The 52,685-nt window shown below is 38.5% G+C and overlaps 3 protein-coding genes across 5 annotated transcripts; all 3 read left to right on the top strand.

The window, feature by feature from the left end:
• The first annotated feature begins 2,185 nt into the window (after positions 1 to 2,185).
• GAR1 (GAR1 ribonucleoprotein) lies at positions 2,186 to 9,764 on the top strand. 3 transcript variants are annotated; one of them, XM_061164216.1, is made up of 7 exons: positions 2,192 to 2,451; positions 2,745 to 2,955; positions 4,324 to 4,478; positions 4,951 to 5,010; positions 5,232 to 5,370; positions 9,015 to 9,080; positions 9,443 to 9,764. In XM_061164216.1, the coding sequence occupies exons 2-7, from the start codon at positions 2,757 to 2,759 to the stop codon at positions 9,454 to 9,456; spliced, it is 633 nt and encodes a 210-aa protein (XP_061020199.1). In that variant the 5' UTR covers positions 2,192 to 2,451; positions 2,745 to 2,756; the 3' UTR covers positions 9,457 to 9,764. The 3 variants fall into 3 exon arrangements, with proteins under 3 accessions (XP_061020196.1, XP_061020199.1, XP_061020198.1); XM_061164213.1 differs by lacking the exons at positions 9,015 to 9,080; positions 9,443 to 9,764 and adding an exon at positions 6,433 to 8,973 and having other exon boundaries at positions 2,186 to 2,451; XM_061164215.1 differs by lacking the exons at positions 2,192 to 2,451; positions 9,015 to 9,080; positions 9,443 to 9,764 and adding exons at positions 2,491 to 2,616; positions 6,433 to 8,975.
• A 142-nt stretch (positions 9,765 to 9,906) lies between these two features.
• RRH (retinal pigment epithelium-derived rhodopsin homolog) lies at positions 9,907 to 30,889 on the top strand. The gene is made up of 7 exons (XM_061164217.1): positions 9,907 to 15,646; positions 20,837 to 21,027; positions 23,016 to 23,115; positions 23,650 to 23,803; positions 24,704 to 24,872; positions 26,918 to 27,096; positions 28,572 to 30,889. The coding sequence occupies exons 1-7, from the start codon at positions 15,517 to 15,519 to the stop codon at positions 28,684 to 28,686; spliced, it is 1,038 nt and encodes a 345-aa protein (XP_061020200.1). The 5' UTR covers positions 9,907 to 15,516; the 3' UTR covers positions 28,687 to 30,889.
• A 5,163-nt stretch (positions 30,890 to 36,052) lies between these two features.
• Positions 36,053 to 52,431, top strand: LRIT3 (leucine rich repeat, Ig-like and transmembrane domains 3). Its single transcript, XM_061164727.1, has 4 exons — positions 36,053 to 36,225; positions 38,870 to 39,342; positions 49,940 to 50,245; positions 51,156 to 52,431. The coding sequence occupies exons 1-4, from the start codon at positions 36,110 to 36,112 to the stop codon at positions 52,262 to 52,264; spliced, it is 2,004 nt and encodes a 667-aa protein (XP_061020710.1). The 5' UTR covers positions 36,053 to 36,109; the 3' UTR covers positions 52,265 to 52,431.
• Positions 52,432 to 52,685: the final 254 nt, after the last annotated feature.

Below are 52,685 nucleotides of genomic sequence, written 5' to 3'. Positions count from 1 at the left end.
GTTGGGGAAGTTTCTTCCCTTCTAACAGTTTCTTGCATGTAAAATAAAGGGGTATCATGTAATCTTGAAGGTTCCAAAGAAGTTCAATGGTTTCAACACACTGAGTTGGAGATAACAGACACCAAGACTCTTGAGAGTCCCTTGGACTGCAAGGAGATCCAACCAGTTAATCCTAAAGGAAATCTGTCCTGAATATTCATTTGAAGGACTGATGCTGAAGCTGAAACCCCAATACTTTGGCCACCTGATTCGAAGAACTGACTCCTTGAAAAAGACCCTGATGATGGGAAAGATTGAAGGCAGGAGGAGAAGGGGATGAGAGAGGATGAGATGGATGAGATGGATGAGATGGTTGAATGGCATCTCATAAGTTTGAGCAAGTTCCAGGAGTTGGTGATGGACAGGGCAGCCTGGCGTGCTGCAGTCCATGGGGCTGCAAAGAGTCAGATACGACTGAGCGACTGAATTGAACTGGAGATAAAACACTGAATGTACACAGAGCAAAATAGAGCAGGGCTGTTATGAATAATTCTGCCTCTGTATGATGTATAGAATTTAAAGTGCATTTAGCAAATCTGAATAAAAATTTATTTAGAAAAAATTTTTTATTTATAGGATTGCTAGGTGCTTTCTCAAGAAGCTTGTACTTTAGCGTAGGTAACATGTTGTGATTCCTAATATACCCATAGTTAAAGTCTACGAAGTTCTTTCAATATGTAAATAACCCCCTAAAAAAGATACCAATCCCTACCTTCTTTCAAAAAGGCGGGTGACTGTGCTAAACATCAAGGTAAGGCCTCAGATTATTCAAGTGAAAAAAGATAATTCAAATTTAGCAAATGGAGGCTCGCTAGCCTTGTTTGGGAGATAAGTTTTAGCGGAAGCTGAAGTTAGATATCCAGGATTTAAAAACAGGAGCAGAGAAAGGCTTGTAGTAGAGACTGTCCTGTTGGTGCTCAAAATGTACTTGCAGAGGAACAAACTATTTGGCACAAAAGATAAAAATATTGTCTGGCTTTCCTTCAGACAAGTTTATTTACTAGCGTGTACACACACACTTTTCCCCCTTGCTTTAGTGACACCAAATTGCCAACATCCGTGGTGTCATCAAAAAAGCAAGACAGTTTCAGAAAAACATCTACTTCTGCTTTATTGATGATGCCAAACCCTTTGACTGCGTGGATCACAACAAACACAACCATCTGCATCTGGCCTCCAAAATCACTGCAGATGGTGATTGCAGCCATGAAATTAAAAGATGCTTACTCCTTGGAAGAAAAGTTATGACCAACCTACACAGCATATTAAAAAGCAGAGACATTGCCAACAAAGGTTCGTCTAGTCAAAGCTGTGGTTTTTCCAGTAGTCATGTATGGATGTGAGAGTTGGACTATCAAGAAAGCTGAGCATCAAGAATCGATGCTTTTGAACTGTGCTGTTGGAGAAGAATCTTGAGACTCCTTTGGACTGCAAGGAGATCCAACCAGTACATCCTAAAAGAGGTCAGTACAGAATATTCATTGGAAGGATTGATGCTGAAGCTGAAACTCCAATACTTTGGCCACCTGATGTGAAGAATTGACTCATTTGAAAAGACCCTGATGCTGGGAAAGATTGAAGGCTGGAGGAGAAGGGGAAGACAGAGGATGAGATGGTTGGTTGGCATCACCCATTCAATGGACATGGGTTTGAGTAAACTACAGGAGTTGGTGATGGACAGGGAGGCCTGGCGTGCTGCACAGTCCATGGAGTCGCAGAGTCGTACACAACTGAGCGAATTAACTGAACTTAGTGAAACCATAGGATAAAACGATGGGCACAGTACTGCCCACAATCGTGCGTACTTCAAAGGATCCGGAAGAAACAAACGACTGGGAAGAACTCAGGCAAGCCCTTTCATTGGGTTCCGATGCGAACAGATCCACCTTCCGGCAGAGCGCGGCTCAAATCTCCTCAACAGACAACTGGGCGAGCTGCAACCAACTGTCGAGGAAGAGGACCGCAGCGCAGTCTAACAATAGAGCACGGACCTCCACTCAGCTCCCAACCAGAACTGGCCGGGCCGCGGGCAGAGGGGCGGGCCCTGACGCCAGTCGTCGCCAAGGGCAACGCCGCAGAGCGGAACTTCCTGCAACGTCATGCTTCAAAGGACGCCGATATTGTATGTCACTTCCTCTGCTCGCCATAGGCAAGTAAAGGTGATTGTCGTAAAGTAACGGTTGATGTTGAGATATTACTGATACTCTTCCAGCACTGAAGGCTCTTTCGGACAGGCTACAGCGTACCTGCTTCCGCAGCTGCCTGGCTTTTTCTAAACCAGTTATTCGAGTTTCTAGGTGATTTCCTTCCCACTTCAGTTTTGTCCCGGTACGGTGGCCGAAGAGGCTCGTGTGAGGCGGAAGTACCGGAGTGTGGGTGTGAGCAACCGGGCCTGAGGTGCACGTGGCGCCGGTAAGTAGCGGGAGGAGGCCAGGCGGTCTGAGAATGTTGGACGTGGAATGCAGCGGAGGGAGGGAGGGAATGCGGCTGAGGCCCTTCCTGCCTGCCGGGGGAGGAGGCTCGTGAGTGGTCGGTCGGCGCTCACAGGGCTGTCGGCAGGCCACACTCATCTTTCGGGCGAGTCGCTGGCCCTCTGGCCGTGGTTGAGGTGGCAGGGTTGCTGTTACTGTTATCCGCGTTTTCGGTTTCTGATTGAGGCCCAGAGGCCCCAGTGACTGAACGGCACGCACTGTTTTTCTCACCAGGTAGGAGCGAGCATGTCTTTTCGAGGCGGAGGTCGCGGAGGATTTAATCGAGGTGGCGGCTTCGGTCGCGGCGGCAGCAGCAACAACCACTTCCGAGGTGGAGGCGGCGGCAATTTCAGAGGCGGCAGCGGCAGAGGAGGATTTGGACGAGGGGGCGGCCGCGGAGGCTTTAACAAAGGCCAAGATCAAGGACCTCCAGAACAAGTAGTTTGTATGTAGACTTCAGAGCTTGGCATACTTGGGCGCGAAGGGTGGAATGGAGTCGGGGGTAGAGGTTGTAGGTCTGTGTTATTAAGTTTGACTAGGAGTCTGGTGCTGAAAGGTAGATGCAGCAGCTGCCTTTCTCAGGGGTTTGGTCTTTAGTTGTGGAGTCAAGCCTACGGAGAGGCGGTAAACTGACTTCTAATTGTGCTGTAGAATGTAAGAAAGCTGAAGGATACCTAAAATGCATTATGGAAATAGAACTAGAGTTTAGGCTGAATGGGAGATATAAATAGGTATTTTATGTCCTTACCCTTACTGTTTTCGTTTTACAGATAAGAAAATTGATTCAGAGTTAAGTTTCTTTGCTAGTGTCATAGTGATGAGTGATAGAGTCTAATATATGAAGAGAAAGTTGGATCAGTATGCAAAATGGTGTAAAGAGATCAGTGGCTAGAGTGATAAATAGGGTCTAATATATGAAGAGAAAGTTGGATCAGTATGCAAAATGGTGTAAAGAGGTCAGTGGCTAGAGTCAAAGATCCTGTCCCCATAACAGTCCATGCATGACACATTGAGAGCTTCAGAAAGTGAAGAAAAAAGGAAGGGTTAGATGGGAGAGAGATTTCAGTGGAAACAAACTTAGAAGATGACTAATACTAGAAATAAAAGGTTCTCGATTTTGAACTTGGGTGATGGGAGTTGAGAGTTGGTTTTATAGGAATATGGTGAGTATTTTAGTTTGGGGTGGATATAGGTTAGATATGATGTAAGTTAGATATGAAAGTTAGATATGAAATTCCAGACTTTCTTGGTGAGGATCAAAGAGTCAGTGAAAAGGTGATAAGTGGGAAGTTTTAAAAGGAGGAGGAAAAAGGCAGGAGAACAACAGACTGTCTTAGAGTTATGGATGGGGAGAAAGAAGAGAAACAATAGAATGAAGCATAGTATTTAATCAAATAATAGTATATATTATTATATAATAATTATATAATAAATAATTATAATTATATATAAATAATTATAATAAATATATAATAAAATAACTTACAGGTTGAGTGGTCTCAATATGCCAGGCACTTTCTAAGCACTTGACACTTATTGTTGTACTTAATCCTCACTCTACCAGGTGTTAGGCGAGGGTTTTGTTGTTAGCCCTACATTAAAAATGAAGACACTGAAGAATAGAGAAGGTGAGACCCTTACTCCAGGTCACATAGCTAGTATTTTGTGGAGTTGGTACTAAGTCAGGAAGGCTTTTTTGCCTTTAGGCAGATATGGTGAAATCCCAGGTAGCCAAGAGGAAAGCTTCTAGAAGAGGTTGGTCGATATTATTTGAAACTGTTTGATATTTTAACAATTTCATGTCCTATTTCAGTATTAGGAGAGTTCCTGCATCCTTGTGAAGATGACATAGTGTGTAAATGTACCACAGATGAAAATAAAGTACCTTATTTCAATGCTCCAGTTTATTTAGAAAACAAAGAACAAATTGGAAAAGTGGATGAAATATTTGGACAGCTTAGAGATTTTGTATCCTTTTTAATTGGAAGATGTAGCAATCCTGTTGAAAGGTCATGACTTGTTTTTTTCAATTTGTTTTTTTCTGGAGTTAAGTATTGATTAAACTGAACTTGGTGCTTCATAGAAGTGGATGCAGTATTGCTAAGATTGGACCATAAAGGAGAATCAAGACAGGGGAATCTATTTCCACATAAATTGAAAAGATAGGCCTCTTACGTGTGCCTTCCTTTTTGGAAGGTTTTAGAAATGATTGTCACTTGGATCAGTGCCACTTGAGTTACTTTGCTTTTGATATGATGATGCTGCAATAGTATGGTGGAACTGGAAGTTTTAAAACAAAAACTTCACTTCTGTTTGGAAACTCATTTCTTACTTTTCGTGAATATTTCTGTATATTCCAACCTTGTTATTTTAAAAATGTCATGTGAATCCAGAAGATTTTCGTTGATTGTAATTGCTTATTCCTTAATAAAATTAATAGTATTTTTCAGTTAAATTATCAGAGAACATGAAAGCATCTTCCTTTAAAAAACTACAGAAGGTGAGTCAAGCTGACACCTAGATCCTTGGTTTTATAAATGAATGACCTACCTTAGGGCAGTTTTACTTAAAGGCACTTGAGACTTCCTCAGTGTATCACTAGTGAAGTTACAGGGTTGGGATTTGACCCAGACACAGTTTTGAGTCTAGTGTGTCGGTTCTTAATGATTATATTATATTACCCCCAGCTCATCACACTAATTGTTTCTATTATTCTTCCAGTTTTATATAGACCCATATAAGCTGCTGCCGTTGCAGAGGTTTCTACCTCGACCTCCTGGTGAAAAGGGACCTCCAAGGGGCGGTGGCAGGGGAGGTCAAGGAGGAGGAAGAGGCAGAGGTGGCAGAGGTGGTAGAGGTGGTAAGTTCCCCATGGAGGAAAATTTCTAAAGAGATTTCAAAGTCACAGCCTACTTAAAGAGTACAATTTAATTTTGAATATAAGCCAACCTTCCTTATGGTTATTTATTTCTTTTCATAAGGCTCTTTTCAAATCTTGGCAGATTACCATAGTAATTATGCTTATTTTTTATAACATATAGGATTAGCTTAATTGAATTTTAATTTTTTAATTAGTATTTAGCAAAACTTCATGAAGGTGAGTGATATCTTTATTTTATGGATGAGGAAATGTAAGCTTAGAAATGTTAATTTGTCCTAATCAAACGATTGGTGGCTCAGAAATAAAACCAGTATCTTCTGATGTCGTGTCAAAGACTTATCACCAATAAATTCATTGCTTTGATTTCAGTATGTTGATGTTATGTATTTCCCCACAGCTTTGATACATTTATTGTGCAGGCAGCCAGGTGATAAGCCAGGTTGGGGATGAGCTGGGATGCAGCATCTGGGAATGATGTGCTAGGTGGGTGACAGGATGATGGGCAGAGCCAAAGTGGTAAGGAAGAGGAGCTGCCAAGTGGGTTACTGTATTAGAAAAGAGAATTCTGTTTTCAGTTTTGCCTCTCAATTTAATGAACATTTCACTCTGTAAATGTGCCTTTTTGGGATCCAGGTAACTTGGAGATAATCTCTTAAGAGATATGTACATATTTATTTCTTTGGAAGTATCCCTTTGAGAATTTGAATGGAGATCCCCTCATTCCCATTCTATATTCAGTCTTCTATATATAGTTTTAAAAATTCGCAACTCTATTTTCTTAAAATCTTAATCTTTTTATATTAGTATTTTGGATATATGTGTTTATTTCTTTATTATTTCTCTTTTTATGTTTCATCATTCTTTACAAAGCTATCCCCCAAAATAAGTAAAAGTAGGGACTGCAGTAGGAAGCCAAATGTGTTGGATAATAGAAAAAATAATTCAAAATTTTTAAATTTCAAAGCTCGTCAGCATGTGAACATCAGTGTGTATGTTTCCAGCTCAGTTAACCTTAAATGTTGTATCCATGATACTTCCCAGGTGGTGCTAGTGGTAAAGAATCCACCTGCCAATACAGGAGACATAAGAGACGTGGGTTCGATCCCTGGGTTAGGAAGATCCCTTGGAGGAGGGCACGCCAACCCATTACAGTATTCTTGCCTGGAGAATCCGATAGACAGAGGGGCCTGGTGGGCTACAGTCCATTGGGTCACAAAGAGTCGGACGTGACTGAAGCAACTTAGCAGGCATGGTAGTACTCCCAGAACCAAACCACCCATGTCTGCTACTTTTTGTTCTTAGGATTAAGAAGCCTTAGTGCAGTTTAGAAAGTGTATACCCTAAGCAAAAGTTGAGGTACTCATACATTTAACAATAGGGCTAAACTGAACTTTAAAGTAACAAGCTTTTCTAATGTATTAAAACTTGTTTAAAAAGTTGTAACCTAGGATTTTACCTTTCTGTTGGTTTGAGAAACTACTACTGTTTCTCCATTTTTATCTTTTAGAAAATTCTGTGAGATAAAATATGTGAATATATGTTAGGTTGGTGCAGAAATAATTGCAGTTTTGCATTGTTGAACTTTGCCCTTTGATATTAGAATACATTCTTAAATAAATATGATTATATTATACCTCATTTTAATGCACATTTCTTGCTTTATATTTTTTGCTAATGACATTAGCAATAAAAATATGAACATCATGGCATCCGGTCCTATCACTTCATGACAAATAGGTGGGGAAAATGTGGAAACTGTCAGATGTCATTTTCTTGGGCTCCAAAATCTGTGCAGACGGTGACTGCAGCCACGAAATTAAAAGACACTTGCTCCTTGGAAGGAAAGTTGTGACAAACCTAGACAGTGTTTGAAAAAGCAGAGACATTACTTTGCCGATAAAAGTCCGTCTAGTCAAAGCTGTGGTTTCTCCAGTGGTCATGTATGAATGTAAGAGTTGGACCATAAAGAAAGCTGAGTGTCAAAGAACTGGTGCTTTAAATTGCGGTGCTCTTGAGAAGACTCTTGAGAATCCTTTAAACTGCAAGAGCTGAAATCAGTCAATTCTAAAGGAAATCAGTCCTGAATATTCATTGGAAGGACTGGTGCTGAAGTTGAAGCTCCAGTATTTTGGCCCCCTGATGTGAAGAGCTGACTCATTGGAAAAGACCCTGATGCTGGGAGAGATTGAAGGCAAGAGGAGAAGGGGCCACAGAGGATGAAATGGTTGGATGGCATCACTGACTCAATGGACATGTTTGAGAAAACTCTGGGAGATAGTGAAGGACAGGGAAGCTTGGTGTGCTGCATGCAGTTCATGGGGTCACAGAGAGTCAGACACAATGTAGTGATTGAACAACAACAACAATGACATATTACTTGCTGTTTATTTTATATGTATTTTAGACTATGGAAATGATGTTAGACAAAAAGCAAAATTGAGCAGTTTTCTTATTCGAGTTCAAAATGGGTCATAAAGCAGTGGAGATAACTTGTAACATCAAGAACTCATTTGGCCCAGGAATTGCTAGCGAACGTACAGTTCATTGGTGGTTCAAGAAGTTTTGCAAAGGAAACGAGAGCCTTGAAGATGAGGAGTGCAGAGGCTGGCCACCGGAAAGTGACTCCAAGCCGTTAAGAACCACATTAAAGTTGATCCTCTTAAAACTACATGAGAAGTTGCCTAAGAACTTACCATTGACCATTCTATGGTTGTTTGACATTTGAAGCAAATTGGAAAGGTGAAAAAGGTTGACAAGAGGGTGCCTCATGAGCTGACTGCAAATTAAAAAAAAATCATTTCAGTGTGTCGTCCTCTTATTCTCTGTAAAAACAATGAGCCATTTCTTGATTGAATTGTGACCTGCAGCAAAAATTGGATTTTATATGACACCAGCGATGACCAGCTCAGTGATTGGACTGAGAAGAGACTCTAAAATACTTCCCTAAGCCAAACTTGCACCAAAAAAAGGGTTGTGGTCACTGTTGGGTGGTCTGCTGCCAGTCTTCTGATCCACTATAGCTTTCTGAATCCTGGTGAAACCATTACATCTGAGAAGTATCCTCAGCAAATTGATGAGATGCACCGAAAACTGCAGTGCCTGCAGCCATATCAATAGAATGGGCCCTATTCTTTCCTGTGACAATACTTGACCTAATGTCGAACAGCCAACGCTTCAAAACTTGAACAAATTGGACTGTGAAGTTTTGCCTCATTTGCTGAATTCATCTGACCTCTTGCCTAATTCATCTGACCTCTTGGCAAACGACTACAACTTCTTCAAGCATCTTGACAACTTTTTGCAGGGAAGAAGTTTCCACAACCAGAAGGATACAGAAAATGCTCTCCAAGAGTTCGTTGAATCCCATGGCATGAGTTTTTATGTTATAGGAATAAACAAACATATCTCTCGTTGGCAAAAGGGTGTTGGTTGTAATGCTTCCTATTTTGATTAAGGAAGTGCTTGAGCCTAGTTATAATTTAAAATTCAGGGTCTGAAACTGCAGTGACTTTTGTAACAACCTAACACTATTCTTTATAATTGTAAGAAATATATTGATGTTTATAGGCTTACCAAAATGTGATAGGTTACAGTTATTTAATGAATATTTCCTTTATTTTTAGGTGGTTTTAGAGGTGGAAGAGGAGGTGGAGGTTTCAGAGGAGGAAGAGGGGGTGGTGGTTTCAGAGGTGAGTGGGGAAAAAAAACTTGAAATAACTGAATTTCTAGAAATGGTATTGTCTACTAACTTTTATTTCTTTTTGCCAGCAAGTATGTAGAACACCATGGTATTCCTTTTTTTTAGCCTAATATACAGTTTCATTTTATATCACTTTTACCTTTGAATTTTTTCACCTGTTTCTGCTTTACTTTGCTGTATTATTAATTTGAAAAGCAAAAAGGTGGTAATATAAATAATAGTTAAATTTGGTAAAGTATGTTTGTTAAACTTTACCAGAACTAATGCTGATTTTAAACTTGAGTTTTGGGTAATAGTGTTATTTAAAGGTCACTTTTCTATATTTTTAATATTTTCATTTTTTCTTATCAGGAAGAGGACATTAAGTGTAACAGTTGACAGAAACTTCACCAGTTGACTTCTGCATTAACCTCATAATTTACTTCAGTGGATCAGAAACTTGTTTCTTGAGCAAATTTTGAAGAACTGGTCATTTTAGAAAAGTGGAGCTAAAATGTCAACGTCATGCAAAAATGAGTGCGGCAGAACAGGCAACTTTGCTTCAAAAGAGTATGAATAAGTGTTTTAACATTTTGTACAATGTTCGGAACTTTGTGGGTGTTTAATAAAGGGACAGCTTTTATTTGGAGCATATTCGAATTTTGTAAATAAAGTGTTTTATTTCTTTAAGTAATTTAGAGCTGTGTTTATTAAACCAGAGTTTAAAGGGACAGCCCAGTAGATTTAAGATAGTAAAAGAGGATGTTTATATATCTAACTGAGCTTTAAAGAAAAACAGGCTAGTAGAGCAGTACTTCACATTATTTATAAATTAACACTCCCTTTAAAATGTTTGCCTTTTGTATATGAGCACATCAGCACACTTTATCATATTTTTTCCCTTTTGTGTGTTAGGACACAAATCAAAGTAAGACAACTTCTCTAATTGTAACTCATAATTGATTAGAAAGTTTTAGTATTAATTATGAATCTATTAAAGTTGGAACAGCTCTGTTCAGGTTGAGAACTAGAAATTCAAGACATTTCTGAAGAAATATTTAACTTTTTCATTCAATATAGATGGAATGTTGAAAGCTTCACTGAATGTTTTTATTTTTCTTTTTTAAGGGATTCCAGGTTTAAAGTTTTACTGACCATAAATAAATATTTGATCGCTTGCTACATGTTCATATTCTTGGATAAGGACATTACAAATGAAATTGGTTGTGGTCCTCAATGCTGTTATAGTATCAAGATGTTAACAAGTTAGAATACTGTGATATGGGATAATTTCCTCTGCCATTGATTCCCACCCTCCCTCTCTCCCCAACATGGTTCATTCTTAGAAGGAATGAGTTGTTGTGTTATTTCTTCAGTTTTCTAGCATGCTTTACTTAATACTTGGTTAACTCTTGAATGCTTATTTGAGTAGCATATAGTATTGCCTAAGTCAGTATTTGGGTTTTCCTTATGCTTTTTGATTAATGGAATTGTAGCAGGATTAATAAATGTGTAAAACGTAAGTATATATGATGATCAAATATGTTGAAAATTTTTCACAGAAGCAGTTATGCTATTACAACTTGGGAAAGAAATCTGTTTGATTTAGAACCCTTGGGTTGAAACTTTCAGTTAGGGCCAGGGTTTTTACTCTTGTTCTGTAAAAGACATAGTAACCACCAAAGTGACTATGATATTGTCCTAAGGACAAATAATACACAGTTCCTACACTTTTTTTAACATTAAAAAAAAAAAGTCTAAAATGGCTGTGTAGACGTAGTGAAAGGTTGTAGACAAACCACTTTTGAGGTTTTCTTCATCTTTTACCTTGGGTATATCTATTTCAGTCACTCAGTTCAGTTACTCAGTTGTCTCCAGCTCTTTGCGACCCCACGGACTGCAGCACGCCAGGCTTCCCTGTCTATCACCAACTCCTGGAGCTTGCTCAAACTCACATCTGTAGAGTTGGTGATGCCATCCAACCATCTCATCCTCTGTCGTCTCCTTCACCTCCCATCTTCAATCTTTCCCAGCAACTGTCTTGTCTAAGGAATCAGGTCTTCACATCAGGTGGCCAAAGTGTTGGAACTTCAGCATCAGTCCTTCCAATGAACAGTCAGGATTGATCTCCTTTAGGATGAACTGGTTGGATCTCCTTGCAGTCCAAGGGACTCTCAAGAGTCTTCTCTAACACCACAGTTCAAAAGCATCAATTCTTTGCCTTTCAACTTTCTTTATAGTTCAACTCTCACATCCATACGTGACTACTGGAAAAACCATAGCTTTGACTAGATGGACCTTTGTTGGCAAAGTCATGTCTCTGCTTTTTAATATGCTATCCAGATTGGTCATAGCTTTTCTTCCTAGGAGCAGGCATCTTTGAATTTCATGGCCGCAGTCACCATCTCAGTGATTTTGGAGCCCAAGAAAGTAAAGTCTCACTGTTTCCATTGTTTCCCCATCTATTTACCATGAAGTGATGGGATCGGATGCCATGTTCTTAGTTTTTTGAGTGTTAAGTTTTAAGCCAGCTTTTTCAGTTCTCCTCTTTCACGTTGATCAAGAGGCTCTTTAGGTCCTCTCTCTTTCTCTCATAAAGGTGGTATCATCTGCATATCCGAGGTTATTGATATTTCTTCCGGTGATCTTGATTCTGTTTTGTGCTTCAGCCTGGCATTTCGCATGATGTACTCTGCGTATAAGTTAAATAAGCAGGGTGACAATATAAAGCCTTGACATACTCCTTTCCCAATTTGGAACCAGTCTGTTGTTCCATGTCCGGTCCTAACTGTTGCGTCTTGACGTGCATACAGACTTCGCAGGAGGCAGGTAAGCTGGTCTGGTATTCCCATTTCTTGAAGACATTTTCCACAGTTCGTTGTGATCCACACAGTCGAAGGTTTTGGCATAGTCAATAAAGCAGAAGTAGATTTTTTTTCTGGAATTTTTTTGCTTTTTCTGATCCAACGGATGTTGGCAGTTTGATCTCTGGTTCCTCTGCCTTTTCTAAATCAAGCATGAACATCTGGAAGTTCTCGGTTCATGTACTGTTGAAGCCTGGCTTGGAGAATTTTGAGCATTTGCCAACATGTGAAACAAGTTGCAATTGTGCAGTGTTTTGAACATTTTTTTGGGATTAGAATGAAAACTGACCTTTTCCAGTCCTGTGGCCACTGCTAAGTTTTCCAAATTTGCTGGCATATTGAGCACAGCACTTTCACAGCATCATCTTATAGAAATTGAAATAGCTCAGCTGGAATTCCATCACCTCCAGTAACTGTTCGTAGTCATGCTTCGTAAGGCCCAGTTGACTTCTCATTCCAGGATATCTGGCTCTAGATGAATGATCACACCATCGTGGTTATCTGGACCATTAAGACCTTTTTTATATAGTTCTGTGTATTGTTGCCACCTCTTCTTAATATCTTCTGTTCTGTTAGGTCCATATCATTTCTGTCCTTTATTGTGCCCATCTTTCCATGAAATGTTCTGTTGGTATCTCTAATTTTCTTGAAGAGCTTGCTAGTCTCCCATTCTATTGTTTTCCTCTCTTTGCAGTGATCACTGAGGCAGGCTTCCTTATCTCTCCTTGCTATTCTTTGGAACTCTGCATTGAGATGGGTATATCTTTCTTTTTCTCCTTTGCCTTTCACTTCTCTTCTTTTCTCAGCCATTTGTAAGGCCTCCTCAGAGAACCTTTTTGCATTTCTTTTTCTTGGGGATGGTTTTGATCACCGCCTCCTATATAATGTCAGGAACCTCCATTCATAGTCCTTGAGGCACTCTGTCTATGAGATCTAATCCCTTGAATCTATTTGTCACTTCTACTGTGTAATTGTAAGGGATTTGATTTAGATCATGCCTGAATGATCTAGTGGTTTTCCCTACTTTCTTCAATTTAAATCTGAATTTTGCAGTAAGGAGTTCATGATCTGAGCCACAGACAGCTCCCAGTCTTGTTTTTGCTAACTGTATAGAGCTTCTCCATCTTTGGCTGCAGAGAATATAATTAGTCTGATTTCTGTATTGACCATCTGGTGATGTCCATATGTAGAGTCGTCTCTTGTGTTTTTGGAAGAGGGTGTTTGCTATGACCAGTGCGTTAGGCATTAGTCATCTTTAAACTTTTATTTCCACATCCTATTTTTCTTTTTTTTTCCTTATAGTAGTTCTTCCTGGGTTATTAGTTTTTTGTTTTTTTTTTTTTGGCCTCTCTGAATGGCGTGTGGGATCTTAGTTCCCTGACCAGGGATTGAATCTGTACCCCCTGGACTGCTAGGGAAGTCCCTAGGGCATTTCATTTTCAATCTAGTTCATATGTTTTGGGAACCTAACTGATACATTTTGTATTGTGATATTACTGAGTTCCATTGTAAAAGATACTTTAATAGTTATTGACATATTAAATCTTTTGACTTGTTAGCTGAATAACTTTCTGAGTGCTTGCATCATGCTAAAATGTACTTGTTGCCATAGCAATGAAAAGGTTTAGTGGAATACAAGCAATATTACCTGGTATCCCTGAGCATTTGGGAAGAGTTATGAAAGGAGGACTGATTTTAGGCCAGTTAAAGTTTATGAAATTGAAGAATCATGAGCTGTGTCAACTTGACATGCTTATAGTTATATTTCTTAGTATTCTAAGCCTCATCACAATATAGTTTTTCCGTGTGACTTATGAAGGAAGCATAAAAAATTATTTAGAATGTACCTATCACACTCATAATCTGTAAAACTTTTATCAATAGCAAATAGTTATCTTTGGAATTATTTTTCTTCAGTTTTTATAAACAGCTAATTATTTCTGGAAAATTTAAATGGGTGGTACAATTAACTAGGCATAATCCTTTACAGAAAAGATAGGGACTATGAACAAAAGCAAACTCAAAACGTTTTGAGTGAATAGTGATTGCAAAAATAAAAAAAAACAAAAAAAACAAAACAAAACAAAAAAAAAACAAGAAAGAGGAAGATGTGAAACCTAGTAACCCATGGTTTTTAAATGGAGAGGTTTTAAATTTTAGAATTAAACGTTCATTGCTTTAGGGTTGTTTGAAAATATTTTGCTATTGGAAAACTAATGAGATTCACTTTTCTAGTATACTCTTCACAGTATTACTATATGTGTCATAAAAATTTGAATACTAGTAGCTGTAAGATCTGGGACAGATGAGCCACCTGGTTTCAACTTCTTCAGTTTATTCAAGAATATAGCTGAAAATTGAGGCAAAAGGATTATGTTGTGTCCCCTTCCTGTAGGCCATGCTAAGATTATAGAATTAAGTAGGTAAATATAGCCCTCTAGTGGTTCTGTTATATACTTACACTGTTAACTTTGGTGCGTCTATCATTTTTCTAAAGATATTGATTTTTAGGAATTTCACTATTGAGTAAAATCAGATTTTTATAATATATGGCATAAAAATTACGAAGAAAAAAGATGGTAGGGATATCTTACTCTAACAATAAATGTTCATATTAGATTATCATCCACTTATGTAACACACTTTTGGAGTTAAGATAATCCAGAATATTAGAAATGCTCTGTAGTTTATGAGATGAATCGTTCACTCGAGATACTTTGCTGGTGTATGCTATGATTATTAACCAGATAACAACTAACACATATCAAAATGTAGGGTAAATGAACTGAGGTGGATTATGAAGTAGATCATGCAATATCTGTGCTTTGAAATATATAGTTATTAATAACGTAGATTTAGGTTTCTTGACCTGGAATTTATGGTATAGCTTTAGGGGAAAACAAATTGCAGGATTATTTTGTATATATGTAACTCCCCATTTTTTGAAAAGAATGGGGGAAAAAAGTGGAGGAAACCTTAAATAGTTCTATAAATAAATGTTTCTATAAGCAAAGAAAAAAAATATACACAAAACAATTATCATCAGGAGAGTGAAATTTGGAAGGTTGGAGGGAGATTACTTCTTTTTTTTGGCGGGGGGAGATTACTTCTTTATCTCTAATGATTTAAATTGTTGTGAAAAAACAAAAGGAACTGAAATGGAAAACCTGAAAATCAACAGAAAACAGTCACCTTAACCTGTGTAGTTTTAGAGGACTAATGGTGACTCTTAATTTCCAGCAGAAATTAGTTAATTCAGGTTCTGATCTAATTTTCTGAGTTTGTTTATTGTTTAAATGGGATGTGTGCACTTGATAATCTCCTTGGATATAAAGCTGATGCCCAAATTGGTTAAAATGTATGTTGTTTGGTATTTCTCTTTATTTTGCTAGTAAGCTTTTCCCTTCTTCTGGGGATTAAAATCCTTTCTTCTTTAACCCAATTAGATTTGTTAAAGGAGAGCCTCTATGAAAAGGCCCTTCTTTGAGGTCTTTAAGTGGAAATGGAAATGATTGGTTCTGAAAATTTTTCTCTCACTGGCTTCTGAAACATTTCATAGATATTGAAAGCTCATTATGAAGGATGTCTCAATATCTTCACTCCAAAATGCTAAGGAATAATTTAGCCAACAGTTCAGACTTTAAAAATGAAAATGGCTCTGTCTTTTCACAGACCGAACACAGCATTGTTGCAGCTTACTTGATTACCGCAGGTATGGATGTTCACTCCATTAATGGTTATTTTGCTTTTGAATGAGTGAAGAAAAGCTGAGGTTTTTAGCATAAGGTAGTAGAAGAAGCATGGGTTCAGAGATAGTGTTTCAAGTTCTGTACTGTTGGCCAACCTCGACAAGTCACTTATCCTTTCTCAGTTGTTGTGCTCATGTGATAAATAAGGATAATACTTGCTCTTCTTCCTGGCTGTAAAGATCAAATAAGAAAATGTAGGTGAAAGGATAAATGGAAACATTGTTAATGGTGGTTAATCTTAACAAGTTATTTTGAATTTTGATAGACAGTGAGATGGGGCTGAGAAAAGTTTTCTAGAAAACAATCATCTGTATGTTTGGTTATTATATTGTCAAATGAATTTTTATTGGGGGAGAATGTGCACTGTGGCAAAAGTATATTTTTATGGCATTTATTATTCTCATACATACTTTCTGTAGTTTTGTCATCAGTGGTGGAATCTAGTTCAGATTGAAAGATCCTGGAAAGAAAATTAGTTGTAAAGAGAGCAGACTGTGTTATCATTGAGGACTGAGTTTGACGATTGAGCTCGTTTTTGAATGCTGTATTGGAAAACTGAAATTTGGTTTTCATTTTTTAGTCTCTTTGTAGCAGGGAGCAGGTTCCTTTATCTTTTTGTTCTTCCATTTTCATATCTATAAAATGGGGATAAGAATAAGCTACCAGTTGGGATTGTTGTGAAAAGCAAAAAAAATAATGCACAGACATTCCTAAATGATATATACAGTATATGTTGGACAAATACTAATGAATTTTAGAAGTAACTCTTTTATTATTTTTTGGATTGACTTATGAAAAATTTCAAGTATATTCAAAAGTAGAGTAAAAGCATAGCAAATCCTACTATACCCTGTTTATTCTTTATAGTTGCTTAATTTCCCCATTATTCACAATTAGAGTGTCACTTCTCTGCTAGAAACTGTGGTTCCTCAGTTAATTTTCATAAATTTTAGTACATGCTAATAACTCTTTCATTTGAATACCTCTGTATGATAAGTCCTGGGTGAGTTCTGTTTTCTTTTTTTTCGGTGCTGCAACAAAAAATTGAAAACAAGATGCTACTTAATGAGATAATCTCCTTGTCACAACTGCATAGGAATACTTTGTATACAAACTTTTGGTTTAGTTTTCGGTAGATGACCAAGAAAAGCTATCTTTTTTGATCTGGTTACAAAAGAAGCATGCAAAGAAAATTTCCTGTTAAGAAAATGTTCTCTCTTGTTGTTCCCGTAACCACAATAACAGTAATAGTGGTCTTACTGTGACAGTGATGACTCTGCTGCTGTTGCCACTACTGCAGCCACCGTCACCACTACCGCCACTAAAGTTAGCGTTTGAGTGCTTGGTATGTACCAAGCACTGCTGTAAGCACTTAGCTGTACGGGATAATTCATCCTTAAACTAATTCAGTAAGTGAATTCGTTTTATTTTCTCCGTTTATACTGGTAGATTTTAAGTTACTTTCCCAACACACACATCTACTAAGTAGCTACACCAGTATTGAACTCAGGTTCTTTGGCTCTAGAACCCTCATGTAAAATCACAAGGATCAGTTTTAATGTGTATGTGTTGTATTTTTAGCAGGTGAACTGAAGTAAGCATATCTTACATCATTATGCTTTTGTTTAAATGTTTATTGTTCTTTGGGCTCCCAAACCTCTACCTTTAACAAAATTCAATTAAACCAAAACTATGAGGAAAAAAATTTAGTCAAAGCATTTATTTCATTTGCTACTGTTACAAAAATCGTATTTTTCATTTTGAATTTCATTTTTAATTTAATAGTTCTCTTTGGATTTTAGCTGTTAAAACTTTTACCAACTTAAGCTCTCCCTTTTTCCAGTTTATGCTGGGGGTTAGAGGGCATGGTGAATTAAGGATCTGAAATAGATTCATTATGGGTGCATTATAGGATAAAGGGTTACAGATAATAGGCTGAGAGGATGACTGCAAAGCAGCTAATGAAGGACCTAAGCTGTGAAGGCAGTAGGGGGCCACTAAATGACATGATCCAATATGTGTTTTAGATATATGCTGTAATGGTAGCTAACAGGCCAGGTAGGGGCACCCTAGGTAGGAGGTATGGTAAACGTTAAGAAGGCTTCTGAGGAGGAAGTAGTGGCAATGGCGATAGAAAGAGCTAGAATTTAGAGTCCCTGGTGGTTGGAGGTAGAGACTGGGGGAGAAGGTGAGGGAGCATCAAAGATGACAACTAGGTTTCGTTTTTTGGACCACTGGATAAATGGTGAAGCTGTTCACACCTGGAGAAGAACATGTTTGGGGCAGAAATGAAAATCTCTGGGTTTAGTTTGAGAGAAGTCCCATAAAAAGCTGGACACATGGGTTTGAATTTTATAAGATTGATCTGGAAAGTATCAGCATATAGCCTTGACTCTGAAATCACTGAGTGTATGTTGAATGTGAAAAGAAAGAGGTCTAGGACAGAAACTTGGACAATGTATATGTTTAGTAAGGTAGAGATGAAGAAAGAAGGACCAGGAAGTAGATTGAGAAGGATCTCCTGAAGAGATTGGAGAAGAGCCACAGAAGCCAAAGGGAAGCTAAGTGAAAGTGTGTTAATCGCTCAGTCGTGTCTGACTGTTTGCAACCCGTGGGCTGTAGCCCACCAGGGTGCTCTGTCAATGGAGTTCTCCAGGCAAGAATACTGGAGTGGGTTGCCATGCCCTTCTCCAGGGAATCTTCCCAACCCAGGAATCAAACCCGTGTCTCCTGTGTTGCAGGCAGATTCTTTACCTCTGAGCCACCAGGAAAGTCCCTAAGTTAGGTGAACTTAGACCTAACTACTAAATAATCTGTTGTTGACTCATTAGAAAACATGGGTTCCCATGGTCGCTCAGTCAGTAAAGAGTCCGCCTGCAGTGCAGGAGATGTGGATTCGATCCCTGAGTCAGGAAGATTCCCCTGGGGAAGGGAGTGGCTACCCACTCCAGTATTCCTGCCTGGAGAATCCCATGAAGAGAGGAGCCTGGTGGGCTATAGTCCATGGGGTCTCAAAGAGTCAGACATGACTGAGCAACTAACACTTTCACAGCTAGGAAATAGAGCAGAGTGCTTGAGACAGCTGCAGAGAAAATAAAGAAAAGGACTAACCTGTTTACCTCATTCCCCCCGTTATATCTAAAACTACCCCATAAGTACAATTACTTTATTCTGGTTGCATACTTGGCAGGGAACAAATTTACTTCACTGTGTTTTTATCTGACTTTTGAAAAAATCAACAAATCTGTAACTAACCAGAAAGATTCTTCAGTTCACTAAACTTTCTGGAGCTACAATACTGGATGCAAAAATAATAAGCCAAAGAATCATCAAATTTGATATCATTGTGTCTTAATTATGCTTGCAGAAATAATAGATATTAAGCAATATGAGTTTTAATTGTTTATTAAATAAATCTGCTATATGTCACATACTCAACATAGAAGTCATTAGAAGCCTCTAATTTACACAGGAAGATTAGGAATATATGAGTTGAATAATATGGCATCACATAAGATGAAGTGTAATATAGACAAATACTTTGAAAATTTATTAGTGGTGAGAGGATACTATGAGGAAGATATGCCTTTGAGGGCAGAATCAGGCTTGAACAGAATTTTGAAGGGTGGGTAGCATTTGGATAGGTAAAGGAGTAGGGTGTTCCAAGTGGGAGAAATGAGAGTTGAAATTTACCACATGCCTGGTGTATCTGATAGATAAGTAGATGGAGGGCTTATTTGACAAGTGTGAACATTTGCTTAGAGAAGGTAAAAACAGTTTGAAGCAGAGACTGGGGTATCAGGCTGAGACATGGGAACTTTTATCCCACAGACGTTGGGGAGTAAACTGAGAAGACTCTTGGTTAATTCTGTGTTGTAGCAAGCTTGTTCTGCCGGCAGCATGCAAGAGGCAAAGAACAGGAACCTGGAAGATTAGTATAACAATGTTGAACGAAGTTTTGAACTAGGTGCCAAATGTATTAGAAGTTCTTCCTTAGCTGATACCTCTGTGTGTTGGTACTTGGAAATCTTCCCTCTCTCTGGCAATAGCTGGGTCTGCTCACCAGAGTTCTCTTCATGATGGTGAACACCCTCTATTCCTTTTGTCCTTTACCCCCCGCTTTAGCCCCTTGGAGTCTGGTAATGGCTCTACCCTCTCTCAGTTGTTAGGACCTAGTATGGCTTACATCTGGCTGATGGGAAATTTATTCATCAGATGGGGGTGTTAAGCAGGCCAACATTCACATCCAGTCTACTCAACAATATTTCTCATTGTAAATTAATACATTGGCATTCAGATTAAGAATTTCAGTCATCAGTCTACCTGAATCCAGCCAATTCTGGGGCACTGAAAACCTTGAGTCTCTGGATCTGCAGGGCTAAGAGTCGGATCCCAGACTGGAAACTTCACTAGTTTGATGTGGCCTGTGAGCTTTCTCAGTGGATCCGAGAGACAGCTTGACTTCCTCTCTAGCTAGCTAAACCTTGTGTGCATTCTTATTTAGGGATGTATGTGTACGTGTGTGTGTAATCAGATTTGGACATGTTAAGTTTTAAGTAATATTGAAACAGTCGTATGATCTTACATACTGTAGATGCTTAATAAATGTTTAATGGCAATGAGTTGTATGAAAAGGGATGAGGGACTGGAGCGTATTTCAGGAATAGAAAGTGACAGAAGTGCTGTTAGGATAGAATGATAGCTGATGCCTGAGAAACAGTAGAGAAAGAAGAGCCTCCATCTTTAAGAAGGAGGAGAGGAAATTAAGCTGCCAGAGGAGACTATATGGTCATACACACACACACACACACATATATATTAATATCTGTATCCTAAAAATCAGCATTGGTGGTATCGTGGGAGTCACTTCAAGGACAGAGTGATCAATAGTGATATCATTAAATGCCAGCCTTTGGTGCTGGTTTATACAAGTGGCAGATTTTTTGTGTTTTGATTTTTATATTTCTATTTTCGCAAGAGTGCTGTGAAAATATTGCAACGAGTTTGAAGAATAGCTGGAGCTCTTCCTGTAAATGAACCAAAACCGATTTGTGAATTTGCTTTGTTTCTGAAGGAATTTAAATATTAATTTTTATTTTACTTTTGCACATTCAAATTAAGCAAAGTGTGTGATTTTTTTTTTATGTTCTCAGGTATGATAAGTATTCTCAGCAACATAATCGTTCTAGGCATCTTCATTAAGTTCAAGGAACTTCGGACACCCACAAATGCAATAATCATCAACCTGGCTGTTACTGATATAGGGGTCAGTAGCATTGGCTACCCCATGTCTGCTGCTTCAGATCTGCATGGAAGCTGGAAATTTGGATATGCAGGATGTCAGGTATCAGAGATCCTTAGAATCAAAGCAACATGAACTAGATTAAGAACTTGTAAGTTTAAGTGTCTTTACAAAATCAAATAGTTTTATGTAGCATAATAGATATGGTGCTCTTATTGAAAACAGCTTCAGGAGCGACTGGGAAATATATTCTTTAATAAGAGAAATGAAAGCAGTAGCCATCATCATATTTTCAAAATTTCCCCAACCTAAAGGAAAAAATTAAACTAGCAAAAAATTAGAAATCAGCTAGAGAAGAAAAGTGAGATGTGCATATCCAAATAAAAACTTGGATATTGCAAATTCCAAAAGAAATACTCTGCTTTCATTTGAAACAATAAAATATTTAATGACTATATCATAATGTCTAAGTAATATAGTTAAACTACAAGTTGTGGACTTTTTCCTGTGGTAAGTTCTTTATGAGAATTGCTGGTAAATATATCTACTATAACTTTTACTGACAAGAAAATAAATTAATATAGTTTGCAGTAATGACTTTTGGCCCAGTTTTTTAGACCTATTTGCTGTTTTAAGCTATATAGCTATAGAGAATAAAATGGAAATGGTAGAGAATAGTGAATACCCATTTATGCATCAATAGATTTTGTTAAATCTTGATGTTTTGCAATGTGACCTTCAGGTTGTTTGGGGCTTCTTGCTTTTTGTTTTTGGTTGTGCTTCAGGGCTTGTAGGATCTTAGTTCCCCAACCAGGGATGGAACCCAGGCCCTGGCAGTGAAAGTGCAGAGTCCTAACCACTGGACCTCCAGGGAATTCACAAACAAGGCTTCAATAAATGTTCTCATACATGTCTCTTTCTGTAGTATGAGAGTTTCTTTAGATACATTACTAGAAGAGGAATGGTTTGGTTCTAGATAGCACAACTTCAACTTTATCAGTTGTGGCCAAATTATTCTTCAAAATGGTTGTGGCGAATTATGAGAACTTCTGTTGCTCCACATTTTCGCCAGTGCTTGGGATGGTCAGACTTTTAAATTTGTAGTGTTATGATGGATGTAAAATAGTATCTTATGATTTGCATTTCTCTCAATATTTGATGTGATTGTACATCTTATGTCATAGATGCTCTGGTTTCCTCTTGTGTGAATAGCCCATTTTTCTGTTTGTCTTTTCCCCTTAGTGAATTGTTTGTCTTCTGAATACCAGGCTTTTGTTGGTTATATGCACTGCTCTTGATTTATGATTTGTTTTTGCCCTCTGTAGAGTATGTATAGAAGTTTTACTTTAAGTCTTAGCTTTTTAAAAAAAGCTTATTTTAATTAATGAAGTCCCAGAATGTTTTCTATAAGTACCTTTATTAAGCCACTTACAATTTGACAATAGATGATGTATTTTAGGAGAAGGCAATGGCACCACACTCCAGTACTCTTGCCTGGAAAATCCCATGGGCAAAGGAGCCTGGTAGGCTGCAGTCCATGGGGTTGCTATGAGTTGGACATGACTGAGCGACTTCACTTTCACTTTTCACTTTCATGCATTGGAGAAGGAAATGGCAACCCACTCCAATGTTCTTGCCTGGAGAATCCCAGGGACGGGGGAGCCTGGTGGGCTGCCGTCTATGGGGTCACACAGTGTCGGACACAACTGAAGTGACTTAGCAGCAGCAGCAGCAGATGTATTTTAACATTAGTAAAATAGAAAATGGGGCTTCCTTGGTGGCTCCATGGTAAAGAATCTGCCTACAGTGCAGGAAATGCAGGTGCGATCCCTGGGTTGTGAAGATTCCCTGGAGGAGGAAATGGAACTCACTCTAGCACTCTTGCCTGTGAAATCCCATGGACAGAGGAGTCAGGATACAAAGAGTTGGACACGACTGAGCAACTGAACACACACACAAAATAGAAAACACTCAATGTATTTATTTACTGTTCAGTGTATTTAAAATACATTTTAGCAATGGGATAAAAGTATAAATGTCTCTTGGGAGGGTGTGTAGAATGGTGGAATCGTTCCAATTTTGATTTTCAGATTTATGCTGGGTTGAATATTTTTTTTGGAATGGCAAGTATTGGATTGCTCACGGTCGTGGCTGTGGATCGATACCTGACCATCTGCCATCCTGATGCAGGTACAGCACTTTTCTCAGCTTTTTCAATGAACCCATTTGCCTCAGTTCTGCTTGTCACACCTTCACTTCAAAATTTATTAATAAATGTAATGACTGGCAACATGGTCAGCTCTTTTTCTCTGATAATCCTTGATTGGAAATTTCAGTGGTTTTCTATTATACCTAGAATAAAATTCAAATTTCATAACACGGCCTCCAAGACCCTATGTGTTCTGACCTCTGACTACCTTTGCAGCGTATCCTGGGATCTTGTCACTTTGAGGTTCTAGAGAAACCCTTTCCCAATTTGGGGTCTTTGCAAATGCTATTTCCCTAGTGTTTCTCCCTGCCTATCCTCTGATTCATCATTTTATCATTCAAGTTGCAGCTTAAATGTTATTTTTTTCCAGAATATGAATTCATAGGTTTTGTGTGAACTAAAGTGCTCTGTAAAGAATCTACTTGGTGATAATTTTGAATAATCAGTTAAGACAAGATAAAGATATGAATCACATCATTGGGAAATGATTTACTATTCCATGTATTTGTTAATAGGAAGAAGAATGACCACCAACACTTATGTCAGCATGATTCTGGGGGCCTGGACCAATGGCCTGTTGTGGGCTTTGATGCCCATCATCGGGTGGGCTAGTTATGCCCCAGATCCTACTGGGGCCACCTGTACCATAAACTGGCGGAAAAATGATGTGTAAGAAACGTATATTCAGTTTATAATTAAATGCTTCTAATGCAGACACGTTTTCACCATTTCAAATTTAACCTCAGATCTAATGTTTCTCATATAGAGTGTGGCAAAGGGTTTCCTTGGTTTAGATGATGTGATTCTGCGTAGAGACGAATTGAAAAACATGAATTATGTTAAATTGCAAGGACAGGGCATCCCTTTGTCTCCCTGCTCTGTTCCCTCCTTTCTATCCTTTGGCAGCAAAGGGGATACAGAGCATCCTTCTGATAGTTGCACCTTAGAGGTGGGACCTGAGGGGGAAAGGACTGTTGGTGGAGTTAGACAGTGTGCAGTTCTGGAGAAAGCCCAGGCTTTCTTTTCTCGTGATAAAGCATCTTCTGAGAATTACACAGCAGAAGCGCAGTCACTGCAAGGATTGCTTACTCATCAGTGATGCTCTTCTATGTTTACTAAGGAAAAGAAGGTAATTTAGTTCATTAAAGGAAGTGAAAGATTACTCAGAAAAGTAAACAGAAAATTTCTCTCAAACTACATCTAAGTCTAAACATTTTTCTGTACAGGGTCCAAAAAAAACATTTTAGACTTTACAGGCAAGGCTGTCTCCATTGCAACTATTCAACTCTGCCTGTGGAAGCAGCCATAGACAGTAAGGAAATGAATGTGGTTCCAATAAAATTTTCTTTATAAAAATAGGCAACAGTCTGGATTTGCCCACAGGTCATAGTTTGCCAACCCCTAGCTCGAATGAACTAAAAGTCAAATGTACCTCCTCAGCTGTTTACTAATACTAGATGATGCCAACATTACTTCTGGTAATTATTCTGTTTCCCTTCCCCTATTTAATACATTAGATGAGTAGTGATTTAATGTCATGATTTAATTATTTCCTTTTCTTACTTTCAGGTCTTTTGTTTCTTACACCATGATGGTAGTTGTGATAAATTTTATCGTGCCCTTGACAGTGATGTTTTACTGTTATTACCATGTCACCCAATCCATTAAACATCATGGTACTAATAACTGCACTGAGCACCTCAACAGAGATTGGTCAGATCAGGTAGATGTAACAAAGGTAAGGCGTTAAAATCCTTAAAAAAGTTTTGTAATCAAGCTTCTATATGGACATGGTTCCTTGACCCTGTAGTCATCTCTCCCCAGCTCCTAATTCTTATTTTCTGGCTCTTTTTTCTAGTGTTGGCCTCCATATTTCTAAACAATGTGCTTATCTGATATTTCAGGTATTTTTGTTTGCTGCTACTTCTTGATTTCCTATTATGGAAAAAGACAATTTCTCTTACAGCACCATCTTTTCCTTCTCCCCACCAACATCTCTCTCTCATCTTGTCAATAAAATGTTAATATTTGGCTAGATAAAGAGTCAATTTTACATTATTGTGATTATCTAAATTTCATTTATTGCAGATCTCTGTAGGGCTGTATGATTTATATTTCTTTTTTTTTATACAACTGTTCCCCCTTTGGAGTTAACAGTTCATTCCTTTTCTTTTTTTTTTTCTTGTCTTCTGTCCATCTCTCTCCCCTTCTCTTCTTCTCTCCCTCTCTCCTCCCCCTCCACACCCCATCTCTCTATAGCTTTGTTTCCTGACTGTTCTGTGTGAAGATGAAGTGATTTTGGAAAGTGGAAGCATTACTCACTCAGTTGTGTCCAACTCTTTGTGACCCTATGGACTGTAGCCCACCAGACTCCTCTGTCCATGGAATTCTCCAGGCAAGAGTACTGGAGTCGGTAACCATTTCCTTCTCCAGGGTGATCTTCCAGCTCAGGGACGGAACCCGGGTCTCCTGCACTGCAGGCAGACGATTTACTGTGTGAGCCCCCAGGGAGCCCTGACTGCCCCGTGCGCCTGTCCCCGACGCGTCTCTAAGTAACCTGTCAGAGCTGCGGTGTCCTCTCAGCATTTTCGTAGGCATCGGAGACTAAACTGACTTTATCCTTTTCTTAGAGTCATCCTCCTGGCACCCCCAGACCTCTTGCTCCAGATTACATTGTCTCCTCTTTAAGATGACTACCTAGAAAGCCAGTGTCCCCACATCTCCTTTATCATAAGCTGAGAATGCCGTTGGCCTGTCTCCTGAATCAGATCACCTGTTTTCTGGATTGCGTGTCTTCCTTTTTGTTTTGTTTTTGTTTTTGTTTTTGTTTTGGTTGATTTTCTCACAGTTGGTGGAACACATCCCTTGACAGAGTCCTGAGAATGTTATATGGAAGTAAAATTTTTAAGATTTGGCATGCCTGAAAATGTCTTAATGCTCCTATTATATTTGATTGATTGTTCACTTGGCATAGAATTCAAAGTAGAAAAATGATTTTCAGAGATTTTTGAAAGCATTACTATATAGTCTCTCAGTTTTAGGTGTTGCTGTTGAGAAGACTGACAGTTTACTGGTGGTCTGTGTTCTCTCTGGAAGCTTGTGATTTTCTCTGTGTCTCCAGTTTTCTCTCTGAAATGTCATGCTGATGTGCCTTGGTATAGCTCTTTATTCACCCATGTGCTGGATACTGGGTGACTGCTTTCACTGTTGAGACTCAGATCTCCTCTTCTGGGAGCTTCCTTGCATTATTTCTCTCATGAATTTCACTTCCCTTTTTGTTTTCTCTATTTTCTTTTCCTGGAACTATTTTTATTTGGGTATTTAATCTCCTGGAATTATCTTTTAATTTTCTTAAATATTCTCTCCTACATTGTCTCTCTTTGGGGTTTTGTTTCTTTGTCTTGGTTTCTACTTTCTGAGAGATTTCCTCAACCATGTCCAAGACTGAGATTGGGTGAGGAGATGCTCAAGCCTGGATTGTAAAATTTAAGCAAGCACTGAAAAGCTCAGAAAACTAAAAAAGGTAAATCCAGCTGTATTCTCCTCAGGTCACCAACAGAAAGAGGGCATTCTTTACATTCATTTCACAAGCTCCAGTTATCACAGCTGACTTTAGGTACATTAGCAGAGTACAGTGAGGGGAAAATTTCAGTTTTTCCTCTGTCTTCAACATCATAAACTTATTCAAGTTCCAATCCAGATAATTTTTCATGCAGTTTTAGATATACTAGCTATTTTGATATTTTAGTTATTGGGCTTGGTGAATACTGATTTCTTTTACAGATGTCTGTGATAATGATACTCATGTTTCTGGTGGCATGGTCCCCTTATTCCATCGTGTGCTTATGGGCATCTTTCGGTGACCCAAAGAAGATTCCTCCCTCAATGGCCATCATAGCTCCTCTGTTTGCAAAATCTTCTACATTCTACAATCCTTGTATTTATGTGATTGCTAATAAAAAGTAAGTCATGTCTAAAATGCTCCTCAACCAAAAAAAAAAAAGTATATACAGAATAAAGAATGTTAGAAAGGCAACGGATAATGTTCTAAATTTTGGGGGGAGGTAAATGACAGAAACTCACTTCAGATGAAATTAAGAGTTATTTGCTTCATGCAACTGCAGAAGCATTCAGGACCTGAAATGTCTAGGACTCCAGTTCTTGACAGACTCTTCCCACATGGAGGTGAGATGATCATGGGTGATTCAAGACCAAGTTCCACCAGCTGAGCATCCCCAAATGCAAGTTTCATCTTTGATGGCCCTCTGGCAGCAATGACCCTGGAAGGTTGTTAGTGAGCTCAGCTTGGTTCCTATGGTTACCCTATTCAAAATATATGTAATCAGTTTTGCAAAGAAAAGAGTGATTCTATTAGTGGAAAGTGGACAAAGCAAGGCCAATTGGCTTCCCTACATGGGTAGCATAACTGTATATTTACTAGAAGGAAGACATATCATTCAGATGCAAGAGAAAAATTCATTGTTGACATAACAGGCTTCAGGATTGTGTAGTCACCGAGGATAATGGAGAATCTTCCTTTTCCCCTTTTGTTGAGCCTCTGAGCAAGGATTTCTTTCCTGCCTCCTCAGTGCAGCTTTTGTTGTTTAGTCGCTAAGTCGTGTCTGACCCTTTTGCGACTCCATGGGCTGTCCATGGGATTTCCAGACCAGAATACTGGAGTGGGTTGCCATTTCCTTCTCCAGGGGATCTTCCTGACCCAGGGATCAAACCTGAGGCTCCTGCTGAGTCTCCTGCATTGCAGGCAGTTTCTTTACCCTTGAGCCTCTGGGTGGGGTAGCTTAGACTACTTCATTTTCTGTAACTGCTTAAAGGTGGATTAAACCAATCTACCTTGCTTAAATATTTGACCAGAAAGTCTCTGTAGATGTGAAGTACTGATAATTTGATTATGGATTGCCAGTGCTGCTTCTGTTAAGCTTATATATTTATGAACATGTTTGGGAAAGCAACTTTAGCCACAAGTATATGAAGAAACATAATAACTTTTAAGATCAAACAGACCACATAAGAAGAATAAAGAACACATCTTAAATTTAGAGTCTTTTGGTAGTTCTTTTGGAAAGGTTAGGCATTAAACTGGCCTTTGCTCATTAGAACAAATGTCTGAAATACCAATCCTTAGTTCAAGTAAATGATTCCTTGCAACTGACATTAGAAGTGTCATCTTAGACATAGTTATTGATTTTTAATAAATGTCTTCAATGTTTACAGTCAATGGTACAAAATTGGTCTTTAATTGTACTGTATACTTTATAATACATTTATAAAGGGTCTTGGTAGGATATGTTAAAGTTGGAAGCAGAAATTTATTTGGAGATGCTAATTGGCACTAGTGGCCTCTTAGTCATATTTGAAAGTTCTTTGAACATTCCAAGTCATCATGGGATAATACCAGATTTTCCCTTTTGTATTATAGGTTTCGAAGGGCGATGCTTGCCATGTTCAAATGTCAGACTACCCAAGCAATGCCTGTGACGAGTATTTTACCAATGGATGTACCTCAAAACCCACTGACTTCTGGAAAAGTCTGAAATAAGAGGAACTCACACATTTATCAAAACATTTTCTTTATTTCTTTTTTTTTTTTGCAGTGGTTTAATTTCATTTTAAATGTGAGCTCATTTCAATCAAATACAGACATAGAATATTGTCTTAATAGACTATAAATTTCTCAAGTGTAGTTTATAGTTCTTCTGTTTGTGCACTGGCTACCATTGGGAATGTTTCACCATTTCCTTATATGTAAACATATTACTCATCTAGTTTGATGAATAGAGGCACATGAGATTAAGACCTCTTCTCTTTCTCCTTATTATGGTATGTATTACAGTGTACCAATGACCTGCTGTCTTGCTTGGTTCCTCCACTAGATCAGAAGCAACTGCTATTTTAATTTTCAGTTCAGTTCAGTTCAGTTGCTCAGTCATGTCTGACTCTTTGCAGCCCCATGAACTGCAGCATGCCAGGCCTCTCTGTAATTTTAATGTTAGAATAAATTAATAGTAATAATAGTTATTATCATAAAAAAAGCAAGAGAGTTCCAGAAAAACATCTATTTCTGTTTTATTGACTATGCCAAAGCCTTTGACTGTGTGGATCACAATAAACTGTGGAAAATTCTGAAAGAGATGGGAATACCAGACCACCTGACCTGCCTCTTGAGAAACCTGTATACAGGTCAGGAAGCAACAGTTAGAACTGGACATGGAACAACAGACTGGTTCCAAATAGGAAAAGGAGTATGTCAAGGTTGTATATTGTCACCCTGCTTATTTAACTTACATGCAGAATACATCATGAGAAACACTGGGCTGGAAGAAGCACAAGCTGGAATCAAGATTGCCGGGAGAAATATCAATAACTTCAGATATGCAGATGACACCACCCTTATGGCAGAAAGTGAATAAGAACTAAAGAGCCTCTTAATGAACGTGAAAGAGGAGAGTTGGCTTAAAGCTCAACATTCAGAAAACTAAGATCATGGCATCTGGTCCCATTACTTCATGGCAGATAGATGGGGATACAGTGGAAACAGTGGCTGACTTTATTTTTCTGGGCTCCAAAATCACTGCAGATGGTGATTGCAGCCATGAAATTAAAAAACACTTACTCCTTGGAAGGAAAGTTATGACCAACCTAGACAGCATATTAAAAAGCAGAGACATTACTTTGTCAACAAAGGTCCATCTAGTCAAGGCTATGGTTTTTCCAGCAGTCATGTATGGATGTGAGAGTTGGAATACAAAGAAAACTGAGCACTGAAGAATTGATGCTTTTGAACTGTGGTATTAGAGAAGACTCTTGAGAGTCCCTTGGACTGCATGGAGATCCAAGCAGTCCATCCTAAAGGAGATCACTCCTGGGTGTTCATTGGAAGGACTGATGTTGAAGCTGAAACTCCAATACTTTGGCCACCTGATGTGAAGAGCTGACTCATTTGAAAAGACCCTGATGCTGGGAAAGATTGAGGGCAGGAGGAGAAGGGGACGACAGAGGATGAGATGGTTGGATGGCATCACCGACTCAATGGACATGCGTTTGGGTGGACTCTGGGAGTTGGTGATGGACAGGGAGGCCTGGCGTGCTGCGATTCATGGGGTCGCAAGGAGTTGGACATGACTGAGCAAAATGAACTGAACTGAACTGAATAATGGTTAATGAGCTTCCCTAGTGGCTCAGTGGTAAAGAACCTGCTTGCCAGTGCAGGAGTTATGGGTTCAATCCCTGGCTCAGGAAGATCCCTTGGAAAAGGAAATGGCAACTCACTCCAGTATTCTGGGAAACTCCAGAGACAGAGCAGTCTCGGGGTATAGTCCGTGGGGTCACCAAAGAGTTGGACATGACGTAGCAACTAAAAAGCACAACAGCAAATAATGGTTAATAGTCTTTAATAAATAATTACTAAGTTGTTGGAATTCATCTCCAGCTAGAATGGGAAACTGTCAGCATTTCACAATTTTCAAATTTTAATGCAAGTATTCACTTACCATTTAACAAAAATAATGAATGACTATTAAGCACTATTGTTTTTAAATCACGTCAGTCAATGCCATATATATTTTATGTAACACTATAACCTGTGTATATTAATATGTGTTTTACTTTTTTAACTACTATTTTTATGTGTATGTATTTCCATATATTTGACATTAGAATAAGTTTAATCAGAGTGGGTGTTTCTGTATGTTTTTTCTCTTTTTCCTATCTTGTTTTGTTGATGAAAATATTAATCAATAGTCAGTGTAAGAAAGGAATAGGAAATTTTATTCAAGCTAGCCTGAAGATTATAACCCAAGAGACAATCTTTCAGGAAGCTCTGAGGACTGTTCCAGAAAGGTGAATGGGGAGGCTGGTATATATGTACAATGAAGAACATATCTTGGTAAAAAGTTACTGCTTTTTCAAGGAACAGGTATCTTAGCTAATGTTTTTAGTGCTCTTTTAAGTATGGAAAGATGCAAGAAACTGGGTTCATAAAATTTTCTCCTTAAAATACATAACCATCTGAGAGTCAGTTCTGCCGGTTTCCCTAGAGCAAAAAGTGCCTCATCCTGACCTTCACCCTGAATTCCTTTCAGGATGTATTGTAGGTCAGTGACTACTGTGGCTAATGACTTGATTCTTATACAACTGGATAGTGGGCAGCATTGTTTATTTTATAATCCCCTCGTTTGGGTAATAATTTCGACCAAGGTTAGAGAAGGATTTTGTGACTCATTTGTCCCTCAGTGCTAGGAATGCTCATTCCCAGATCAGGCGGGGATTTTGTTGATAGGCCACTTGGTTTGCTGTTCCTGGACTAGGCCCCGTTAACAGCAACCAAAAGCCTCTGCACTACCTGTCTTACCAGTCTGTTATGGCCCAGGAACTGTTCCCTCTTGTTGGTTATCCCCGTATATAGACTTCCACTGTTACAATCCTTGATCTTATTACAGAACTATATATTTGGTCAGTTGTTTTAAGTTCTCTAGTCATTATTACTTTTATCTGAGGCTCAGTCATACATCTGGTAATGCAGGAAACAGTAACCTGGTAAAACAGATTGAATTCAAATAATATAGCCAGTAACATTAATAAGGTCATAATAAGGCCATAAGCAAGTATTTAGGGCTTCCTTGGTGGCTCAGATGGTAAAGCGTCTGTCTGCAATGCAGGAGACCCGGGTTCAATCCCTGAGTCAGGAAGATCCCCTGGAGAAGGAAATGGCAACCCACTCCAGTATCCTTGCCTGGAGAATCCCATGGATGGAGGAGCCTGGTAGGCTATAGTCCACAGGGTCGCAGAGTCGGACACGACTGAGTGACTTCACTTTCACTTTCAAGCAAGTATTTAAGCTAAGAATTTCCATTACGTGTGGCCCAGTATATCCCCAGGTCATCTGACCCAGTCTGTTCTGTACTAACTGTGGACCAATAATGGATATTTAAATTGCTGAAATATTCCCAGTGGTTCATCCACAACTCTAAGAATTGTGAATGAACCACTGGGAATACAGTTGCAGATGAAGCACTGGGAATATTTTAGTACAAATACTTTTTGTGTGGGGAAGGCAAGGAGAAATTATTCTATCTGAGTGTTTCTCAGACTAGAATTACTGGATAAAAATATAGAAACAGTATTATTGTTGTGAGCTTGCTCTCTGAAAAGACTGGCCTAATTTACATGGCCACTGGCAGTGAATAAGTTCACTTTTCCCATTATAGTCCTGCTAATAGTGCTGTCCATCCTAAAGGAGATCAGTCCTGGGTGTTCACTGGAAGGACTGATGCTGAAGCTGAAACTCTAGGACTTTGGCCACCTCATGCAAAGAGTTGACTCATTGGAAAAGACCCTGATGCTGGGAGAGATTGGGGGCAGGAGGAGAAGGGGACAACAGAGGATGAGATGGCTGGATGGCATCACCGACTCGACGGACATGAGTTTGAGTAAACTCCAGGAGTTGGTGATGGACGGGGAGGCCTGGCATGCTGCGATTAATGGGGTCGCAAAGAGTCGGACACGACTGAGTGACTGAACTGAACTGAACTGAATAGTGCTGTATCAGTTTTTTAAAACTAAAAGCTATATACTTTAACAAACTCATTTCATTTCACATTTTTTTAACTGCTAGTGAGGCTGTGTATCTTTGCATGTTGTATTTTCTTATGTATTTATTTTTGTAGGCTGTTTCTTTAGCACCTTTGACTGCAAATAAAGGAAAGTCAGGACACTAATCCAAATATATACAACTACCTATATGTTTGGATTGGTAAACTGCTATAATCTGCTAATTTATTTCCCCATCCTCTGCCTTTCTCCACTGTAATCAATGTATCAGCTTTATAACTGGAATACTGTTCTTTTAAAAATAAAATTCCCATCCCCCAAATCTTCAGCTCAAAAAACCTTCAGTCAGTACTTCCCTGGTAGTCCAATGTCCAAGGCTCCTAGCCCCCAGGGCAGGAGACCTGGGTTTAGTCCCTGGTCAGGGAACTAGATCCCACATGCTACAGCTAAAGATCCTGCATGCCACAACAAAGACTGAAGATCCCAAGTGCTGCAACTAAGACCCAGCACTGCCAAAAAACTAAATAATAAACATTTTAAACAAAGAATAAAAGTAATTTTTCCTTTTTTTAAAAAAAATGCACATATCTTAAACAACAAAAAAATCAGTCATCAGCCAAGTAACTATAAGTCTGTCAGTTGCACCCTCATGACCCTTTTCAACATGGTCCCACAGGGACTTTTCAGCTTTTGGTCTTACTCCTGTGTGTGTGTGCCGTACATACAATCTGAAATGCTTATATTTCTCTAAGAACTACATGCTCTTTCTTGCTTCCTCCATTTGTTCTGCTGTTCCTCTGCTTGCCTCTTTCAGATTTTCCACTTAATACATTGGTGTGCCTCATAGGGGCATCTCAGGTACCACTTGCTCTAGGAAGCCTTTCCCCACCAATACTGTTGGGTCTGGTGATCTCTTGTGCTTCTTCCAAGTGTATTCTGTGCCTCTTTTTATCATGTAATTCCTTTTGTGTAATGATCATGTCTCATCCATCTTTCTACCCCTCAGTTCAGTTCAGTCGCTCAGTTGTGTCCAACTCTTTGCAACCCCATGGACTGCAGCACGCCAGGCCTTCCTGTCCATCACCAACTCCCGGAGTTTACTCAAACTCATGTCCATCGAGTCGGTGATGCTATCCAGCCATCTCATCCTCTGTTGGCCCCTTCTCCTCTCACTTTCAGTTTTTCCCAGCATCAGGGTCTTTTCAAATGAGTTGGTTCTTTGCATCAGGTGGCCAAAGTATTGGAGTTTCAGCTTCAGTATCTGTCCTTCCAATGAATATTCAGGACTTATTTCCTTTAGGATGGACTGGTTGGATCTCCTTGCAGTCCAAGGGACTCTGAAGAATCTTCTCCAACATCACAGTTCAAAAGCATCAATTCTACCCTTAAGACTTAGTTTAGTGCTTCATACATAGTACAAAGCACTGAATTCTTTTTGTTTATTTTTATCGGTTGGAGGCTAATTACTTTACAATATTGTAGTGGTTTTTGCCATACATTGACATGAATCAACCGTGGATTTACATATATTCCCCATCCCCATCCCCCCTCCCACCTCCGTCTCCATCCCATCCCTCTGGGTCTTCCCAGTGCACCAGCAGTGAATTCTTTAAATGCTCAGTAAATACTGAATGAGCAAATGAGTTGTGCAGATTCTGAAACTTCCCAGTATTTTATTTTGAGAAAATTCATTTGATGCTGTTGTTTATGTGTATTATTAGTTTTAAATAGTGTTTTCCATAATCTTATTTTTATGGAATTAATTTTCTTTTAGAAAAGTTTTTTGATTTAAAGATGATGAATAGAACCATGTCAAAAGGAAGTTAAGTGCCTTATATATTTATTACCTAGATCCTTTTTTTTTTCACCAGCCTTCACTTTATTTTATTTTTTTAAAATTTATTTATTTTAACTGGAGGCTAACTACTTTACAATATTGTATTGCTTTTGCCATACATTGACATGAATCCGCCACGGGTGCACATGTGTTCCCCATCCTGAACCCCCTCCCACCTCCCTCCCCATCCCATCCCTCAGGGTCATCCCGTGCACCAGCCCCGAGCGCCCTGTATCATGCATTGAACCTGGACTGGCTATTTGTTTCACAAATGATAATATACATGTTTCAATGCCACTCTCCTAAGCCATCCCACCCTCGCCCTCTCCCACAGAGTCCAAAAGACTGTTCTGTACATCTGTGTCTCTTTTGCTGTCTCGCATACAGGGTTATCTTTACCATCTTTCTAAATTCCATATAAATGCGTTAGTATACTGTATTCGTGTTTTTCTTTCTGGCTTACTTCATTCTGTATAATAGGCTCCAGTTTCATCCACCTCATTAGAACTGATTCAAATGTATTCTTTTTAATGGCTGAGTAATATTCCATTGTGTATGTACCACAGCTTCCTTATCCATTCGTCTGTTGATAGACATCTAGGTTGCTTACATGTCCTGGCTATTATAAACAGTGCTGCGATAAACATTGGGGTGCACGTGTCTCTTTCAACTCTGGTTTCCTCAGTGTGTGACCATTCCATTCCATGTTATGGGTATGGAAGTAGTTTTTTAAGTATTTAATTTTTATTTTTGGACAGAGCCTAATATATGCTAGCAGACAGGAGAATTGAGCTTCAGATAAGGTTTGATTGCTCATAACTTGGGAAGTTAGCTTGGAGCAAACTGTGTTCTGGAACAAAGATAAAAACCTTCACTGAAAAATAAATGTGTTGGTCATGAGCCTGCACTGCATAGTGAGGAGCTGGGAGCATCGCAGGTTGCTGTCTTACCAGAGTCTCAGTGCTGCTGTGACAGTGGTGAATTCAAGCATTTTGCCTAAAATATTCTAGGTACTGGACTTTATTTAGTTTGTTTTGGGGGCTAAGCAGAACATGGCAATATTGATTAAATCAATTTTATGTCATGCACTTCTATCTTTAAAGCTAAATTTTATAAAACTGAATATTATGCATGCTGGTAGAAAGCAAAAAGTAAAATTTATAATGTTTAACACGCAAGTAATCTATAGTATTTTCTAACATCTGATAAGATACTGAAGTATTTTGAACATTATGTGTTTCTTCAAGGTGTTTCTTCAAGGTATAGTAGCAATACATCTAAGGAAAAGGGATTTGATAGGCATTTCCTGGCAAATTTAGATATGAGAAATTTTCTTGATACTTATTTGATTTTTACTTCTCTTAGAACGTGTTACTTTGCTGAAAACAGTTTCAAAGTCTAGGCGGATTGATCCTCTGCAAGCTACACTTGAAGGTTAAGTAACTACAGATCTCAGCTAATCCTGTGTAATCTGCTGTTACTAAATGGCAATTTGCATTCCTGGCGCACCAGTTTCTGAATGCTTAGGATTTGGTTTTTACCTTTTGTCCAAATAACCTCTAAAAGGAGCCATGCATCTCTTTGCAAGTCTGTGCGTTGCGCTTAGCTTTTTGGAGAGAGTGAGCTGTTTATGTCCTTCACAGTGCACCTGTGATTATCACGGCAGAAATGATGGCCTGGGATCAAGGTATGCTTCTCTCCTTGCTACTCAGTGTTCTAATGATTCCGAGGAAAAGGACTCAAACCAGATGGCCTTGTTTTGAAAGCAGTTGCCTCTGCTCAGAAATCAGAGAGGAGGCTTAATTTAGATAAGCTTTAATGTAATTGTGTTAATCCTGGTTGCCTACTACATTGTGAGCAGTTTAACTCCTTCAAAGCCCCTCAAATTATTTGAGACTCTCAAACACATTGTGTTACTAAAATATTCATTGCACTTGTATTCACACAATGAACCTTGCAGGAGGTCAAACCACTGAGATTTGTGTGGCCAGTTCAACCTGGTTATGGAAAGCAAAAGGGGGCAGGGCTGATCGGAAGGTGTGTGACATGCCCAGATCGTTTGCTTCCAGGGTTTTCCCTTTCATTTTGAGGATTATTTACTCAACTGAATAGACTTTAGGAAGTAGGAAGGACGATCACATGAGTGAAATTAGAGACGTTTGTAATCAGAATTTTTCATTTTAAGATCTTAGAGTTTGAAAGAAATGGGTCAGCGTTTTGTGTTGGACACTGTGGGACCTTGCAGAAGTTACTTAACCTCTGTGTTTCTTTAATATATGCATGAGTCCTTTCAGATAGAAGTTAAATACAAAACAGAACTCTTATTGGCTAAACATAGTAAACTTTTTTTTGAGAGAGAATTTTTAATAACAAAATCAGACTTTTGGTGTGACTCAGTTGAAGTGAAGAGTGAGCCTCAAAGTAATTTGTTAAAAGAATCGCTCAATTTATATCTTACAAATTTATACAAATAATAATTAACACGTATTTTTGTATAATTTTTCATGTTATTTTATAAAATTTACTAACTCCTGGTGTCTGAGATATTCACTCAAAGTGGTTAAAGACAGTGAGAAGAATGTAACAATTTAAGACCTTGGCAAAAGATATACTGCAGTTAATGACTCAGATCAGACTACCTTTCAGAAAACAGTAACAGAAGTGTTTCCTTCTTCACGGTGGCCCCATTATTGATGCATTTTATAAAAATCATAGCATGTTATGCCTGATAAGAACTCCAGAAATAATCTAGTTTGACCACTGTCATTTTTTGGATGAATAAATCCTATAGAGATGAAATGGCTTGTCTGAGATCACAGTGTTGAATTGTTGCAGTGACTGGCTGACAGACTGGGTCTTTTAGTTTCCAGTCAAGGTTTTCTGCAATACAATGCACTGGAATGCTGACTTAATGAGAAGCGGGATCATTCTGGTATAAAGTACACTGAAATTTGTGATTCAGATTAGAGATTAAGAGGTATGCCTAGAGAATTCCAATGATGCATAGGCACTTCTCCTAAGAGGAGATGAGGCAACCAGCACATTGCTTATGCCGCTTCCTTCTCTTTACATCATGGGCTGGCTTTAAAAATTCACTGATTTAATGTGATGTGTTTTACTGAATGGCTGTTTTATTGTTACTATTTACTACATGTGTAATGTATCATAATTCAGTTGATGCTTTATATTAATCATTTCAGCAATCTGGTGGAGCTGAATATATAATGGGAGATAAATAGGTCTTTTTTTTCAGGTTTAAATGAATCTAAATTTTCTGATTTTTCATACTTTACATATGGACAGGCTTGTTTTCCTATGCCTGTTTTTCTACATGCCAGAAACAAGATCATGATGTCATTTGCTCAAGGTCACTTAAATTGTGAGCGGTAAAAAAAAATAAACTTGCAGTTAATTGGTTTATTTCTTAGGCTGAAAGCAATGCAATGGTCACATTGTTAAAACAGAGCTTGATTTTAGTCATCCAGTATGAACATTTGCCATTTCTTTCCTCCCTTCCCTCCTTTCTTCCTTTCTCTTGTGCTCCTCTTCATAAGCATCAATTTATAACTTCAATAGGGGATTCTTTTAAAATGGGGCATTTCCTAAAGAAGTTTAGAGTGTGCACTTTGAAGCTGGATAGATGTAGGTTTGAAAGGTGGTTGTGTAACCACTAGCTCTGTGACTCTGGCAAGTTACCTAATGTTGATGGACCTCAGTTATTTTATCTATAAAAATGTGGCTGATGATAATAATAGTAAACACCTATTGAGTGCTTGTTAGCAAACACCTACTGAGTGCCAAGAAGGTGTAAACTTTTTCATCCATTTCAATTACTCACCATAAGAGTACCATGTGGAAAAACAAACAAAAAAAAAAAGAGTACCATGTGGGAAAATGAGCTGAGACTGGTGAAGTGGCTTTCCATGGCCACAAAGAAGATGATAGAGCTTAGAGTCAAACCAAGACCAGACTGACTCTAGAGCTGATACCTTTACCTATTCCCTAATATCAGTTCATTGGGCTGTTGTGATGATTAAAAAGGGGTGGAATGTGATGTATATTGCACAGGCCTGACACATAAAAAGTTCACGTTTAGTCACATGAAATTAAGGATATTTGATGGTTTTTAAACTGCAAAAATGGCCATTTCATATGGTTCAACCTAGAAGAAGGTGATGAGGATGACTATTAATGAGCATTCAGCTAGGCTGAATGGATACTTCGTGCAAACCAGCAGGGCACGAAAAATTCTATGCATATTTCAAATAAGTATTACTTTTTTCAACTGAGCCTCAGAAAACAGATTTCCTTCCATTGCTTTGTGACACTAGGGTGGTGCTATGTAATGACCTTGATATGACTGAGTTACCTACAAACTTTCCCGTGGACACTGTGAAGCTTCGCATAGAAAAGACTGTTGTCCGTGTGATCCCTGCTGAGGCCTTCTACTACCTGGTGGAGCTCCAGTACCTCTGGCTGACTTACAATTCTGTGGCCAGCCTTGACACCAGCAGCTTTTACAACCTAAAGCATCTGCATGAATTGCGCTTGGATGGAAATTCTCTGACTGCTTTCCCTTGGACATCTCTGAGGGACATGCCTGGCCTGAGGACCCTGGATTTGCACAATAACAGAATAGTCAACGTGCCAAATGAGGCAGTCAGGTACCTGAAGAACCTCACCTACTTGGATTTATCAAGCAACAGATTAACCACACTGCCACCAGATTTCCTGGAAAGCTGGTCCCACTTGGTGACAGCGTCATCCAGAAGCCTGGACCTTCCACCAAGAAGAATTATTCTCGGTAAGCTCACAGCCTCTGGGCTTTTCCAGTCCGGACGGTTTGCTCTGTGTACCTGCTTCAGTTGTCCACTACTTTTGCATCTGTTGAATTTGGTGTTTTACTCTGTACTTGCACTTTTGATGGAGCAGTACTTTATCATTTGACTGAGGTCAGTCTATCGGTCTGCCCTGTGTAAGGTATAATGACTCTTTTTGTGACTGTATACGTGCACACCATGTGTGTTTGTGTATGAGCGGGAGTGCATCCATGTTTGTGGACTGAGGGCAGCAAGTGTTTGTGTGTGTGTGTGAGGGGAGGGAAGGAAATTTGCCTCATAGACTGAGAGACAAATGCTGCTCTTAGAGAACCTGGGGAAGAATGACAGAATCTGTCAACCCGCTCTGATTCTCATGAGCACATCAGTGCTCCATACTCTGCCACAACTGATCTTTTGTTCTGGTCCCTTTTCAGCCCTTTATCAGGGTCTTCAGGAGTGAGGGAAGGACATCTGCATCTTTATTTAGTAGCAGTGGTTTAGTTGGTTAGGAAGTATAGCTTCCAGATGTGTATGTATGTATGTGAGTCGCTCAGTTGTGTCCAGCTTGTTGTGACTCCATGGACGACCCCGCGGACCAGGCTTCTTTGTCCATGGGATTCTCCAGGCAAGAATACTGAGTGTGTATCCATTCCCTTCCCAAGGGATCTTCCCAACCTAGGGTTCGAAGCCAGGTCTCCTGCATTGCAGGCAGATTCTTTACCGTCTGAGCCACCAGGAAAGCCCTGTAGCCTCCATATATTCTTGATTAAAAAACAAACAAATAAACTAAACCCCAGTTATTGTACTGACCCTATATGGGTCTCCTGATGGATTTAATCTCTTAGTTTAGCTGTGATTAATCTTGTGTATTTTGATCCTGAATTTGTTTAGATTCTATGGATATTTATCTTGGATTCTTAACACATAAACTCCTTTTAGCAAGCCCTTCTCTTCCTTTTGTTTGTCTTCCTACAGTGCTTCACAGTGCTCTGGTGAATGCCCAGTAAATGTGACTGCCCCGTTGAAGTCAGTGAACTGAGACCCTTCTCAACAGTATCTGTGGGCAGTGAGGCCTTGTCCCGCTTTTGTGTGAGACACAGACCTGAAGCTCTGACAAAGCAATCTGATTTGCTAAAGTTTTGTTCACCCCATAAGGCTTTTTTGAATTGTACAAGATATGTTCATCATGGCTGCAGAAGAAGTTGTAATTCTCAGAAAAATGAAAGAAATTTTGAGTGTTTGGTCAGTGAAATGACTTATAAGACTTTTGAATGAGAAGCAACTGGATTCCCAGAAATTGTGCCAGAAATTTCTACTGACCAATATCACTTGCTAAATATTTTCTGAAATAAAGTATAAATGAAAGATAAATTTGATATTTTTTATAGACAGGAAAGTACTATGTATTTTATAATAATTGTAAATGGAGTATAACCTTTAAAAATTTTGAATCACTATATTGTACACCTATAACATATAGTATCTCAACTACACTTCAATAAAAAGTGTTTTAACTGGAAAAAGAAAGAAATACTGTGACAGCACTTAAATGGCTTTAGCATTACTTTTGTTGAAATGTATATGCATTTTGGTGCTTATGAAAGTAAAAATATTTTCTCCATAAGAACCAAATAGAGAAAAAGTCACAAAATTTCTCTTGCACAGCTGTTTCATGTTTTGACCACTATCTATCCTTCAGATATTTTTGTTTATATAATAAGAGAAGCATTTTAGGGTGGGTTAGAGAAAAAAATTAGTTTAATTTAGCAATAGTTGTGGACTCCTTAAATATTAATATATATACTGTGATAGCCATGCAAAACCATACTGTAGTACTTAATTACTTTATTCTAGTGACTGGTTTGATTCTTATGAGTAACACTGATGGCTAGAAATTTTCATAACTTAAAATTCCATAACATTGGAATTTTATTTCACTATGTATTTTTAAAAGTTTCTTTGAATGCAATTCCTGATTCTAATAAAATTACCCAATGGAGATATAGACTAGAAAATAAAATCAAATTACTAAATGGCTATTAATAGCTCTCTAAAGATTAGTTCCTAATATTAATATGAAGAAATAATTTTATAGAACATTAATATTTTCCTTTTCTCTTTTCTTGCCTTTAGAGTCAGATCCAGAAAACATCACTTAGACCAAAGTCAGTGAGGTTATCACCTGTATTTTCTTCTAGAAATTTTATGGTTTGAAGTCTTATATTCCAGTCTTTAATCCATTTTGAGTTAACTTTTGTGTATAGTGTAAGGGGGTGGTCTAGTTTCATTCTTTTTCATGTGGCTGTCCAGCTTTCCCCACACCACTGACTGAAGAGACTGCCCTGTCTCCTCTTCATGTTCTTTAGTCTTTTGTTGTAAATTGTCTGCACCTGTGTGGATTGTTTCTAGGCTCTCAGTTCTGTTCCGCTGATCTGTGTGCCTGTTTTTGTGCTAGTGCTACACTCTTTGATTTTTACAGTTTTGTAGTATAATTTGAAGTCAGGAACCATAATATCTCCAGCTTTTTTCTTTCTCAAGATTGTTCTGGCTATTTGGGATCTTCTGTGGTCCGATACAAACTTTAGAATTATTTGTTGTAGTTCTGTGAACTGTGCCATTGGAATTGTGATTAGATAGCATTGAATATATAGATTACTTTGGGTAATATAGTTATTTTAAAAACATTAATTCTTTCCACCTATGAGTACAGTATATCATTCCATTTATTTTCATCATCCTCAATTTCTTTCATTAGTGTCTTATAGTTTTTAGTGTACAGATCTTTCATCTTCTTAGTTAAATTTATTTCTGGATATTTTATTCTTTTTGTTGCAATTATAAATGGGATTGTTTTCTTAATTTTTCTTTCTGATTGCTTGTTGTTAGTGTATAGAAATGCCACAGATTTCTGTATATTGATTTAGTATCATGTGAGTTTATTGAATTCATGTTTCTTTTTTTGGTGATTATTTTTAGTGTTTCTATATATAGTTTCATGTCATCTGCAAATAGTGACAGTTTTGCTTCTTCCTTTTTAGATACAAGTGCCTTTTCTTTTCCTTTTTTTTTGCCTAAATTTTTTGGCTGGGACTTGCAGTATGCTGCTGCTGCCGCTGAGTCGCTTCGGTCCGGTGTACCGTTGAATAGAAGTGGTGAGACTGGTGCTCGCTTCGGCCGCACATGTACTAAAAGTGCTGAGACTGAGCACCCTTCTCTTGTTTCTGGTCTTCCATCCTTGAGTATGATGTTAACTGTGAGTTTGTCATATATGATTTTTACTATGTTGAGGTACATTCCCTCTATACCCATTTTGTTGAGAGGTGTTTTTTTTTTATCATAAATGGACGTTGGATTTTGTCAGATGCTTTTTTTGTATCTATTGAGATGATCACGTGTTTCATCCTTCAATTTATTAAATGATACATTACACTGATTAAATTGTGGATGTTAAACCATCCTTGCATCCTTGGAATAAATCCCACTTGATTATGGTATATGATCCTTTTACTGTATTCTGGGATTTGGTTTGCTAATATTTTATTGAGGAACAGTTCAGATTATTTAAAAACTTACACAAGAATACTTTTAGTATAACATTAAATTTATGTAATTTTACATAATGCATGATCATGAGTACTTTACAATTTGCAAAGAAAAAGACTAAAAGTTATACTAATTGATTAACTGTTCTCTTTGACATCTTTCTGCTTTTCTGTGTTTTCAAAATGTGCTGCAATGATCATGCATTATTTTTTATAATCATAATAATAAGCAACAAAAGATATTTTGAAACATGTCCAGCCACGTGTGGCAGCTGACCAAAGCAAAGTCGTGACTGCTGCGTAACAAGATGGGGAAAGAAGTGCTACCCCCTGAAAAGAAGTCTAGTTCATGTATGCGCATCACACACAGAAAACTCAGTTTTCATATCTGGAAAATGGAGATAACAGGATTTACTCCATCTTGCTAATAGAAATGTAATGAGAATGCATTTTATGTGACAGTCTTTTTGAATATAACTGGACAGTTTCTGAGGCTATGATTTTAGATCAACAACAATCCATAGCAGTTGTGACTGAAATGTGAGTATCTTACAAAGAAGGACTTCTCTAGTTTGACTTTTTTGTTAGTTTAACTATAATGTACCTAAGTCTTCCAATTTCATTGTTAAAATATGGCAGTGAGAACCAGCTCTAGATTATTTAGAACTCAAGTGCTTAACTGTAGCAATTATATCTTTCCAGGTGCCCTGTAGAATTTACTTTTGTACTATTATAGTGGGATACATTCTCTTTTCATTTCATTTTTATTACCCTGTGTTTATTGTTGTTAATGGATTCTATTTATAATGGTAATAGTAGCTAATACCGATGGATGCTAGACCAGGCCTAGTTCTTATAGTTTATGATGTAACCTCTTCTAATCTCACATTAACCCCATGATAAGTATAGTTTCATCCCTATTTTATAGATGAAGAAATGTGGCACAGTTAAAACACTTGCCCAGATCCATTTATTCCATAGTGATGGAGGTAGGGTTTGAATACAAACCATTTGGTTGTAGAACCCATGCTCTTCCCCACTGCTTTGTAATGCAAGATATGTAGTAGTACCAGAGTTATTTTCCTCATATATATTATTTTACTGAACTATTTAAATCAAATATTTATTTAATAAAAAAGAATTTAGGGAGAGGCTTTTCAGTTACTCCGTTTCTCCTCTGTGTGAATAAAAATGTCAACCTAATGAAATTGTCCTTTAATGTAGTTATAAAAATGTAAAGTAGTGTCCTGCAAATAAGCATTTAAATTAACTGTGAAACTAGATTGATTTGCAGTACAGGTAAATTTCCATGACCTCTTTCTCAAGAATAAAGAAATATTTACACAGGCAAAGTCTGTAAGGCCTAACACTGTTTATCTTGGAGGAAAAACTCTGTAGTAGAAGAGTATAAGTTGCTTTTTTGTGTTCTTCTTACTGGAACCTAAAGTTGCGTAGTTGTAGAGGGCTCTTCTATTCAGAATGGCTTCCTTGGTGGCTCAGGAGTAAAGAATCCGCCTGCCGATGCAGGAGATGGTTTTGATCCCTGGGTCGGGAAAATCCCTTGGAGACCCACTCCAGTGTTTTTGCCTGGGAAACCCCATGGACAGAGAAGTCTGGTGGGCTACAGTCTATGCAGTCATAAAAGAGTCAGACACGATTTAGCAACTAAACAACAAAAAATTCAGAATGGAATTTGCCAAAGGGTAGTGGTAGCCCTGAGTATTCCCACAGAATTCTGTAAAATGGCATTAATTTAGTTCGACAAATAACTTCTGACTCTCTGTTGGCTTACCTGCTCTTTCCTAGGCAGAGAGGAGACATATCCGTACAGTTAAGGCTTACCCTTTGCCAGACATTCATCTGAGGACTGCCTGGTATTATCTCAGCCTCTAGGACAACCCCTTGAGGTGGGTCTGTGACTGTCATCACCTTCTTTTTCCAGCTGGTAAAGAGGCAGAGTCAAGTTTCAACTTCACAGTCCATCTCCAGAGACATCACTTTTATTTTTTAAACTTTAAAAAAATTTTTATCTTTAAAAATTTAGTTAAAATTTTTTTTTCAGCTGCACCATATGGCTTATGGGATCTCAGTTCCCTGACCAGTGATTGAGCCCAGGCCATGGCAGTGAAAGCCGGGAATCCTAACCACTAGGCGATCAGGGAACTCCTTGAACTATTTTTTAATTTGAGGAATTGAGATATCATATGCATACCGTGAATCTTAAGTGTACAGTTTAGCAAATGATGGTAAACCTATACCTGCACAAAACACATAGCCTCATCAAGATGCAGAGTATTTTCATCACCCTGGAAAGCTTCCCTGTGCCCTTTCTCATCAGCCTCCCCCTACCCCAGACAACTACTACTTTTATTTCTATGACCATAAGTTAATTTTGCCTATTCTATAATTACATTTGAAGTGCTCTTATGCTTGGCTTCTTTCACTCAACATTATGTATTTTATTGAGAGTCAACCATGTCATTGCACATGCTGGTAGTTTCTTATTGCTCAGTCTATTCAATTGTATAAGTGTACCAGTTATTCATCTTTATTCCTGTTTTTGGACAGATGGACTGTTTCCAGTTTTTAGCTTTAGTATGAATTAAACTGCTATTAACATTTTTGTGCAAAGTTTTTGTGGCTATGTTCTCATTTCTCTTGGATAAATTCCTAGGATTGAAATTATTAAGTCATAGGATAGCTAGATATATAACTTTTTAAGAAAGAAACTGCCAGTTTTCCAGAGATTGTACTGTTCTAAACTTCCATTAGCACAGTCTGTTTGTTCCACATCCTCAGCAACACTTGGCAGTGTTAGTCTTTATTATTTTCGTTCTTCTTGGGAGTGGTTATGCCAAGGGAGTGGTAAAACATTGTCATTTTAGTTTGCATTCCCTGATGAGTAATGGTGTTGACCATTTACCTTTACTTATTGACCATTGGTATAGTTATAATTTTTGATGTTGTTCATCTTTTTATTACTGAGTATAAGTCTTCATTAATTACATGTATTATGACTATTTTCTCAAGTCTGTGACTTGCCTATTGATTTTCTTCATGATGTGTTTTTAAAAAAATTTTCTCCAAGATGTCTTTTGTAAGAAAGCTTAAAATTTTGATGACGTCTGGCTTATCAGTTTTTCCTTTTATTTTTAGTGATTTCTGTATACCATCTGAGAAATATTTGCATACCTACAGGTCATAGGAAGCCCCCTTGTGGCTCAGACGGTAAAGAGTCTGCATGCAATGCAGGAGACCCAGGTTCGACCCCTGGGTTGGGAAGATCCCCTGGAGAAGGCAATGGCACCCCACTCCAGTACTCTTGCCTGGAAAATCTCATGGATAGAGGAGCCTGTCAGGTACAGTCCATGGGGTCGCAAAGAGTCAGACACGACTGAGCGACTTCACTTTCACAAGTCACAGAGATAGTCTTTCTTTGTAGTCTTAACTTTTATATTCAGTTTTTAGCTTTATATTCTTAGCTTTTATGTTTACGACTATGACCTAGCTCAAAACAGTTTTTGAGTGTAGTGTGAGGTAGAGGTTAAGGTCTATTTGTTCCCAAATAGAAGTCCAGTAGTTCTAGCACCAGTTGTTAAAAAGGCTTTACTTTACATTTTGAATTGTTAAGTAAAACTACCTCCCAAAGTTGACTAAGGCATGGTACTGCCTTCAAGAGCTTATAGTCTACAGAATAACTTTTGTACTGGAATTTATTGCTGAGTTTTCATAAAGAATAGCATATCTGACTACTGTGATGCACAAAAAACATTATCCTTTGAGAAATGGGACAAGGCAAAGTTCATTTACCCCTATCCAAGAGTAGTTTAAAATTAATTAATGCAAATTGCTGGTTGTGGTTGATGCTTTGCCAAGGAATGCAGTACAAGTAATAGTTTAACTTTCAGACAGTTCTTGTATCTTTGTCCCCAGAAGAAAAAAACACTTGAATGTGTTCAGCTCTAGGTTACTATTATTATTAAGGCTTTAAAAGTTGTACCCTTAACTTTAGATGTTCATAGCATGAATAAATATTTTATTTTTGAGGGATTTAAAAATAAACACATTGCTTTTAGATGCAATCCTTTGGATTAATTTTTAAGGAATTTTGTTTTACCATTAACACTTTTTTTTTTTAACAGTTTCAAAGTATAAATGAAACTCTTAATTTTATAGCTCTTGATCTTTCCCCATATAGACTGTTATGCTGTGGACATTGCTGTTTTAACACTTGTTATTTGTAGATGACAGCACTTACAGCTGCCACCCATACTCTAGATGCTTTTAGGTGGCGAAGAGATAAGTGAGTTGTCATGGAAGAAGCATTAGACTAAGAGGCTCAAACACCTAGGACTTGGGACTCTAAGCTACTTACAATGTCAAGGCAGTAATTTCTTTGTGCCTTAATGTCTTCTGGTAAGAAATTGGAAGAACCATACTAGCTTCCTGAGGTCAGTATAAGACATATATACAGTTGTTAAGAATGAAAACTTTAAGATCAGGATCGTGAAAGTGAAAGTTGCTCAGTCGTGTCCGACTCTTTGTGACCTCATGGACTATACAGTCCATGGAATTCTCCAAGCCAGAATACTGGAGTGGGTAGCCATACCCTTCTCCAGGGGATTTTCCCGACCCAGGGCTCAAACCCAGGTCTCCTGCGTAGGTGGATTCTTTACCAGCTGAGCTACCAGGTCAGCTAAAGCAGGGTAAAATGTAGACACTTTACAGTTTTTGATAAGTGCAGTATTTGTCACATAGGAAGCAACCAATAACTGCTGTTTTGTGTTGTTATTATTTTAATTTTAACTTTCATTAAAGTATAATTGACTTACAATGTGCTTAATTTCTGCCGTATAGCAAAGTAACTCAGTTATACATGTATCTATTCTTTTCATGGTTTATCACAGGATATTGAATGTAGTTTCCTGTGCTGGACAGTAGGATCTTGTTGTCTATCCATCCTATATGTAATAGTTTGCATCTGCTAATCCCAAACTCCTAGTCTTTCCCTCCCCTCCTCCACTCTCCCCCTGACAACTGTACGTCTGTTCTCTATATCTGCAAGTCTGTTTTTGTTATTATTTTATAAAGAAAAAAATCTGGCATACCAAGTCAAAGTCTTTTGAAAGTATGAGTATTCTACACATATTATATTATATGACAGAATGAATTTGATATTTATTGGCAGGTTGAGTAGAATTTAAATCAGTATTAGAGAACTGATTATAGATTTATGGGACTAAATGTGAGAAGAAGATTAAAGTAATTCATCCATGAAGGAAAAGAAATTTCTAATACAGAAGATAGTAGAAACAGCAAGCTTTACCAACACTGGCAGAGAAATATGAACCACTCACAAAGTGCTGTTATAATAAAAATAGGCATAGATAGAAATCTGGAATTTATGAATGGTTAAGTCTTCCACCATGGTTAGACTTTTTTTAAACTTGCGGTTCTGTTTTTTCTTCTTAAAAATCAATACAAATCCACTCCACAACCACAAATCTCTTTGACATAAATCTTTTCTAACCTTGGGCTTTTTTTGTAAGGCTGGTATGGGACATCACTCGTAAGGTCCTTAAGGAGATTTCTGTCTGACTGAATGCTCTGAAGTCACCATCTTAGATCTTTCTGAGATCCTAGCAACTAATTGTATAGAACCACCCACCTGAATTTGACTTTTGCTCTGAGACCCTTCCTTCATTGGAGAATTTTGGAGAGGGTGGTGTAAGAAGCAGTTTTATCGGGTTTAGCTCCTTTACATTTAGCGATTCTTCCTTTAGCTGTTGTCTCTCCTTTATGTTTTACTATGAGCAGCAAGAAGACAGCAGGCAGCAGTTTCAACACTATGTGGAAATTTCCTTAGCTAGAACATTAATTTCAGCGAGTACATTTTCTACTTTCCGTGTTAACCACCAGTGACAGTGTTGCTAAACTTGCTGCTACTTCATAACAAGGGTGTGCCCTTTTCTCTACTTTCCAATCATATTTTTCTCACTTTTCTTTAAGCTTTCACTGACAGCCTCGTTGAAGGGTACAATACTTTGGCTAACAGTTCTGAAAGCCAAGGCAGATCCTGCAGGCGCTGGCAACTGAAAGCTGTCAGCTAACTGTATTTCCTGCTGCTGAGTCTCTCTTGAAGAGGGATGTGAGCAGTGTACCTCCATGGCCACCACATGTGACATTCATGCCAAGCCATGTTCTACCACTTTTTTCCAACCTTGTCACCTAACTTTGCCTATGTCTCACTCTATGCTTTTATTACACAGAAATTGTACTACCACAAAGTCACACAAAATATTGACATATTGCAGGCTGAGTTAGGTGCCTCTTAGCATCCTAGAATAATATTTATAATAATATAATACTTTCTGGCACTCTAGAAATCTGTCACCATATTTATGACATTCTGTGATATTTGGATTCAGATCTTGACTTTGACACTAATCAGCTACATGACCTTGGTCAAGTTATTTGGTTTCTCTGTGTCTCAGCTTCTTCATTTTTAAAATGGGGGAAATAATATTCTATTCATAGAACTGTAGGGATTAAATAAAATAATAACAGGTAAGTGCTTAGAACAGAGCCTAGTATATAACAAATGTTCAACAACTATTAGCTATGATCATTAAAGTATTCCCAGGTGGCTCAATGGTAGTCTGCCTGCAATGCAGGAAACTTGGGTTTGATCCCTGGCTTGGGAAGATCCCCTGGAGAAGGAAATGGCAACCCACTCCAGTATTCTTGCCAGGAAAGTCCGATAGACAGAAGCCTGGTGGGCTACAAATTTGTGGGGTCACAGAGGCAGACACAGCTGAGTACGCACACACACACACATGATCATTGATGATCTGAACTGACAGGACAGATTGAATTTGGCGGCTGGAGTGCAGGGTAAAACTGACAGAGCGGTGACTCTGACCCCTCAAAGTACTTCTGTTTTTAGGGCCAGAGTGCAGAAATGCCACCCCACGAGGCTGTGAGTAGACGGATGTCATCAGGACAAACTTTATCACCCTTTTCCTCCCTTCTGGTCTAGGTCTGCAGGACAACCCATGGTTCTGTGACTGTCATATTTCCAAAATAATGTCATTGTCAAAAGTCGCTGACCCTGCAATAGTACTTCTTGATCCGATGATGGTGTGTAGTGAACCGGAACGCCTCACAGGGATTTCGTTTCAGCGGGCTGAGCTGGAGCAGTGTCTGAAGCCATCAGTGATGACCTCGGCTACCCAGATCACATCTGCTCTGGGCAGCAATGTCCTGCTGCGGTGTGATGCCACTGGCTACCCCACCCCGCAGCTCACGTGGATCAAACCAGATAACTCGCCAGTTAATTATACAGGTATCTTCTTAATTCAGGCCTTTGAAATAAGGTGTTTACAAATGTCTGAACTTAATCTTGTGTTTTTGTATGGTTTGAGATTGGCTGTCTATTTCTAGTAAAATATTGCTAAGAGTGTTGAATGGAAAAATTCTGAAAGGTACACTTTACTGATTAGTATTTTCCTCAGTTTGTCTGATTAACCACATAGATGAAATTAGACAATCTGATTTTTTTCTTTTTCTTAGATGGAAAACAACATGATTCAGCATCTGGATGGTTGCAGATAGGCCTCTGTCTTTAACTTCCCTCCATCAGAGGAAAATATAAAAAAAGCAACTCATGGTTTACCAGGTTATCTAAATGAAATATACTGTGAAAGAAAGGAACAGAAATTATGACTCATCCATGCTAGAAAATGATCCATGATGCCTTCTGACTGTGTGGATAGTTAGCATTTTATTACAGTGAAAAAAATATTTTGAGAAATATTGAAGTAATGTCTTCTGATAAACATTTTATAGAATCACAGTGGGTTAAAATTGGAAGGGATATCTGAGATCACTTTGTCTTATCCCTTTATTTAAAAAACGTGGAAACAGAGGTCTAAAAACTGATAGCTTGTCTAGAATAACATGTTATTTAGTGACAAAGGTTTACTAAGGCCAAAGTTTCTTAATTCTCAGCCCCATGTATTTTTAAAATACTATTTCCCATACAAACCTCATGTCACCTGGCATGTCCTAGATTTCCATATAAACCATTTACAGAACCATCACCTGCCTTCAGAGACTTGCAGCGTACCACTTCTCTCTCCGCTTATGTGAGAGGTATGCGTGTAGGACCAGAAATTGTTTACTTTTCAGTTGGCATGTTGCTTGAGTCTTTTCTTTCTTTTTTCTCACAGAGTATGCATTTTTCTTTATTCCAGTAATTCAGGAATCTCCAGGGGAGGGAGTCAGATGGTCCATAATAAGCTTGACGGGCATTTCTTACATGGATGCTGGGGATTACAAATGTAAGGCCAAAAATTTGGCTGGGATGTCAGAAGCTGTGGTCACTGTGACAGTGGCCGGTGTTGTCACAGCCACCATCTCATCAGATACTTCTGAAAGAAGGACTGGGGATCACCCTGAACAAGAGGTCCAGCCAGGATCTAGACAACCCGCATCTCTGCCTGGTTCATCATCGTCTCCCTGGCCTTATTCCTCCTCTTCTCCCACTTTTCCTCCTACTTCAGCTTCATCTCCTCCCTCCACTGCTTCCTCCTTCTTGTCTCCTTTCTTCTCCTCCACTGTTTCTTCAGCTACAACTCCAAGCACTAGAATATCCACAAGCACCGCCACGGCTAGCCAACCGTCACTCCGCCCAGATGGGAAAAGAAGTGCCAAGGCAGAGATGGGTGGCGGGAAGCTTCCCCCAGCTAGTGCCAGTAGAAGGGAAGAGCTGGCACTGCTGGATCGAGCCCTGCCCATGGAAACGAATGCCACGATAGAAAACCTCCAGGTGGTCAGAGAAACAGAAGGAAGCGTGATTTTGATGTGGGACACTGTTAACACCACCCAGAACTCAGAAGTGACCGTGTTTTATTCCAAATATGGTGAGAAGGACCTGCTGCTGCTTAATGTGAACTCCAGCAAGAACCAAGTCACCATAAATGGCTTGCTGCCTGGTTGGCAGTATATAGCGTGTGTCTGTCCAAAGGGGATGCCTTCCCAGAAAGACCAGTGTATCACCTTTTCTACTGGCAGAGCTGAAGAAGAAGGCAATTCTCAAGAGTCTTTCCTGATGGTGGTGAGTGGCGCTGCCTGTGTTGCTGTCTTGCCGTTGATTTTTTTCCTGTTGTACAAAGTTTGCAAACTTCAGTGTAAGCCAGACTCCCTCTGGGAAGATGATTTGGCAAAAGAGACTTATATCCAGTTTGAGACACTGTCCCCCAGGTCTCAAAGTGTAGGGGAACTGTGGACGCGAAGGCCAAGAGCCGAATCAGAAAAACTGCCACTTTGCTCTAGGTCAAGTGTGGAGTCTCCTGACTATTAAAAGTGAGGGTTCTGGATCGGAGTATTCCTGCTAAGGTTTTACAGCTCAGGCACAGGTGAGCCCCACAGAATTTCTTTCACAAAATTAAGGATCTAGGGGTATAGTTGACCCTCTGTTTGGATGACTTTTGGACGCTTTTCACATCCTTTATGGAAAAAGTTACACATGGAGTGCTTTTAAGTGTGTTTTAAAAAAATCATGAGACTTCTGAACTGAAAAGACAAATAATTTTGATATTTTTTCTGTAGAAAATGTCCATAGAAATCATTTTTAGGGTAGTGCTAAAGTCAGTTAATAATATATTTTAGGATAATACTTTAGTTCTTAAAAATAAATTCAGGTGAAAATAGTCATAAAAAGTAAACTCTGAATTTTAAAAAGATAGCTTTTTGGGGCATTGAAGAAAGATTAGTATAACCAG

The sequence above is a fragment of the Dama dama genome, chromosome 17 (genome assembly GCF_033118175.1).
Source record: "Dama dama isolate Ldn47 chromosome 17, ASM3311817v1, whole genome shotgun sequence".
Taxonomy (NCBI): Eukaryota; Metazoa; Chordata; class Mammalia; order Artiodactyla; family Cervidae; genus Dama; species Dama dama.
Note: the sequence above shows the minus strand (reverse complement) of the source record. Positions and strands in the feature narration are given on the sequence as shown.

Bases quoted from the DNA above. Each gene is read 5' to 3' on its own strand.
- GAR1 (XM_061164215.1), top strand. From the start codon at position 2,757: ATGTCTTTTCGAGGCGGAGGTCGCGGAGGATTTAATCGAGGTGGCGGC. The intron at 4,479-4,950 runs GTATCCTTTTTA...TAAAATTAATAG, and splicing joins TTGGACAGCTTAGAGATTTT to TATTTTTCAGTTAAATTATC. The intron at 5,011-5,231 runs GTGAGTCAAGCT...TTATTCTTCCAG, and splicing joins CCTTTAAAAAACTACAGAAG to TTTTATATAGACCCATATAA.
- RRH (XM_061164217.1), top strand. From the start codon at position 15,517: ATGTCTCAATATCTTCACTCCAAAATGCTAAGGAATAATTTAGCCAAC. The intron at 15,647-20,836 runs GTATGGATGTTC...TTATGTTCTCAG, and splicing joins AGCTTACTTGATTACCGCAG to GTATGATAAGTATTCTCAGC. The intron at 27,097-28,571 runs GTAAGTCATGTC...TTTGTATTATAG, and splicing joins TATGTGATTGCTAATAAAAA to GTTTCGAAGGGCGATGCTTG.
- LRIT3 (XM_061164727.1), top strand. From the start codon at position 36,110: ATGCATCTCTTTGCAAGTCTGTGCGTTGCGCTTAGCTTTTTGGAGAGA. The intron at 36,226-38,869 runs GTATGCTTCTCT...TTGTGACACTAG, and splicing joins AATGATGGCCTGGGATCAAG to GGTGGTGCTATGTAATGACC. The intron at 50,246-51,155 runs GTATCTTCTTAA...TCTTTATTCCAG, and splicing joins CTCGCCAGTTAATTATACAG to TAATTCAGGAATCTCCAGGG.